Source organism: Hevea brasiliensis, chromosome 10, assembly GCF_030052815.1.
Source record: "Hevea brasiliensis isolate MT/VB/25A 57/8 chromosome 10, ASM3005281v1, whole genome shotgun sequence".
In the NCBI taxonomy this organism is placed as follows: Eukaryota; Viridiplantae; Streptophyta; class Magnoliopsida; order Malpighiales; family Euphorbiaceae; genus Hevea; species Hevea brasiliensis.
The window spans coordinates 50,492,530-50,564,618 of NC_079502.1; the positions used below are offsets into that span (position 1 = coordinate 50,492,530).

At 37.9% G+C, this 72,089-nt stretch overlaps 1 long non-coding RNA gene across 1 annotated transcript; it reads right to left on the reverse strand.

Annotated features, from left to right (window-relative positions):
• Nucleotides 1–27,295: 27,295 nt before the first annotated feature.
• On the reverse strand, nucleotides 27,296–29,625 carry LOC131169512 (uncharacterized). Its single transcript, XR_009140450.1, has 3 exons — nucleotides 29,463–29,625; nucleotides 27,935–27,998; nucleotides 27,296–27,314 (listed from the first exon to the last, which is right to left on the reverse strand). It is a non-coding gene; the product is annotated as an uncharacterized LOC131169512 (long non-coding RNA).
• Nucleotides 29,626–72,089: the final 42,464 nt, after the last annotated feature.

The window sequence follows — 72,089 nt, forward strand, 5'->3', positions numbered from 1 at the left end:
AAATTTCGTCCTCGAAATTTACCTGATGCAAACAGTTGAGGGAACTGTTGCCTCATCGTCTCTTCACTTTCCCAAGTTGCCTCCTCGGTGTTGTGGTGCCTCCAAAGCACTTTCACCAATGGAATTTGCTTGTTTCTCAATTCTTTCACTTCCCGAGCCAAGATCCGTAGAAGTTCTTCTTCGTATGTCAAATCCGGCTGTATTGCAATTTCTTCTATGGAGATGACATGTGAAGGATCTGAGCGGTATCTTCTGAGCATAGACACGTGGAACACATTGTGGATCTGGTCCAGCTCTGGTGGTAAAGCTAGCCTATAGGCCACTGGACCCACACGTTCAATGACTTCATATGGGCCAATGAGCCTAGGGCTCAACTTACCTTTTCTTCCAAACCTCAACACTTTCTTCCATGGTGACACCTTGAGGAACACTTTGTCGTCAACCACATATTCTATTTCTTTTCTCTTCAGGTTGGCATAAGATTTCTGTCTGTCTGAGGCAACTTTGAGATTGGCATTGATTGATTTTACCTTCTCCTCAGCCTGTTTCACTAGGTCCGCCCTACGCTTGTTCGCCAATTCAGTCCAAAGACACCTGGAGTTCTACATTTTCTCCCATACAGTGCTTCATACGGAGCCATTTGGATACTAGCTTGGTAGCTATTGTTGTATGCAAATTCTGCCAGTGGGAGGTATCTATCCCAACTTCCCTCAAACTCAATGACACAACTCCTCAGCATATCCTCAAGGACCTGGATTACTCTTTCTGATTGCCCATCCGTCTGAGGATGGAAAGCTGTGCTGAAGTGGAGTTGTGTACCCAAGGACTCATGCAACTTCTTCCAAAATCTCGATGTAAACCTTGGGTCTCGATCAGATATGATGGAAAGTGGAATTCCATGCAGTCTAACTATCTCACTGATATACACGTTTGCTCACTTCTCCGGTGAGTAGTCACCCTAATCGCGTAAAGTGTGCTGACTTGGTCAATCTATCCACTATTACCCATGCTGCATCATGCTTCTTCCGGGTGAGAGGTAGGCCACTTACAAAATCCATGGTGACCCGATCCCATTTCCATTCAGGTATGCGTATAGGCTGTAGCAAACCCGATGGAACTTGATGTTCTGCCTTGACTTGCTGACATGTCAAGCATTTAGTCACATAGTCAGCTATGTCCCTCTTCATACTAGGCCACCAATACTGAAGCTTCAGGTCATGATACATCTTTGTACTTCCTGGGTGCATAGCATATACACTAGTGTGTGCCTCTTTCAGAATATTATTTTTCAATTCCCCATCATCTGGTACACACAGTCTTCCTTTGTAATACAAACAACCATCTGCTTTCACCTCATAGTCAGTTGCTTTTCCTTCTGAGATTTTGCTCATAATAGCCATTAGCTTCTCATCTACCTTTTGCCCATCTAAAATCTGCTATAGCAGGTTTGGCCTCACTAGCAACTCAACCAAAATAGCTCCATCTCGAATCAAAGTTAGACGGGCATTCAATGATCTCAAAGCTGTCATGGATTTTCTGCTTAAAGCATCAGTAACTACATTTGCCTTCCCAGGATGGTAGTCAATTACACAGTCATAATCCTTCAGGAACTCAATCCATCGCCTCTGTCTAAGGTTGAGCTCCTTCTGGGTTGGCAAGTATTTCAGGCTTTTGTGGTCTGTGTAAATGTAGCACTTTTCACCATACAAGTAATGCCTCCATATCTTCAGTGCGAAGATAATTGTTGCGAGCTCTAGATCATGGGTAGGGTAGTTCTGTTCATGTGGCCTTAGCTGTCTGGAAGCATAAGCGACCACCTTCCCCTTTTGCATCAATACACACCCTAACCCATTATGTGAGGCATCACTATAGACCACAAAGTCCTTTCCGGACACTGGCTGTGTTAACACTGGTGCCTCTGTCAACATAGCCTTCAATTTCTCAAAACTGGTCTGACACTTGTCATTCCAGTCAAATCTGACATTCTTGTGTAACAACTTGGTCATTGGAGCAACTATTAGGGAAAATCCCTTCATAAATCTCCTGTAATACCCAGCTAGCCCCAAGAAGCTTCTGACCTCAGTTGTATTCCTGGGAGGCTTCCATTCCATCACTGTTTCTATTTTCTTGGGATCCACCCTAATCCCATCAACTGACACTATGTGTCCAAGGAATGTTATCTCATTCAGCCAAAAGTCACACTTGGACAGCTTAGCATACAGCTTCTTTTCTCTCAGGGTTTGCAGAATAATCCTCAAATGTTCATCATGTTCTTCTCTGGTCTTGGAATACACCAGAATATCATCAATAAAGACCACTACGAACCGATCTAGGTATGGATGGAAGATACGGTTCATAAGGTCCATGAATGCCGCTGGTGCATTTGTTGAGCCAAAGGGCATCACTAGGAACTCATAATGCCCATATCGGGTCCTGAATGCAATCTTGGGCACATCTACATCCTTCACCCTCAACTGATGGTACCCTGACCTGAGATCAATTTTAGAAAATACTCCTGCTCCCTTCAACTGATCAAACAGATCATCAATTCTAGGTAACGGATATTTGTTCTTCACAGTCACTTTATTCAACTGCCGGTAATCAATGCAAAGCCTCAAAGTCCCATCCTTCTTTTTCACAAACAGCACTGGAGCTCCCCATGGTGACACACTGGGGCGTATGAACCCCTTATCAAGCAACTCTTGCAACTGAGTCTTCAACTCCCTCAATTCAGTGGGTGCCATCCTATAAGGAGCAATGGAAATGGGATATGTACCCGGCAGTGTCTCAATAGCAAATTCAACTTCCCTTTCTGGTGGCAAACCAGGCAATTCTTCAGGAAATACTTCTGGGAAGTCTCTCACTGTGGGTATGTCACTCAAGTTTGGCTTAGCCTGCCTAGTATCCACCACATGTGCTAGGTAGGCTTCACAGCCTTTTCTCATCATTCTTCTTGCAACGGTGGCTGAGATGACATTGGACAAGAAATCTGTCCTTTCCCCCACAACTGTGATCTCATTACCCTCTGAAGTTTTTAGAGAAATTCTCTTCAATTTGCAATCAACTATTGCCTGATGACGTGACAACCAGTCCATTCCCAAAATCACGTCAAACTCATGGAAAGGCAACTCAATCAGGTCTGCCAAGAATTCATACCCCTGAATCCTCAATGGGCAACCTTTGTATATCTTGTTTACCACTACACTGTGGCCCAATGGATTAGTGACCAGAATGTCTTGGTCACTCTCCCCTACTAGTATCCCCCTTTCTACGGGTAGGTTGATGCAAATGTAGGAATGAGTGGATCCTGCATCCACCAATGCACGCACAGGAGTATTGTAGAGGGAGAACGTACCCCTGATGACGTCCGGGGCATCTTGCTCCTCCTGAGCTCTCAGGGCATAATTTCTTGCTGGTGGTCTGCTGTCAGGCCTCTCCGCCGCTCGATGCAGAGCCTCGTGATGGTCCAACACCTCGATTTACTGCATTTTCTACCTCTCCGTGGTGCAGAGCAGTCATGCGCTTGTGTTGGAGCAGTTGTAGTGGTTCTGCGTGGACAATTTCTCAGCTGATGCTCTGCTGACCCACATCTCAAGCGAGCACCGCCACTCTCCAACACTCCCCCTTGTGCCATTTAAGGCAGTGTAGACATGCAGAAGATGTTGGGGCTGGTCCCCTGAACCCCATCCCTGGAGAGCTGCCCACCGATGGTGTGGACTGACCTCTCCTAGGGGTGAACTGTGGCCTGGGCCCCTGAGACTGACCCTGACCCTGTGGCTAAGCTGAACTCTGTGCAGGAGGACCCTTGAACTTCTTCCTAAATGCAGGGGCTGAACTAGACTGACCTGGGCCCCTCTTCTGCTGTCTATCCCTTCTGGTCTGCTCACTGATTCTTACTTTTTCCACCTTTATTGCAGCTTCCACTAACTTGGTAAATTCTGTGATTCCCAAGGCAGTGAGTTGGATCTTGATGTTGTCATTTAGTCCCTCTTCAAATCTCTTGCATCTTTCAGCTTCATTTGGGACTATCTCCCTTCCATAGCGGCTCAATCGAACAAACTCCTTCTCATATTCGGCCACTGACAGCTATCTCTGTCTCAGGTTAATAAACTCTCTTCTTCTCTCTTCTAGGTATACGGTACCCACATATTTCTTCTTGAATTCAGAGAGGAAGAAATCCCAAGTTACAACTTCTGGCTGCACTTCACTGGACACCGTGTCCCACCACTCATATGCATCGTCTTGCAGCAAAGATATGGCAGCTTCCAGGTTTTGCTCTGGAGTGCAGTGGAGTTGTTTTAGGACTCTGTCTGTTCTGTTCAACCAATTCTCAGCTGCAACAGAGTCATCTTCTCTCTTGCCATAGAAGTCCACAGCTCCAAACTTCCTTAGCCTTTCCAGGTGTGATTTCTGCTGTGGAGCTAGTGGTGGTGGTGGTGCTGGCATTACCCCGGCCATTTGTCTGAAGAAGTCGGCCATTTGTTGGAACATGGCCTGTGGAGGCTGAGCAGGCTCTGCTTGAGTCAAGTGAGCATTCTCTCATGCCCCCAGTCTCAACTGCTGCAGGTGGAGCATGACTCTCCACTTCCTCCTCAACGGCTCTTTGAGATGAAGGGTCCATATCCTATTCAAAATAAGAAAGATAAACAGATCTGCGTTAGTGTCACCTCGACTCTTACAAATGCAATGCATGGTGTGGACTCAATTTAGGCCCAGAAATGCCTAAACCGTGCTCTGATACCACTAAATGTGACACCCCTTACCCGTGTACAGTATACCCGAGTAAGTAATGCCACACGGTGTATTGGCACACTCTAATATACCTTACTTAATTTGTATCATGCTTTTGAAGCTAATTTATGAAATATGATTCATTTAAGCCATTTATCGAAATTATTATTTATTTGAGGTTCCGAAAATTTTAAAGAAAATCCGACGGAGTACGGACTAAAAATGGAGAAAACAGTTCTTCGGAACCTGTTAAAAACACTTCCAATAATTTCCAAACAATCCCAACTTCAATTTATTAACAAAATCTCAATATTAAAATCTCAACAACATTTCAATTCCAGTACTCAATCATCCATCACATGTGATGATCACATATAAATCACAAGTAAACATTTACTTTTCCATTCACAAGTACAATTTTCATAATTTACATAAACATCAATATACATTACACAAGTTTAATTACATATGAAGAAAAATCAAAATTTAAGTTACAAAATGTCAAAATGACACCTATTGTCCTACCAATGCACAGCAGAAGTTGAGGTGACACGGACACTGAGCAGAACTGCCAGATGGACTCACCCAGTCTGTGGTCTACTGGGCTCACGATCGGGATCTCCAGTACCTACGCGTGGCAAAAGCAACGCGCTAAGCAATAATGCTTAGTGGTGCAATAATATAATAGATGAAAATAGCAAGAAAATGAATGTGTATAGAATGTGTATGCTTTCTTTGTTTGGTATTGGTATATCCATTATTTCGTTAACGTTGTTCACTTTTATTCATTTGGTTGCCCCAAGTAACCTACACTAGACGACTGGACTGGATAACGGGTAAACTGGCACTGGGTACCTAGCAACTCGGGCCGTCACACCATCGGTCACATATGCATCTCCCAGTGTGCAACAGAACAGCTAACAAGCTGTAAATAATATCAGGCACAAGGCCAAGTCTCAATACAAAGTTAGAATGGCTAAAAGCCATGAAATCACAGAATGGCATATTGCCATGTGCAGTACTACTAACTGAACCCTATTGGCATGCCAAACTATCCAAACCAATCTTGTTAGGTATACTAGGGCATTTAAAACTTTTAAATTCTTCAATTTGTGAATTTCAAATTTTTAGTGTCACTATTCATCTTATTGGTCAACAAAAATGTTGACTTTTAGAATAAAAATATGTACATTGACTTTGGCACTCCCAACATACCACATTTGGCATTCTAAACTTGTTGGCATTAAGCATTTATGCCATTTCAAAGTTTAAACCAACACAAGCAGAATTTTCAGTTTTTGTGAGTCAACTTCACTGTTCCATTGGACACTGTTACTGTGGGAATTTGAAGAAATGTAAAACATGAAAGTTGTTCTTTATTTTGTCTAGTTGAATTTCCTTTTTTGAATCACTCCATTTGGAGTTCTGTAGCTCCAGATATGGCCCAAAAACCTAAGCTGGCCGGATTGCCAAAACTGCAGAATTACCATATCTACAGTAACATGAACAGTAACTAGAGTCACTTGGTTGGATGGGTTCTGGCCATAATTTGGGGTAGGTTCCTTCATGAAAGTTGTTTGTCTATGTCTTAACTTGTTGCTGTAAATATTTCAGGTCAATTGACCAAATCTACAGTGAGTTATGGCCAAATGAACAGTTACTGTTCATTTGGTCAATTCTACAGAGTCAGTTCAGGGTATCCGGATTTGTGGCCAAGTTTTGGTCCTCTTGCCTTGGTCTTTTGGGCATGGTTTCTTCAGCAAAAATGTGCCATTATAAGCCTAGTTTCATGTCCAATTGGCCAAACACCAATTGGATCAACACAGCCCAAGTTATGGCAGTGCAAGTGGACTGAATTTTCAGTCCCTATGCTGCTTTCCTAGGGCAGCCTGCAACCTCACTTTGGAATCCTATTTTTCAGTCCCTTTGTTGGTCAAATTACCTAAAATGGTCACTAATTGACCATTAAAATGCTCTCTAATAATTTCCTAAACCAAGTCACATTTTCACCTTTCCAAACCCTAATTCAAATTCATGGTTTATGCCATGTATCTTAGTAGCTACCAATGCATTGCTCATATGTTTATCACTTCAACATGGTTTCTATTTCACTCTAAGCTCATCAAAACACTTCCCCCTATTCCATAGCTAGGGCAGCTGAAATTCAAGATGTTATACACATAAGTTTTTGTTAATTTAAATCACAATTCTTACTAGTTTCAAGTCCCAAACCATGAAAATAAAGAGTTTAATGGATATAGGTGCACTAACCTCAAGTGGCAGAATTTTTCCAAGCCCCAAACTTCAATTTCTTTCCTCTTGTTGGCTGGCAAGAGCTTGTTTAAGATGTGGGGTAAAGCTTTAATGAAGAGAAGTTAGGGTTTTGTGGTGTAAACAAGGGAAAAATCAAGCTTTTGATTGAAGATTAATGGAGGGAGAAAGGATAGGGATTTCGGCTGGAATGGGAAAGGGGGTGGCTGCTGGTTTTTCTTTTATTTCTTAGTCTCAATTATCTCTTTTAATAATTAGTCAAAGGATGGCTTAATTATGATTGGTCATAATTTCTTAATGACATCACCATGGTGTCATAAATAAGCTTTTCTTTGATTTTTCTTTTCTTTTCATCACTACTCAAGTTCAATTTAATTTCTAGTAATGTTTATTCATATTTTATGTCATATTAATTATTTAATCAATTGCACAAGTCGGCCAAAAATCACCTCGGAAAGTGAAATGACCAAAATGCCCTCCGTTTGGCTTAACGGGTCAAAATTGTCTGTACCGATTGAAAAATTTTTCTAGGTATTTTCTTGGAATTCTAATGCCATGGGAACCTCAATAACCCTTCTCTGGAGTCCCAAAAATTATTTTATAATTTTCTCCCCGGGTCTAGGGCTCCTCGTTGCGAGAACCGCAACTTCCCTCTGGTTACCCATCGCTAGGGCACCGGCTTGTTTAACTTGGTTGTATTTTATTTCTAAATTTTTTTCTAAATTTTTCTTATTAATATTTGAGTTAATTATGGTTCCTGAATTTAGTTTAAATATTTTTCTGGATATTCTAGCTGTCCGGACCGACACCGGTCACCGGAACAGTAGGATGTACGGAGTGGTTATCGGGAGGGTGTTACACTGATCGTGAAATTTTGTATCATGGCCTGAACTGTGTATTGATATTGGCAACACTAATGCTTTTTGAATTGTGATTTATGAAGTGTGATTTCTCATTTGAAATGTTATTCCAATAAATGGCTCTTATGGACTTAGAACTATTGTGAAGTTTTCATGCTTAAGAAAAATGTGATTTATTATGCTTTGACAAATTATGTTTTACTTTAAGTTTTAAAGTTATTAGTTGTTCACCACTGAGTGATATACTCAGCAATAGCTTCTTCATACTATCGCAGGTAAGGGAAAGGAGAAGGTTGCCGAGTGAGAGACTTGGAAGCAGCATTTTGGTATTGATTGTGGGTATTTACGTTAGGTATACCCTTGTGACTCCTTTGGATGTATTTTGTACCTATATGTATGAATGTACAAACATTGAGCAGTTTGTATTAAAAAGTACTACATTACTAAAGTATTTTGAGTTTGTAACTATTTGCATTTTATTTTGAGACTTATGGAAATCTAACCTTTGCAAAATTTAGTTTATCATTATTTCCAATGAATTTGGATGTATTTTGTACCTATATGTATGGATGTACAAACATTGAGCAGTTTGTATTAAAAAGTACTACATTACTAAAGTATTTTGAGTTTGTAACTATTTGCATTTTATTTTGAGACTTATGAAAATCTAACCTTTGCAAAATTTTGTTTATCATTATTTCCAATGAATGTTTACGTTGAATTTTAACTATTCCCATGCAGTTTTTTGCAAAAGAATTAATAAGATAAAAAGTTATAATTTATTTAAAATCCCTTGTAGCATAACTAATGGGTTATCAGTAGGTGTAGTTTAGTAATTCATTAGGTATGCTACGGGAACATATCGTGCCTTACAAGGGATAAGGTGTGACAAAACACTTCAAGTTATAGCTGCCCAAATTCACTGACTCAAGATCTAGAATTTCCAGAAATTAGGCAGCACATTCAATCCATATAGGGAAAATTAATTGAGATAGACACAATAAAAATTCAAGTGACCCAAAGAACTAAGGACTCATCGGGGATTATGCAAAAGATGGATTATAATCTGATGAGGGGCATTTTGGTCAATTCACTTCAAGAGTTAATTTTTGACCAAAATGTTAATTAAATTAAATGAGAAATAATGTATCAAATTATGAAGAAATTTTGAGGAAAATTCAAGTAAAAATGTGTAAGGGAAAATAAAAGAAATGAAAATCTAGAATTTAATTCTATTATGACCTAATTAAAAATTAATGACCAATGGGCTTTGGACAACTCAATTTAATGAATTAAAGAAATTAAAATTTAGGATAAATATAAAAAGAAGACACTTCTCCTTCTCTTCCCCATTGTTGCCGCTACACTTCCTCTCTCCCTCTCTCTTTCTCTCTTCTTCTTCTTCCTTCTTCCACCATTGATCCCCTTTCCAAGCTTTTGATTCCCTTGAATTTCCTCCATAAATCTCACAACCCACTATAAGAAAACTTGATATTTAGTTATGGGTGAGAGATTGAAATAAGAAAAAAAAAAAAAAGAAATTGGAAGAGAATTGAAGATTGGAGAAGTCACTATTGAGGTAAGTCATTATCCTAGCTAAATTCATTGTGTATGAATGGGATTAGGGTTATTTATGAGGTAATTAATTTAAGAAATTGAAGAATCATGCATGAATCTTGAAAGGGATTTTCAGCCAGCCATGGAAACCTAGGGTTTGATGTGTTTTAATTTAATTGATGATGAATTCAAGTTTAATTGAAGTAGTATACATGATTGGGATAGTCAAATTTCATGGGATTTGCATAAATTGAAAAATGGAAGATTAGGGTTCATGAGAAATTAAGGCTTTTGTGTTATGTTATGCAATTGAGGGTTATAAGACCTAATTATGGTCATTTAACAGACTTTGGTTGAGAATTTATGTTGAATTGGCGGAGTATACATGATAGGTGAAGTGAATGTTATGGAATTGCATGAATTGTGAATTTGGGAATTTGGGGTTTGAGGAAAATTGGGGATTTTGTGCCATATTGTGAAATTGATGTTCTTATGCCCAAATATTAATCAATTGATGTACATTGAGTGTGAATTGAAGTTGGTTGTTGAAATGAATTGATGGATGGGTAGTGTGTTGAGCTGCTGAAATTCTGGACACTGAGTCTAGTGTGCTTAGCAATTTATAAGTTGAGCTATACAACTCCAATTAGTGTGAAACTAATTGGAAATGAAACTTAAGACGTAGGACTATAACTTCATGAAGATACCCTACCTAGAAAATGACCATAAGTTGCCCTAAAGGAGTCTTGAATCTGGAAGTGGCAATTCTAGACTCTGCAGAATGACCACGTGAACAGTAATCTTAGAATTGTTATAACTCACTCTAGGAAACTCCAATTAACCTGATTCTTGAACTTATAGAAACCTGAGACATAGAAGAACATTTCATATGAAGAACTTGAGGCCAAATTAAGAATCTAACTCAACCAAATTGCTAGACAAAATTAGATCAACAAATTTGCCCTGTACTAGAACCAAACTTGGAAATTCTAAATTTTTGCATATCTAACTAGTTTTGGTAAAAATGTCATAACTTGTTCTACAAAACTGCAAAATGTAATGATTCTGAATCCAAAATTCTCATAACACATAGAACTATAATTTTTATGTTTTGACTAGAACCCAGATCATATAGCAACTTAGAGAAATTGTTAAGAAAAATTAGGATGACAAAGTTGGAATTCCTGAAATCCAGCAGATTGGCCTTATGACCCCATTATGGTTAACAGATCATAACTTTATCTACAAAACTCTAATTGGAGTGATTCAAAATAGGTTGGAAACCTAAGACAGAGATCTACAATATTGTTCTAAGGACTAGATCAAATTATAAACGTAAGAGGCTGGGATATTAGATGCAAAATTGGGAGAAATTCTGAAAACTTGGAATCTGCATAATTTATCCACGTGAATAGTAAAAGTAATTTGACTATAACTTGAGCTACAAAACTCCAAATTAGGTGATTCAAAAAGGGAAATAAAGCTAATACCTAGGGGAACAATTTTCATGAAGAACACCTCATCAAATTATGATTGAAACTAGGTAAAAATTGGGTTCAATAATCAAAGCACTAAGCTGTCCAGAATCCAAAACTCATTGAGATTGCAAAGTTAACTTTGGGATACATTAGACATTTGTGTAATGAATTCTTGGCTATAGATGAGGTGAGTATTAAGACATTCTACTTGTGTGTTTTCAGTAGAAAAAGAGGTTAGGACAGACAAGGAGAAGTGAGTAACAGGAAAGAAGAGTTATTGAAGGTTTGTGCACAACTAACCTTTTTCTTTGTTTTTAACCTTGTAAATTGATTTGAATGAGTTTGCTTTGAATGAGATTATATAAATTAGATATGGTTTTTCCTTTACATTTGAGAAATTTGTGTGTTGCCAACCCCTTTATAGGTTTTATGATGGTTTGAATATGTTTATTGTTTTGCATATGTGATTATTGATTGAGAAACTTTTGAAATTTATTTTAAAACCACCGTTAGCATGACAGTCCCTTTTTGGAATTCCCTAGTAATAACAGCTACTTGGGGGTTTGATGATTGATTATGATTATGTCTCCCATTAATAACGATTAGTGGAGTGAGACTATATAAGTACTCATTAGCTAGCTAGCCTTTCCCTCATTAATAACGGCTAGTGATGTTGATTTGCTTTGTTGTGGTGTACAACATGGCATTAATCATGAAATTTTGTGTTATGGTCTAAATTATGTGTTGACGTTGACAACACTTATGCTTTATGATTTGTGATTTGTGAATTATGATTTCTTCATTGAAAGATGATTTCAATAAATGGTTCTTATGGACTTAGAATTTATGGTGATGTTTTCATGATTATGGACTATGTGATTTGTTATGTTTTGACAAGTTGTGTTTTATTTTATGTTTTAAAATTATTAGTTATGTACCACTGAGTGATATACTCAGCGATAGTTTCTTTATGCTGTCACAGGTAAGGGAAAGGAGAAGGCTATCGAGTAAGAGACTTGGGAGTAGCTTTTATATTGACTTTGGGTATTTACATTAGGTATACCCCTGTAATTCCTTTGATGTATTTTGTAGCTATATGTATGATGTATGGACATTAAGCATTTTGTATTAAAAAGCATTACATTGCTAAAGTATTTTGAGTTTGTAAATATTTGCACTTCATTTTGAGACTTATGTAAATGTAACTTTTGTAATATTAAGTTTATTTCCTCTGATGAATGTCTACTTAAAATATAATTGAATTTATTATGCTTGTAAAATGGATAGAAGGAAATCTTTTACTTGATTTATTTTATGATTTGAACAGGTTATAAATTTTGGGTTTTGCTAAAGTTTTAACCATTACCATACAGTTTTTCTGTAAAATAAAAAGGAAACAAAATGCTATGATCCATTTAAAATCCCTTGTAGTATATTTAATGGGTTATCGGTAGGTGTAGTTCGGTAATTCATTAGATATGCTACAGGAACATGTCATGCCTTATAAGGGATAAGGTGTGACATGTTTTAATGGTATCAAAGCCTAGCTTTTATACAAGTTTTGAATTGCATATTTGAAAATTTTTAATAAGTACAACTGCTCACTTATCATTAATTGATACATATAGTGCATTACATCATGAATATGGACTAATGGATAGAAATCTCCTTGTGTTGGTTGCACAGGGAGTAAAATTCCTTGTGATTCAGTATGGAAGAGGGGGATCACATAGTAGAGCAGTCAGTAGTAGCTGAGGTACATGGGGAGGGCCCAGCTCCTCAGAATGCCAGTGGGTCAGCTGCACTAATTCCGCCCATGTAGTTTCCTACTCAGTTCGCTCAGTAGATGGCTGCATTATTTCAATAAATGGCAGGTAATATACTGGTCCAAGCTTCAGTACAAGCACCTCCAGTACAACTATCAACCCCAGCCAGACAGTATGACCAGTTAATGAAATATGGGGCTGCCTAGTTTAAAGGAACAGTGGACCCATTAGAAGCTGAATAGTGGTTAGAGCAGATGGAGAGGGTTTTCAAGAAACTACATTGCATACATGCATTGAAGTTTGAATACTCAGTTTCCCTACTGCATGGAGATGGATATGAGTGGTGGAAGACCATTCCTCATAGTTTGGCTAAGCCCCAGTGTTGACATGGGATGACTTTCTAAGAAAGTTTAAACTGAAGTATGTTCCCGATACCTATGTGGATATGAAGCTTCAGGAGTTTTTAAGTATGAAATAAGGGGATATGACTGTGGCAGAGTATGAGAGGGAGTTCTCTCACCTGAGTCACTATGCTGGGAGTCTACTCACCACCAGCAGGGACAGATGCAAATGGTTTGAGATCGGGTTGAGACCGAGTCTGAGACTACAAATGGTTGGGTTTCAACATGAGAACTTCTCAAAACTGATATCCTAAGCTCTAAAATTAGAAAGAATTGAGTTAAAAGAGGCCGTTACAAAGGAAACTGAAGAAAAAGATAAGAGTGGGAAGACTTCTGGTCAAGCTTCTGGCAGTAGTTCGGGTAAGAGAAAGAGTTTTGGGGGACCAAGTAATAAAGGATCTGGTAGGGGAAGATTCTCAGGGCAGAGGCCTCCTAAATCCAGTCAGCAGACATCAAGGGGCTCTTTTCTAGTCCGTCCTTGTGAAACTTGTTGCAAGACATATGGAGGAGCATGTTATAAGGCCATAGGAGCCTGCTACAACTATGGTGGAATTGGGAGTTTTACTAGGGATTGCACTAGTGTCCGCAGATGTCACACCCTACCCCTCCGTAAGGCATAACATGATCCCGTAGTATACCTAATGAATGACTAAACTTCGTCTATTGATAACCCATTAAATACACTACAAGGGATTTTAAACCTTTTCTTATTTCTTTTTACAGTAGTGAGCACTTTTGACAGGTGTTAAATTTTTTTTTTTAACTGAAATGAAACTAATTAACAAATCTGAAGTATCAATAATTTCTGTAAAAATTTTGGCAGAGTGTCATCTGTATTTTGAATAAAATAGTTCTTCAAAAACCAGTAAAAAGCACTTCTAATATATTTCTTCAATCCCAAACTCCAATAATAGTTCAACACAATAAATTTCTCAACATTTGTCAACTCAATTCAACATCAATTTTGCAGTGTTTCCAAAAGCTGAGGTAAGAGAACTATGTCACAATATTTTTATAGGCCAAAATAATTTATAATTTTAGTTTACAACTGCTCAAGACCAGTACAATATATACATACAGTGTACATACATTATAATAAAAATTATAAAAATATGGTATACTCAATATACCCGGTGAAATCTCAAAATGTAGCACAAGCAGCCTACTCTGCTACTCTGTCCGTCTGTCTACCTGTGACAGCAATGAAAAAGCTATCTCTAAGTAAAATTTACTCAGTGGTGCACAATAACAATTTAAAATGTGGTATATAAAACTTTTATTGACAATTTACAATTCAAACAATTCACAATTTTTCAAAGCTCACATAACACAAATTTGATCAAACAATTGAATAACACAGTGTTGCCAATCAATGACACAACTTAGGTCATGACACAAACTTTTTCGAACATACCGTGTTATACACTATGACAAGGCATACTCACCCCACTATCAAAATCAATGAGGGAGGAGGCTAGCTAGCTAATGAGAACTCATCCATGCTCACCTCAGACTGACAAGTAAAAGAGGGAGGAATATAGTCATACTCGCCCCATAAATGGAGGAGGAACATAGTAATATTGTCATGCCAAGTGTGAATCAAAACAATTCCAAATCACAATATTTCATGCAAACCACAAATCACATTTCATCTCAAAATTTCAATTTGCAAAGTAGGCAACACAATAATTTCTAAATAATATTCCCAAAGCTAAAACAATAAAAAATTATTCATAACTCATTTCTCTAAATAAATTTTCTGGTAAAAGCAGTGAATATAAAAAGTATTGTGCACAGACCTCGGATGAGTCGCCTCCTGGCCTTGACTCAATGTTCCTTATGCTCTTCAATATCCTTTTCAACTGAAACACACAATTTAAAGTGTTTCAGTACTCAGTTAAATTGTTTCTAATCATAAGGTTCCATAATTAAATTTTATTGATACTACTCCTTTCATTAGTCAACCTATAATATTGACCTTTAATGCATACTAGGTGAATTAATTTTAATGTTACCAATATGTCACATTTTATAGTCCTCAAGTATTGGTATATGTTACCAATTTCATTTTAAAGCGTATTGCATTTTATTACAATTTATCGGATTTTGGTATGCTATTTTGACCAAGCTGGACGACCTAGTTCCCTCAATTTTCGATTTCTGGTCCGACTTACAAACCTGTAGGTCTATGTCTTAGTGAACTTTTGCCACAAATTTTAGGTCATTTGGAGTTTACTAGACCAAGTTATGGTCATTTTACTATTGCCGGTCAGATTGCACTAAAATAGCAAACTTAGGTCATTCTTAGGTCGTTTCTTGTTCTGGCAGTTTTTATACCCGAACTTGTGCAAGCATTTTGACTTACTTATGGTCATTTCTGGGTTTTGGTGTCTTCATAAGAGTTGTAGCTCTATGTCAATCTATCCATGGTAAAAATTTCAGGTCATTTGAACATTTTTGAGTGAGTTATGGCCAAAACATTGACTGCTGTTCAAATGGTCAATTTTCAGGTTTGCAATGTTACCAATCCGGATTTGGTCATCGTTTTAGGTCACTTCTAGACAGAATTTGGGCAATATTTCTACAAGAAATTTGGCCTATTTTATGTCTAGTTTTACCTACAATTGGTCTCATACCAATTGGAGTCATAACTTTACACCTATAACCTAATTTATACACTGCTAATAATCACAACCTGCATAAGAGAATTTACACTCCCAATTTGGCAATCCTCCTCCTCCCAATACTTCAATATTCATTCTTGGCATTTCTATATATTGTCAACACAATTTTAACAAAGTAAATTGGATAGAATACTCAAAAGTTCAAGGTACACAATACTCCATTAAAATTCTAAATGTAAGTCAACCCAAATTCACTATACATACTCACCTAAATTTCACATACACTTCCATGGCAATTACACACATACTGCCCCCAATTCATCACCATCATAATTCATAAATAATTTTCATCAATTTACACATAAAATCATGAGTTTACAAGCTGCCAACCATGGCAATTTACTAAGGTAATTAATTCCTCTTTTAAACCCCTAAATTTAACACTAACATTAATATACACATACAATTAACTTGTTAATCTTTCTAATCACTTCATTTAACATCAATTCCCACTAATTTAATGTGAGAATAAATCAAACCTTTTTCATTACCATGGCTGCCAAATTCATGGTGAACCAAAACTCAAGCATTTCTTCAAAATTTCTTAACCATTTGACTTGTTTCAACCTTAGCACAACTTTTACTTAAGAAAATTTAAGAAACTAACACTAACCTTTTATGGAGCTTGATCAAACCTCAACTATTCTTCTTCAAAATACCATCAATCTCTTCCTTGTAGTATGGGGAGCAAAGTTAATGAAGGAATCAAGTGAAAAAAATGGCTTGAAGAGGGTTGCATGGAGGTGTTTTCACTTTGGCCATGGGAGCTTTCATGGGAGAGCTTCGGCTGGTGCAAATTCTGGAGGTTGAAGATGACTTATGCCATCCCATTTGTGATATTTTAATGTCCACAAACTTCACTTAGTGAAGCACTAAGTGTGGTTAAGTTTAATTAATCCAAAGTTTCACAATTCCCACTTTTTACCTCATTTCTTTTACTATTTAAATTATGTACCACCATTTTAATTTTCATGATATTTTCAAAGTTTAATATTATTTATTTTTAATGAACATTTAGGTCAAAAGGCAACTCGGAGTGTCAAATGACCACAATGCCCCTATTCGAGTTGTATTCCCGATTTTTCGGTAACACCGATTTTTGTCAGTTTCTCGATTTCTCGTTTTTCTTTGTACTAATTACTTAATTTTTTTGATATTTCTAATGTCATTTATACTTCAATAGATGTTTATTTAAGTCTTTAAAATATTTTCTAGGGTTCCCTGCGGTCCAGGGCTAGTCAACGGTCCATACCGCAACTTTCCGGTGGAGTCACCCATCGTTATGGTTTTTGGCTCGTTTAACTTTGTTACATTCCATTGCTCTTATTTTTCCTTTGTTTTTCTTGTATTTTCCTCTATGTATTTCATTATTTTATATCTCCTCACTAATATTTAAGTATAATTCCAGGCATCCTAGCTATCCAGACAGGCACTAGTTATCGAAACAGTAGAACGCACTACCGAACATAGGGGTGTTACAATTCTCCCCCATTTAAAATAAATTTCGTCCTCGAAATTTTTCCCAATAGCCGTCTTACAATAGTCATACATTTATTTTCTCCTTTCTATATGATCATATAATTTTCTTTCCTTTGAATTTGTATAAGACTTTTAACAATCTAATACAACATTTAATTTGTTTGTATAAAATCAATCTTCTCTTACTATTGTTTTGTCTAATATTGCGATTCATGTTTCTTTATTGAATGACTATTGAGGTCATGTTAAAATTATTTATCTAATCATTGATCCTCTGACCATTCTAGTTACCAATCTTACTCATATTCGTAACATTTCTTTGTTATATCTGAACCAACTATTCAAAGTTTTACTTCCACAACTCTTTTTATCTATTAATATTCTATAACTTACTTTCTTTTGTACTAAAATATAACCTTTCAATATTCTAACTTTTGAGTTTTAAATCCCTAAGTAGGATTTTCAAACTCATTTCCAACAATAAAATTTTGTCCTGGCATAACTATACCAAAACAGATACTGTTGGCAACTATTCTCATCTTGGTGTACTATTGAGTAGTACGTAGCTCTACACAATTATCTCAAGTCAGTACTGTAATCTGTAGCTTACAGAACAAACATCAAGAACATTGCATAGTTACTACGATACATTCTAATAGATCAAACTTTCCTATATTTTATCCTTCTCGAATTCACTAATATTCGACACTTATTCTGATTATAATATCCATTGACAATTACTAACTATAACATCTTTGCCCTTATCTAGAACAATTCCATTACTGTAACTTACTTTTAGGTAACCGAATTTTTTTTTTATACAAGGGACAGCAAGAAGGCAAACAATGCTGTCACTAACATAAAAGTATGTAGACCCCAGGTAAAACAATACAAATATATATATATATATATATATATATATATATATCTTAGTTAAAAATTAAAAAGTAACAGCAAAAATGTCAGAAATTTCAGCCTCTTCCTTCTGCTGTATAGTGTACATTCTAGCTGAAGCATCACCCTATTCTGGCTGATTCACAACACTCTGACTTCTAGGTGTACTACCCCTACCTCTACCTCTGCCTCTACTAACTGATGGTGAACTCTTTGGGGTAGAAACTTGGGTTGATCTCTCTGGTGTAGTAAATGATCCATAACGGCATGGATTTATACAATCCTTAGCAAAATGACCAGTCTCTCCACAAATAAAACATGCTCTTATGGCTCTATAACATACCCCACTATGTGGTTTACCATAAGTTTCACGAAGTCGATCGGACAGCGCATTTCTGGGTCTTTACTGAGTTTGCTGATCGGATCGGGGTGGTTTCTGTCTAGAAGATCTATCTCTACCCGATTCACGTGAGCTAAATCCTCCAAAGTGCTTTCTCTTTCCTGACCCACAATCAGGAACTTGATCAATAGTCTTTCTAATTTTCTCTTTTTCTTTTGTACCCTTTTTTACTATTTCTTCATTCTCAATTCTTTCCAGTTCCAGGGCTTTCGATATTAGCTCTGAGAAATTTTGGTGAACCCCACAACTTGCATTCTTAGACTAGGCCTTAACCCCGCCTCAAAACGTTTACATCTGTCTCTAGGAGTGGTAAGCAGGCTTCCTGCATAATGACTCAATCGAGAGAAGTTTCTCTCATATTTTGCCACTGTTCTGTCCCCTTGCTTCAAACTTAAGAACTCTTCTAGCTTCTGGTTCACATAGGCATCTGGGACATATTTTTGTCTGAATTCTCTGAGAAAGTCGTCCCATGTCAGCACTAGAGGTTCCACCAAACTGTGGGGAATGGTTTTCTACCAGTTATATGCATTCCCTTGTAGAAGTGAGACTGAGTACTCAAACTTTAGCTCATCGGTGCAGTGCAGCTTCCTAAAAACTCTTTTCATCCTTTCCAGCCATTGTTCTGCCTCTAGCGGATCCACTATCCCCTTAAACTCAGTAGCCCCATATTTAATCAACTTGTCGTACTGCCTAGCTGAAGGCTGTGGCTGTACTACTGGTGTCTGCAGTGGGGCTTGAGTGGGCATGTTACCAGCCATCTGTTGGAACATCGCACCCATCTGCTGAGCAAATTGAGTAGGGAATTATGGTATTGAGGGGATTGGTGCAGCTGATCCACTCACATTTTGAAGGGCTTAGGCTTCCCCTTGTACCTCAACCTCTACTGATTGATCGACTGAATGGTCCCCTTCTTCCATAGTCAATTAGAGGATATTATTCCTCCTGAACAAATAACATAAGGAGATTTCCTCCTGTTAGTGCATATTTATAATGTAATGTACTGTATATATCAAACCATGACATTGAGCAGTTGTACTATGAAGAAAAAATATTCAAATTACAGGTCAAAATAGAATTTAGAAACCAGGCTCTGATACCACTAAAACATGTCACAGCCTACCCCTCCGTAAGGCATAACATGATCTTGTCGTATACCTAATGAATTACCAAACTTCGTCTACTGATAACCCATTAAATACACTATAAGGGATTTTAAAACTTTTCTTGTTTCTTTTTACAGTAGTGAGCACTTTTGACAGGTGTTAAATTTTTTTTTTAACTGAAATGAAACTAATTAACAAATCTGAAGTATCAATAATTTCTGTAAAAATTTTGGCAGAGTGTCATCTGTATTTTGAATAAAATAGTTCTTCAAAAACCAGTAAAAAGCACTTCTAATATATTTCTTCAATCCCAAACTCCAATAATAGTTCAACACAATAAATTTCTCAACATTTGTCAACTCAATTCAACATCAATTTTGCAGTGTTTCCAAAAGCTGAGGTAAGAGAACTATGTCACAATATTTTTACAGGCCAAAATAATTTATAATTTTAGTTTACAACTGCTCAAGACCAGTACAATATATACATACAGTGTACATACATTACAATAAAAATTATAAAAATATGGTATACTCAATATACCCGGTGAAATCTCAAAATGTAGCACAAGCAGCCTACTCTGCTACTCTGTCCGTCTGTCTACCTGCGACAGCAATGAAAAAGCTATCTCTGAGTAAAATTTACTCAGTGGTGCACAATAACAATTTAAAATGTGGTATATAAAACTTTTATTGACAATTTACAATTCAAACAATTCACAATTTTTCAAAGCTCACATAACACAAATTTGATCAAACAATTGAATAACACAGTGTTGCCAATCAATGACACAACTTAGGTCATGACACAAACTTTTTCGAACATACCGTGTTATACACCATGACAAGGCATACTCACCCTACTAATCAAAATCAATGAGGGAGGAGGCTAGCTAGCTAATGAGAACTCATCCATGCTCACATCAGACTGACAAGTAAAAGAGGGAGGAATATAGTCATACTCGCCCCATAAATGGAGGAGGAACATAGTAATATTGTCATGCCAAGTGTGAATCAAAATAATTCCAAATCACAATATTTCATGCAAACCACAAATCACATTTCATCTCAAAATTTCAATTTCCAAAGTAGGCAACACAATAATTTCTAAATAATATTCCCAAAGCTAAAACAATAAAAAATTATTCATAACTCATTTCTCCAAATAAATTTTCTGGTAAAAGCAGTGAATATAAAAAGTATTGTGCACAGACCTCGGATGAGTCGCCTCCTGGCCTTGACTCAATGTTCCTTATGCTCTTCAATATCCTTTTCAACTGAAACACACAATTTAAAGTGTTTTAGTACTCAGTTAAATTGTTTCTAATCATAAGGTTCCATAATTAAATTTTATTGATACTACTCCTTTCATTAGTCAACCTATAATATTGACCTTTAATGCATACTAGGTGAATTAATTTTAATGTTACCAATATGTCACATTTTATAGTCCTCAAGTATTGGTATATGTTACCAATTTCATTTTAAAGCGTATTGCATTTTATTGCAATTTATCGGATTTTGGTATGCTATTTTGACCAAGCTGGACGACCTAGTTCCCTCAATTTTCGATTTCTGGTCCGACTTACAAACTTGTAGGTCTATGTCTTAGTGAACTTTTGCCACAAATTTTAGGTCATTTGGAGTTTACTAGACCAAGTTATGGTCATTTTACTATTGCTGGTCAGAATGCACTAAAATGGAAAACTTAGGACATTTTTAGGTCATTTCTGGTTCTAGCAGTTTTTATACCCGAACTTGTGCAAGCATTTTGACTTGTTTATGGTCCTTTTTGGGCTTTGGTGTCTTCATAAGAGTTGTATCTCTATGTCTATTCTATCCATGGTAAAAATTTCAGGTCATTTGGACCTGTTTTGAGTGAGTTATGGTCAAAACACTGACTGCTGTTCAAATGGTCAATTTTCAGGTTTGCAATGTTACCAATCCGGATTTGGTCATCCTTTTAGGTCACTTCTAGACAGAATTTGGGCAATATTTCTACAAGAAATTTGGCCTATTTTATGTCTAGTTTCACCTACAATTGGCCTCATACCAATTGGAGTCACAACTTTACACCTATAACCTAATTTATACACTGCCAACAATCACAACCTGCATAAGAGAATTTACACCCCCAATTTGGCAATCCTCCTCCTTTCAATACTTCAATATTCATTCTTGGAATTTATATGTATTGTCAACACAATTTCAACAAAGTAAATAGGGCAGAATACTCAAAAGTTCAACGTACACAATACTCCATTAAAATTCTATATGTAAGTCAACCCAAATTCACTATACATACTCACCTAAATTTCACATACACTTCCATGGCAATTATACACATACTGCCCCCAATTCATCACCATCATAATTCATTAATAATTTTCATCAATTTACACATAAAATCATGAGTTTACAAGCTGCCAACCATGGCAGTTTACTAAGGTAATTAATTCCTCTTTTAAACCCCTAAATTCAACACTAACATTAATATACACATACAATTAACTTATTAATCTTTCTAATCACTTCATTGAACATCAATTCCCACTAATTTAATATGAGAATAAATCAAACCTCTTTCATTACCATGGCTGCCAAATTCATGGTGAACCAAAACTCAAGCATTTCCTCAAAATTTCTTAACCATTTGACTTGTTTCAACCTTAGCACAATTTTACTTAAGAAAATTTAAGAAACTAACACTAACCTTTTATGGAGCTTGATCAAACCTCAACTATTCTTCTTCAAAATACCATCAATCTCTTCCTTGTAGTGTGGGGAGCAAAGTTAATGAAGGAATCAAGTGAAAAAAATGGCTTGAAGAGGGTTGCATGAAGGTGTTTTCACTTTAGCCATGGGAGCTTTCATGGGAGAGCTTCGGCTGGTGCAAATTCTGGAGGTTGAAGATGACTTATGCTGTCCCATTTGTGATATTTTTATGTCCACTAACTTCACTTAGTGGAGCACTAAGTGTGGTTAAGATTAATTAATCCAAAGTTTCATAATTCCCACTTTTTACCTCATTTCTTTTCCTAATTGAATTATGTACCACCATTTTAATTTTCATGATATTCTCAAAGTTTAATATCATTTATTTTTAATGGAAATTTAGGTCAAAAGGCAACTTGGGGTGTCAAATGACCACAATGCCCGTATTTGGATTGTATTCCCGATTTTTCAGTAACACCAATTTTTGTCAGTTTCTTGATTTCTCGTTTTTCTTTGTACTAATTACTTAATTTTTCTTTGACATTTCTAATGTCATTTATACTTCAATAGATGTTTATTTAAGTCTTAAAAATATTTTTCAGGGTTCCCCGTGGTCCAGGGCTAGTCAACGGTCCATGCCGCAACTTCCCGGTACGATCACCCATCGCTACAGTTTTTGGCTCGTTTAACTTAGTTACATTCCATTGCTCTTATTTTTCCTTTGTTTTTCTTATATTTTTCTCTATTGTATTTCATTATTTTATATCTCCTCACTAATATTTAAGTATAATTCCAGGCATCCTAGCTGTCTGGACAGACATTGGTCATCAGAACATTAGAACGCACTACTGAACATAGGGGTGTTATAGCAGATTTAGGCCACCTACCACCACTGAGGGATCTGCTCAAGGTTCTGCTTTCAAAGGACAGCAGAAAATCAGTAGAGGCTGAGGTAGGGGTAGAGGTAACACTTTTGGCAGCTAGGGCACAGTAAGCCAACTAGAACAGAGTGGTGCACCTGCCAGGGTGTACACCATGCACCAGAGGGAGGAAGCTGAGACATCAGATGTTGTGGCTAGTATATTCTCCATCTTTACTCACACAGTCAGCTATGCCTTTCTTCATACCAAGCCACCAATAATGAAGCTTCAAGTCATGATACATCTTTATACTTCCTGGGTGCATAGCATAAGCACTAGTGTGTGCCTTTTTCAGGATATTGGCTTTCAATTCCCCATTATCTGGTACACATACTCTTCCTTTGTAGTACAGACACCCATCTACTTTCACCTCATAGTCAATTGCTTTCCCCTCTGAGATTTTACTCACAGTAGTCATTAATTTCTCATCTACCTTCTGCTCATCTAAAATCTGCTATAGTAAGTTTGGCCTCACTTGCAACTCAGCCAAAATAGCTCCATCTCGAGCCAAGGATAGATGGGCATTTAACGATCTCAAAGTTATGATAGATTTTTTGCTTAAAGCATCTGCAACTACATTTACCTTCCCAGGACAATAGTCAATTACACAATCATAGTCCTTCAGGAACTCAATCCACCGCCTCTGTCTAAGGTTGAGCTCTTTCTGGGTTGGCAAGTATTTCAGACTTTTGTGGTCTGTGCAAATGTAGCATTTTTCACCATACAAGTAGTGCCTCCATATCTTCAATGCGAATATAATTGCTGCAAGCTCTAAATCATGGGTAGGGTAATTCTGTTCATGTGGCCTTAGCTACCTGGAAGCATAGGCGACCACCTTCCCCTCTTACATCAATACACACCCTAACCCATTATGAGAGACATCACTGTAGACCACAAAGTCCTTTCCCGACACTGGCTATGTTAACAGTGGTGCCTCTGTCAACATGGCCTTCAACTTCTCAAAACTGGCCTGACACTTGTCATTCCAGTCAAATATGACATTCTTGTGTAACAACTTCGTTATTGGAGCAGCTATTAAAGAAAATCCCTTCACAAATCTTCTGTAATACCCAGCTAGCCCCAAGAAACTTCTGACCTCAGTTGCATTTCTGGGAGGGAGGCTTCCATTCTATCACCGCTTCTATTTTCTTGGGATCCACCCTAATCCCATTAGCTGACACTATATGTCCAAGGAATGCAATTTCATTCAACCAGAAGTCACACTTGGACAACTTAACGTACAGCTCCTTTTCTCTCACGGTTCGCAGAACAATCCTCAAATGCTCATTATGTTCTTCCCTAGTCTTGGAATACACCAAAATATCATCAATAAAGACCATTACGAATCGATCTAAGTATGGATGGAAGATACGGTTCATAAGATCCATGAATGCTGCTGGTGCATTTGTTAGGCCAAAGGGCATCACTAGGAACTCATAATGCCCATACCGGGTCCTGAATGCAGTCTTTAGCACATCTGCATCCTTCACCCTCAACTGATGATACCCTAATATGAGATCAATTTCGGAAAATACTCCTGCTCCCTTCAACTGATCAAATAGATCATCAATTCTAGGCAACGGATATTTGTTCTTCACAGTCACTTTATTCAACTGCCGGTAATCGATGCATAACCTCAAAGTCCCATCTTTCTTCTTTACAAACAGCACTGGAGCTCCCCAAGGTGATACACTGGGGAGTATGAACCCCTTATCCAGTAACTCCTGTAACTAGATTTTCAGTTCCTTCAATTCTGTGGGCGCCATCCTATAAGGAGCAATAGAGATTGGTGCTGTACCCGATAGTATCTCAATAGCAAATTCAACTTCTCTTTCTAGTGGCAAGCCAGGTAATTCTTCAGGGAACACATCTGATAGGTCTTTTACTGTGGGTATGTCACACAGATCTGGCTTAGCCTGCCTTGTATCCACCACATGTGCTAGGTAGGCTTCACAGCCTTTTCTCATCAGTTTTCTTACAACTGTGGTTGAGATGACATTGGACAAGAAATATATCCTTTCCCCCACAATTGTGATCTCATTACCCTTAAAAGGTTTCAAAGAAATCCTCTTCAGTTTACAATTAACCATTGCCTGATAACGTGATAACCAATTTTCGGCAACAACAGAATCATCTTCTCTCTTGCAAAGGAAATCCACTGCTCCAAATTTTCTCAGTCTTTCCAGGTGTGATTTCTGTTGTGGAGGTGGTGGTGGTGGTGGCATTACCCCAGCCATTTGTCTAAAGAATTCGGCCATTTGCTAAAACATGGCCTGTGGAGGCTGAGCAGGCTCTGCTGGAGCTAGCGGAGTAGGTTCTCCCCTACCCCCAGTCTCAACTACTACAAGTGGAGCATGACTCTCCACTTCCTCCTCAACTGCTCTATGAGATGTGGGGTCCATATCCTATTCAAAATAACAAAGACAAACAGATCTGCATTAGTGTCACCTTGACTCTTACAAATGCAATGCATGGTATGGACTTACTCTAGGCCCAGAAAAGCCTAAACCGTGCTCTTATACCACTAAATGTGACTCCCCTTGCTCATCTACAGTATAACCAAGTAAGATATATCACACAGTGTACCGGAACACTCTATTTTATCTCAATCATTTTATTCTTCCTTAATTTATTTTTCTCATAGTTATGAAGTAAAATTTGTGAAATATAATTCATTTAAGTCATTTACAAATTATAATTTATTTGAGGTTCGGCAAATTTTATAGAAAATTCGACAAAGTGCCGGATAAAAATGGAGAAAACAGTTCTTCGGAACCTGAGAAAAACACTTCCAAAAATTCTCAATCAATCCCAAACACCATTTCATCATCAAAATCTCAATATTTCTCAAATATGCTCCCATTTCTCATTCATTCATTTCATATGAAATTCATATAAAAGTCATAAATAAATATTCACTTGTTCATTCATAAACACAATTTCCATTATTTACATCAATACCAAAATACATTACATAAGTCTTGATTACACATGAGAAAATAAAAGTTAATTACAAAATACCAAAATAAAACCTAGTGTCCTACCAATACACTAATGACAGTGAGGTGACATGGATACTATGCAGAGCTGCAGATGATCTCACCCAGTCTGTGGTCTACTGGGCTCTCTATCGGTCTCTCCAGAACCTACGCGTGGCAAAAGCAACGCGCTAAGCAATAATGCTTAGTGGTGCCAATAATAAAATAAAAAGAAATAACAAAAAATAAATATGCAGTGAATGTATTAATATCTTAAGCAGACAAATTTTCGATAATTATTTGTAGTCTTATTAATTTTGTACTAGTTATATTCATTATTTTATTAAATTTATCCACTTTCATTTTTGGTTGCCCAAGTAACCTATACTGGATGACTGGACTGGATAAACGGGTAAACTGGCACTGGGTATCATGTCACACCTTACCCCTCCGTAAGGCATAGCATGCTCCCGTAGAATACTTAATGAACTACCGAACTTCACCTACCGATAACTCATTAAGTACCCCACAAGGGATTTTAAAACAATTTTCTTACATTTTGGAAGTGGTGAGCATTTTGGTAAGAATTAAAAACCATTTATTCAAAGTTTAAATACTAGTAAAAATTTTTGTCCATTCAAATTTTGTCGCAAATTTTATAAAAATTTTGACAGAGTTCCCTCTGTATTTTGAGAAACCAGTTCTTCAAATACCTGTAAAAAGCACTTCCAAAACTATTTTACAACTCCCAACCTCCAATAATTCACAATTCAACTCAAGTCAATCCATTTCAAAACAGTTTCACAATCCAAGTCAAATTTGTCAACCCAAAGAGGTTCAATAATTCCATTCACAAAACATAAGGCGTAAAATCCATATGTACAAATATCAAATTTACAGAGAAAATCTAAAATAATATTATTATAGTTTATTTACAATCGCTCAATTTACATTGATACTTATGACATTACAGATTTACATCAAAATAACCATAAGGGTATAAAACAATACCCGCATAAAAAGGGATCAAAAGATCTTGTCAATCCCGCACTCACTGCCGCTTTCTCCTTGCTTTTATCTCACGATAAGAATTAAACTATCACGAGTATAAACATACTCAGTGGTGCACAATAAAGATTTAAAATGCGATACATAAATCATTTATTGATGAAACATAATTTGAATACTTCACAATCACATTTCGCAAATATCAAAGCTCATAACAACTCATTTTGTCAAATAATATATTAAACAACAGTTTAGTCAAACAATTGCATAAACACAGTGTTGCCAAATTGGTACACAACTTAAGCCATGACACAAAATTTCCGATCAATGCCGTGTTGTACACCACGACAAAGCAATCTCAACCCCATTAATCGAAACCAATGAGGGAGGTGGCTAGCTAGCTAATGAGTACTCATCCGATCTACAACCTCAACTGGCAAGCCAGAGAGGGAGGAAAATAAACGATCTCAACCCCATAAATGGAGGAGGAATAATAAGTAATCACATGCTAAGTGTGAATCAAAAATTCATTTCAAACATTTCATTCAAATATTGCATGCAAAAATCAATCCATTTCCAAAGTTACAATTTGATCGCAAGGTGGCAACACAAAAGTTCATAAATTCATAATGCGTAATAAATCAATTTTTCAAGGATAAAATGCTTAAATAGGGTTTATTGTGCACAAACCTCAAGCGAGTCGTCCCTTAGCCTCGACTCGTTTCCTCGGGTTCCTTCCCGATATTCTTTTCAACTGAAACACAAAATTTGACAATGTTTCAGTACTAGAACTTAACATAAATCCCAAAATGAATTTTAACTTCGCATTTACCTATTTCTAACGTGTTAAATTCGACGGTCTCGAAATTTTGTGTTTCGGGTTACTATTCACTGCACTATTTAAGTCAAATAATTGACTTTCTAAGGATTAATAGGTATGGGAACTCCAACTTCACCCACATACCACATTTTGGTCACCAAACTTGTTGGTTTTGGTCATTTGTTTAAAGCTTAGGTCATTTTGGCAAAATTGCCAATTTTCGGTTTTGGTTCTCCGAAGTTGCACTGTTCCATTGGTCGATCTACTGTTGGAATTTGACAAAACTTCCTTCATAGAAAATGTTCCTTATTGTCTTAAGTGTATTCTTATTTTTGGATCACCTCAATCGGAGTTTTGTAGCTCAAGTTATGGCCAAAATAAGTTTACTGTTCACGTGTAATCGCTCATACCGAGATTTTGGTGCCGCAGATTTTTGGTCCAACTTTGGTTAATAATTTGATCAAGTTAAGTTCATAATTTGGTCTCACTTTCTTCATATGAAATGTTGTACTATGTCTTACGTTTCCATCGGTTCAAGAATCGCCTAAATCCGAGTTTTCTAGAGGGAGTTATAGCTATCCAAACCTTGCTGCTCAACTGAAAATCTGCAGAGTTGCAGTACAGTAATTTAATTTTACTCAATGATTTTGAAAGGGTTAATGGCCTAATTTGGGTTGGTGTTCTTCATGAAAGTTTTAGGTCTATATCATATCTAATTGCTGGTAAAATTTCAGGTCAATTTGACCCACCTAGCTCGAGTTATGACCAAATGAACAGTTACTATTCATTTGGTCAGTCTGGTGCAGGGCAGCCTGCTATCAATTCACTTTGGTCAATTGTTTCACCAACTTTTGGTCAGTTTTTGATCATGGTTCCTTAATGAAAGTTGTGCTATTTTATGTCTATTTTCATCTCCAATTGGTGGCATATCCATTAGGCTTGTAAAATTTGAGTTTTGGTCCTTCAAAGTAGGTTTGGTCATGCTGCCAGCAGCATGACCATTGACCTACGAATTTAGCTAAATTTTCCACCATTCCCACACAACTTATTTGGTCATAATTGACCATTAATTCATGTCACAATAGGTTAAACATGCCATTTATGCATTTCTTCAAATTTTAGTTCACTAACCCTAACATTCAAACCCTAATCTCACTAATTCATTGTGTTTAACTACTTTCAAAACCTTAAATCAGAATAACTCAACTACTTAAGGTTCATATACTCATACACACCTTTAAGTCCATCAAATTCATACACACACATCAAAACCCTAGCTGGATGAATTTGTCTTTAATCCTCCCACCATTAATTTCTTTTCATTTTAAGTATATTCCTAGGTTAATTAAGCTATAAACATAACTAAATCAACTAACAATTCAAGTTTAGTTTACTAACCTTGTGTGCAGAATTTCTTCTCCCTTTTCTTCAAATTTTTCTTCTTTCTTTTCTTTGAATCCTCTTTCCTAGTTGTCCAAACAACATCTAGTTATGGTAGGACAATTGGCCATGGTTGGATTTTGGTTCTTCAAGCTCAAAAATGAGCTTTCATGGTGGTTTTGGTGTGGGTTAGAGAGTGTGTCGTTTTTTTGATGTTGATGATTTGTGTTTTAATTTTTGTTTTCTTTTCTTTTCTTTATCTTATGGAAGACCACAATTCCCAATTTAATAATTCACTAAATTAATTTGTTTATGACATCATTCATGATGTCATCAACTTTGACTTTTCCATCTTCTTCCTCTTTTTTTTTTATTTTTTATTTATTTTTTTCTATTAGTTCTTTAATTTAATTCTCTATTCTGAAATTTTCTTTTCTTCGATTTTATTTGACAGTTAGGTCAGGAGTCAGCTCTCGGGGTCAATTGACCAAATCGCCCCTCACCGGTTCATCCCGGTTTGCAAATAATCCAATATTTCTTCCGGCTCCCTGACCTAATTATTTGGCTGGCTTAACAGTTCTTTTTCGTGATTTTCTCTATTCCACTGTGTTCATAAGGGTCCTAAGGACCGCAGCGTCACTTTTTACGGTTCGAAATTTGAGTTTAAAATGACTTCGCAGTCGTTCCCGAGGAGGTCACTCATCGCTGTGACTCTCGGCTCGTTTAACCTCTTATGTTCTGTTTTTCTTATTTATAGTTAACTAATTAAACATTACTAATTATTTGTGTTTATGGCTTCTCAAGTTGTCTTAAGTGTGGCCCTAATCCCATTAATTGTCCGGACCGACACCGGTCACCGAATGATGAAATATACCAGCTATGCAAACGGGGTGTTACAATTCTCCCCCTTAAATAAATTTCGTCTCAAATTTTTACCGTAGCAATCTCGAGCAGTGTGGGTGTTGTCTCCTCATGTCCTCCTCTCGTTCCCAAGTAGCTTCTTGGCCCGAATGATGGTTCCACAAAGACTTTTACCAATGGTATCTGCTTATTCCGTAGTCGCTTCACCTCATAAGCCGTAATCTTTATGGGTTCTTCTTCATATGTGAGGTCCGATTCACTTCTATTTCTTCTAATTGGTAGTACATGAGATGGGTCCGATCGATACCTCCTCAACATAGACACATGGAAGACGTTATGTATCTTCTCCAACTCGAGGTAGTGCCAAACGATAAGCCAAAGGACCCACTCTTTCCGTAACCTCATATGGCCCAATGAAACGAGGACTCAGTTTCCCCTTTTTGCCGAATCTCATAATTCTCTTCCAAGGAGAAACTTTGAGGAAAACCTTCTCACCCACTGCATACTCAATATCCCTTCTTTTCAAATCAATATAGGACTTTTGACGGTATGATGCAGCTTTAAGTTGATCTCTGATCACCCTGATTTTCTCTTCAGTCTGTTGAACAATTTCGGGTCCGATCATCTTTCTTTCACCCACGTCATCCCAACACAACGGGTTCTACATTTTCTCGCCATACAAAGCTTCATATGGAGGCATCCCAATGCTTGATTGGTAGCTGTTGTTGTAAGCAAACTCAATCAAAGGCAAGTGTGTATCCCAACTGCCCTCAAACTCAATCACACAAGCCCGTAGCATATCCTCCAAAATCTGAATTACCCTCTCGGATCGCCATCCGTCTGTGGATGGAATGCAGTACTGAAGTTCAATCTAGGTCCTAGGGCTCTTTGAAGACTACCCCAGAATCTAGAAGTGAACCTAGGATCTCTGTCTGATACGATAGATACTGGCACTCCATGCAATCTCACAATCTCATCGATGTACAACCCGCCAATCTGTCCAAACTATAGTCCATTCGATCGGCGTAAAATGAGCAGACTTGGTTAGTCTCACAACAATGACCCAAATCGCATCATGACTCTTCCGTGTCCTCAAGTCCCATCACAAAATCCATTGTTATTCTCTCCCATTTCCACTGCAGTCTGGTAGTGGATGTAACAACCAAATGGTACTTGATGCTCGCCTTTACTTGTCGACAAGTTAGGCATTTAGAAATAAACTCGCCACATCTCTCTTCATACCCATCCACCAGTAATGCTCCTTTAACCCTTTATACATTTTTGTGCCACCAGGGTGCATGGCAAAAGGAGACTCATGTGCTTCCTTCAAAATGATCTTCCTCAATTCAACATCAATAGGAACACATATTTTGCCCTGGTGTAGCAGTAAACCATCATCTCTAACTGAGAACTCTGGTTTCTTGCCCTGCCGGACTTCTCCCAACAGCTTCTGATACTTCTGATCATTCTGAGTAGCCATTCTAATCTGATCAATCAACACTGGCTGTACATGCCATGCAACTGCTGCTTGCCCATCATCATTAACCTCTAAGCTGGCATGCAATGATCTTAACTCATGTACCAAAGACAAAGGAGTAACCCGTAGACTTGCCATAGTCTTGCGACTTAAGGCATCAGCCACAACATTAGCTTTCCCTGGCTGATAGTCTATCAGACAATCATAGTCTTTTATCAATTCTAACCATCTCCTCTATCTCAAATTCAACTCTTTCTGGGTGCCCAAATACTTCAAACTCTTATGATCTGTGTAAATGTAACACTTCTCCCCATACAAATAATGTCTCCAGATCTTAAAAGCAAACACAATGGCTGCAAGCTCCAAATCATGCGTCGGATAATTCCTCTCATGTGGTTTTAGCTGGGGTGATGCATAGGCAATAACATTTCGATCTTGCATCAACACACAACCTAATCCGTTGTGAGAAGCATCGCTGTAAACTGTATATTCTTTACCCGGTGTAGGTAAAGTCAGGACTGGAGCCTCTGTCAAACATCTTTTCAATTCATCAAAACTTTCTTTGGCATTTGTCCGTCACTGAAATTTCACATCCTTTCTAAGCGGCTTGGTCAATGGAGATGCCAACATGGAGAATCCTTCACAAATCGACGGTAGTATCCATTAACCCGACTGCGAATCTCGTGACATTTCGGGTGGCTTCCAATTAAGGGCGACTTCAATCTTGCTAGGATCTACCTTAATGCCCTCTTCTGACACTACATGTCCCAAAAAGGATATCTCCTTCAGCCAAAATTCACACTTCGACAATTTGGCATATAGCTGTTTCTCCCTCAAAGTTTGCAGTACAATCCGCAGATGTCTATCATGCTACTCTGCATTCCTCGAATAGACCAATATATCATCTATGAATACCACAACAAACTGGTCGAGGTATGGTCTGAAAATAGTGTTCATCAGATCCATAAAAGCAGCCGGAGCATTAGTTAACCCGAATGGCATGACCAGGAATTCATAATGGCCATAGCGGGTTCTGAAAGCAGTTTTAGAAATACTCTGCTCTTGTACTTTTAGCTGATAATAACCTGATCTCAGGTCAATTTTAGAGAACACAGCTGCACCCCTCAACTGATCAAACAAGTCATCAATACGGGGTAATGGATATCTGTTCTTTATTGTCACCTTATTCAACTGCCGATAGTCAATGCATAGCCGGAGAGTGCCATCCTTCTTCTTTACAAATAATACTGGCGCTCCCCAAGGTGACACACTAGGGTGAATGAAGCCCTTATCAAGCAACTCTTGCAACTGCACTTTCAATTCTTTTAGTTCCGCTGGTGCCATTCTGTATGGCGTTATGGAGATTGTCTCCACACCAGGCATAACATCAATTTCAAACTGCACTTCTCTTTCTAGAGGTAATCCTGGCAATTCATCAGGAAACACATCCGGAAAGTCACATACAGTAGGAATGTCTTTCAGTGCTGGACTCCCCACTTGGGTGTCTATCACATGTGCCAAGTACGCCTCACACCCTTTTCTAATCATTTTTCTAGCCAGTGCAGCTGAAATGATGTTTGAAGGCAATAACTGCCTCTCCCCCTGTATTACTACATCACCATACTGAGGAAGACCAAAAGTGATCTTGATCTACTGATCCAATCATAGCATGATGCCTGGCTAACCAATCCATGCCCAAGATAATGTCATAATCTCTGAAGGGCATTTCAATTAAATCAGACAAAAAAGTGTGTCCTTGGATCACCAAAGGACAGTCTCTATATAGCCTATTTACCCTGACCTCCTGGCCTAATGGACTAGTTACTAACACATCATAGTCCATTGGTACACACGGAATAGTAGTAGAACACGTCACACTAGCATTAACATACGAATGTGTGGAGCCAGGATCAAATAACACATGCACATCTTTGTCAAGGATGGAGAAAATACCAGCCACAACGTCGATGTTTGACCTCTTCCCTCGACGCATGGTATACACTCTAACCAGTGCGCCATCGATCTTTGGTGGTTAACAGCTCTCGACTTCCGGGGTGTTACGGGACCCCTACCTCGCCTCTGCCTCTAGCGGTGATTGTGACCCTCTGGGTGCAGAGACTTGAGCTGATCCTTCAGATGTAGTGAAAGACCCAGACCGGCGCGGACTAGTGCAATCCTTAGCGAAATGTCCGCTCCCTCCACAGTTAAAACACGCACTAGTAGCTCTGTAACAAACCCCACCATGAGTTCTACCACAGGTTTCGCACTGCCGTACTGATAGAGCTCCTCGGGGTGCTGGTTGGGTCTGCTGACCAGACCGAGGTGGTCTTTGGCCGGAAAATCTGCCTCGGCCTCTACGGGAGCTAGATCCCCCAAACTGCTTTCTCTTCCCGAACCACTTCCGGATGCTTGTTCGTAGTCTTTTCAGCTTTCTCTTGTGGACCCTTCTTCACCGCCCTTCGATTCTATCTTTTCTAGTTCTAGGGCTGTGAGATCAATTCGGCAAAATTCGATGTCCGAATCCCACAACTTGCATTCTCGGACTACTGTCTTAGCCCGACCTCAAACCTCTTGCATCTGTCTGCAGGGATGGAGACTAAGCTTCCAGCATAGTGGCTTAGTCTTGAAAAATCTCTCTCATATTCTGCTACAGTTCGGTTCCCTTGTTTCAAACTCAAGAATTCTTGCAACTTCATGTCCACATATGCATCGGGAACCCATTTCTGTCGGAACTCCCTCAAGAAGTCTGACCAGGTTAACACAGGTGGCTCTACCAGGCTGTGGGGGATGGTCTTCCACCATTCATAGGCATCCCCTTGTAATAAGGAGACAGAATACTCAAACTTCATTTCTTCTGTACACTGCAGCTTTCTAAAAACCCGTTCCATTCTTTCCAACCACTGTTCTGCTTCCAGTGGATCCACAGTGCCTTTAAACTCGGTGGCCCCAAATTTCATCAATTTTTCATACTGCCGAGCTGAGGGCTGTGGTTGTGCTGCAGGTACTGGCATTTGAGCTTGGGGTGGCACATTACCCGCCATTTCTTTGAAAGAAGCGACCATTTCTTTGCATAAATTGAGCAGGAAACTGCGGTGCTGGAGTGGCTGACCCACTCACATTCTGGAGTGCTGGGGCTTCCCCTTGAACCTCAGCCTCAACAGATTGTTCTTCGGAATGATCTCCTCCTTCCATTCCGTTTTTCACAATTTTCTACTTCCTGAGATCAAACACAAGGAGGTTGACCTCCGTTAGTGCATATTCATGATGTAAATATGTCATATGCATCAATTAAAGACACTTGAGCAGTTGTACTTATCAAAGAAATATTCACATACATAGTCAAAATTTATTGCAAAACCATGCTCTGATACCACTAAAACATGTCACACCTTACCCCTCCGTAAGGCATAGCATGCTCCCGTAGAATACTTAATGAACTACCGAACTTCACCTACCGATAACTCATTAAGTACCCCACAAGGGATTTTAAAACAATTTTCTTACATTTTGGAAGTGGTGAGCATTTTGGTAAGAATTAAAAACCATTTATTCAAAGTTTAAATACTAGTAAAAATTTTTGTCCATTCAAATTTTGTCAAATTTTATAAAAATTTTGTGAGTTCCCTCTGTATTTTGAGAAACCAGTTCTTCAAATACCTGTAAAAAGCACTTCCAAAACTATTTTACAACTCCCAACCTCCAATAATTCACAATTCAACTCAAGTCAATCCATTTCAAAACAGTTTCACAATCCAAGTCAAATTTGTCAACCCAGTAGGTTCAATAATTCCATTCACAAAACATAAGGCAGAAAATCCATATGTACAAATATCAAATTTACAGGAGAAAATCTAAAATAATATTATTATAGTTTATTTACAACTGCTCAATTTACATTGATACTTATGACATTACAGTATTTACATCAAAATAACCATAAGGGTATAAAACAATACCCGTACAAAAAGGGATCAAAAAGATCTTGTCAATCCCGCAGCTCACTCTGCTGCTTTCTCCTTGCTTTTATCTGCGATAGTAAATTAAACTATCGCTGAGTATAAACATACTCAGTGGTGCACAATAAAGATTTAAAATGCGATACATAAATCATTTATTGATGAAACATAATTTGAATACTTCACAATCACATTTCGCAAATATCAAAGCTCATAATAACTCATTTTGTCAAATAATATATTAAACAACAGTTTAGTCAAACAATTGCATAAACACAGTGTTGCCAAAGTCGTACACAACTTAAGCCATGACACAAAATTTCTGATCAATGCCGTGTTGTACACCATGACAAAGCAATCTCAACCCCATTAATCGAAACCAATGAGGGAGGTGGCTAGCTAGCTAATGAGTACTCATCCGATCTACAACCTCAATCGCAAGCCAGAGAGGGAGGAAAATAAACGATCTCAACCCCATAAATGGAGGAGGAATAATAAGTAACTGTCATGCTAAGTGTGAATCAAAAATTCATTTCAAACATTTCATTCAAATATTGCATACAAAAATCAATCCATTTCCAAAGTTACAATTTGATCGCAAGGTGGCAACACAAAAGTTCATAAATTCATAATGCGTAATAAATCAATTTTTCAAGGATAAAATGCTTAAATAGGGTTTATTGTGCACAAACCTCAAGCGAGTCGTCCCTTAGCCTCGACTCGTTTCCTCGGGTTCCTTCCGATATTCTTTTCAACTGAAACACAAAATTTGACAATGTTTCAGTACTAGAACTTAACATAAATCCCAAAATGAATTTTAACTTCGCATTTACCTATTTCTAACGTGTTAAATTCGACGGTCTCAAATTTTGTGTTTGGGTTACTATTCACTGCACTATTTAAGTCAAATAATTGACTTTCTAAGGATTAATAGGTATGGGAACTCCAACTTCACCCACATACCACATTTTGGTCACCAAACTTGTTGGTTTTGGTCATTTGTTTAAAGCTTAGGTCATTTTGGCAAAATTGCCAATTTTCGGTTTTGGTTCTCCGAAGTTGCACTGTTCCATTGGTCGATCTACTGTTGGAATTTGACAAAACTTCCTTCATAGAAAATGTTCCTTATTGTCTTAAGTGTATTCTTATTTTTGGATCACCTCAATCGGAGTTTTGTAGCTCAAGTTATGGCCAAAATAAGTTTACTGTTCACGTGTCTTGTTCATCTTGAGATTTTGGTGCTGGCAGATTTTTGGTCCAACTTTGGTTAATAATTTGATCAAGTTAAGTTCATAATTTGGTCTCACTTTCTTCATATTAAATGTTGTACTATGTCTTATGTTTCCATCGGTTCAAGAATCGCCTAAATCCGAGTTTTCTAGGGGGAGTTATAGCTATCCAAACCTTGCTGCTCAACTGAAAATCTGCAGAGTTGCAGTACAGTAATTTAATTTTGCTCAATGATTTTGAAAGGGTTAATGGCCTAATTTGGGTTGGTGTTCTTCATGAAAGTTTTAGGTCTATATCATATCTAATTGCTGGTAAAATTTCAGGTCAATTTGACCTACCTAGCTCGAGTTATGACCAAATGAACAGTTACTGTTCATTTGGTCAGTCTGGTGCAGGGCAGCCTGCTATCAATTCACTTTGGTCAATTGTTTCACCAACTTTTGGTCAGTTTTTGGTCATGGTTCCTTAATGAAAGTTGTGCTATTTTATGTCTATTTTCATCTCCAATTGGTGGCATATCCATTAGGCTTGTAAAATTTGAGTTTTGGTCCTTCAAAGTAGGTTTGGTCATGCTGCCAGCAGCATGACCATTGACCTACGAATTTAGCTAAATTTTCTACCATTCCCACACAACTTATTTGGTCATAATTGACCATTAATTCATGTCACAATAGGTTAAACATGCCATTTATGCATTTCTTCAAATTTTAGTTCACTAACCCTAACATTCAAACCCTAATCTCACTAATTCATTGTGTTTAACTACTTTCAAAACCTTAAATCAGAATAACTCAACTACTTAAGGTTCATATACTCATACACACCTTTAAGTCCATCAAATTCATACACACACATCAAAACCCTAGCTGGATGAATTTGTCTTTAATCCTCCCACCATTAATTTCTTTTCATTTTAAGTATATTCCTAGGTTAATTAAGCTATAAACATAACTAAATCAACTAACAATTCAAGTTTAGTTTACTAACCTTGTGTGCAGAATTTCTTCTCCCTTCTCTTCAAATTTTTCTTCTTTCTTTTCTTTGAATCCTCTTTCCTAGTTGTCCAAACAACATATAGTTATGGTAGGACAATTGGCCATGGTTGGATTTTGGTTCTTCAAGCTCAAAAATGAGCTTTCATGGTGGTTTTGGTGTGGGAGAGAGAGAGTGACGTTTTTTTGAAGAAGAAGATTTGTGTTTTAATTTTTTTTTTCTTTTCTTTTCTTTATCTTATGGAAGACCACAATTCCCAATTTAATAATTCACTAAATTAATTTGTTTATGACATCATTCATGATGTCATCAACTTTGACTTTTCCATCTTCTTCCTTTTTTTTTTATTTTTTTTTATTTTTTTCTATTAGTTCTTTAATTTAATTCTCTATTCCGAAATTTTCTTTTCTTCGATTTTATTTGACAGTTAGGTCAGGAGTCAGCTCTCGGGGTCAATTGACCAAATCGCCCCTCACCGGTTCATCCCGGTTTGCAAATAATCCAATATTTCTTCCGCTCACGACCTAATTATTTGGTAGCTTAACAGCTTTTTTCGTGATTTTCTCTATTCCACTTTGTGTTCATAAGGGTCCTAAGGACAGCGTCACTTTTTACGGTTGAAATTTGAGTTTAAAATGACTTGCTGATCGTTCAGGAGTCACTCATCGCTGTGACTCTCGGCTCGTTTAACCTCTTATGTTCTGTTTTTCTTATTTATAGTTAACTAATTAAACATTACTAATTATTTGTGTTTATGGCTTCTCAAGTTGTCTTAAGTGTGGCCCTAATCCCATTAATTGTCCGGACCGACACCGGTCACCGGAACAGTGAAATATACCAGGCTATGCAAACGGGGGTGTTACATATCAAGTACCTCGGGCCATCACACCATCGGTCACATATGTATCTCCCGGTGTGCAACAGAATAGATAATAAGCTTTAATAAACATTAGGCACAAGGCCAAGCATCATCATAATGTCAGAATGGCTAAAAGCCATAAAATCACATAATGGCATAATACCATGTGCAGTACTGCTAACTGAACCCTATTGGCATGCTAACCTATCCAAGCCAATCTTGCTTGGTGTACTAGGGCATGTTTCACTTTTAAATTTTACAATTCTTGAAATTTAGGTTTAAGTGTTACTATTCATTTCCTTAGTCAACTAAAATGTTGACTTTTGCATAGAAAATAGGTACATTGGTTCTAATACTCTCAACATACCACATTTTGCATTCTAAAGTTGTGGGTATTGGTTGCCAATAACATTTCTAAGCTTAGTGTTAGTTATTCACAATTTTCAGATTTAAAGCCTTATGTTTTCTATTTCATTGGTCATTTATACAGTAGGAATTTGGCAAAGTTGTCTTCAAGAAAGTTGTTCCTTATTTTGTCTAGTTACATTTCCTTTTTTGAATCACTCCATTTGGAGTTTTGTAGCTCAAGTTACGGCCTAAAAACTATAACTAGCCGGATTAGACAAAATCCAAAATTATGGGCAAAACTGGTTCTACCAAATTTGGTAACCTAAGTTTGGTTGGCAATTTGACTAGGTTATGGTCAGAATTTGGATTTATGTTCTTCATAAAAGTTATAGGTCTATGTCTCAAATTTGTGCTGGTAAAATTTCAGATCAATTGGACCTTTCTACACTGAGTTATAACCAAATGAATAAATACTGTTCATTTGGTCATTTTGCCCTGGCAGAATGCAAGTCACCCGGATTAGGGCAATTTTTAGGCCAACTTGATTTGGTTTTCTGGGCAAGATTTCTTCACCAAAGTTGTGCCATTTTCATGTCCGATTAGCCTTGCACCAATTGAACCTATACAACTCCATTTATAGCTGCCCAAACCTGCTAGACTCACAACTAGTCCTGCAGGTTACCAAGGACATCATGCCTAAGTTCAACTTCAACATCCTTACTCACTTCAATTCCTCCTCACACACATTCAAATGGTCACTAATTGACCATTACAATCTTCATATACCATTACATGAGCAAAGCCTAATTTGTTTAAGCCTCCAAGTTCTCAAAGTTTAATTTATGCATTAAACTTACAATTTCAACTTAGATCATGTTCTTAAACATGAATTGAGTGAGAGAGAGAATAAAATGGGCACTAACCTTCATTTAGCTAATTTCCAAAGCTTGAGAACTTCTCTTTTCCTCCTTTTTTCTACCCAAAACTTGCTCTAGGTGTAAGGAAAATTTTTAATGAAAGGAGCAAGGGATTTTATGGTGTAAAATGGTGGGAAAGGAAGCTTGGTTGGGATGGAAATGGTGGAGTCTCTTTGGTGAATGGTCACGCTAAGGAAAAAGATGGGTAAGGGATGCAGATTTCTTTTGTTCATTTTTGTCTCATTTATCCCATTTTAATGAGTTTGCTTAATTGTGATTGGTGGAGAGTTATTTAATTACCTCATGTGATGTCAAATGTCCCATTTTTTTCATTTTTTCTTTTTTTTTTCTTTTCTACTTAATTTCAATTTTATTTTTAGCAATATTTATTCACATTTTATGTTATACAAATTATTTATTTAACTAGACAAGTTGGCCAAAAATCACCTCTGAAGGCGAAATGACCAAAATGCCCTCTGTTTGGCTTAACAGACCAAAATTGTCTGTACTGATTGAAAAATTTTCCTAAGCATTTTCTTGGCATTCTAATACCATAAGAACCTCAATGACCCTTCTCTGGAGTCTCAAAAATTATTTTATGAATTTTTCCCTGGGTCTAGGGCTCCTAGTTACGAGAACCGCAACTTTCCACTGGGTTACCCATCGCTAAGGCAGTGACTCATTTAACTTGGTTGTATTTTATTTCTAAAATTTTTCCTAAATTTTTCTTATTAATATTTGAGTTAATTATGGTTCCTCACTTTAGAGAGTTGCTACAGAGAGGGTGTTACAACTCTTCTCCTCTAATTTAAATTTCGTCCTCGAAATTTACCTGATGCAAATAGTTGAGGGAACTATTACCTCATCATCTCTTCACTTTTCCAAGTTGCCTCTTCGGTGTTGTGGTGCCTCCAAAGCACTTTCACCAGTGGAATCTGCTTATTCCTCAACTCTTTCACTTCCCGAGCTAGGATCCATATGGGTTCTTCTTCATATGTCAAATCCGGCTATACTTCAATTTCTTCCATGGAGATGACATGTGAAGGATTTGAGCGGTATCTTCTTAGCATAGATACGTAGAACACATTGTGGATCTTGTCCAGCTCTGGTGGTAAAGCTAGCCTGTAGGCCACTGGACCCACATGTTCAATGACTTTATATGGGCCAATGAACTAGGGGCTTAACTTACCTTTTCTTTCAAACCTTAGTACCTTCTTTCATGGTGACACCTTGAGGAACACTTTATCGCTAATAGCATATTCTATTTCTTTTCCCTTCAGGTTAGCATAGGATTTTTATTTGTCTAAGGCAACCTTCAGATTGGCTTTGATCAGCTTTGCCTTCTCCTCAGTCTATTTCACCAGGTCTGGCCCTACCAGTTTATCTTTACCCAATTCAGTCCAGCAAACTGGAGTTCTACATTTCCTCCCATACAGTGCTTCATACGGGGCCATTTGGATACTAGCTTGGAAGCTATTGTTGTATGCAAATTCTGCCAGTGGGAGGTATCTATCCCAACTTCCCTCAAACTCAATGACACAACTCCTCAGCATATCCTCAAGGACCTGACATATATTTCATGTTATTATTATCATTTTAGTTCAATATTTGCATTAGTTCAATTAGTTTCAATGGTTTACCTAGATTACTCTTTCTGATTGCCCATCCATCTGAGGATGGAAAGCTGTGCTGAAGTGGAGTTGTGTACCCAAGGATTCATTCAACTTCTTCCAGAATCTCAATGTAAACCTTGGGTCTCGATCAGATATGATGGAAAGTGGAATTCCATGCAGTCTAACTATCACACTGATATACAATTCTGCTAACTTCTCCAGTGAGTAGTCAGTCCTAACTGGCAAAAAATGTGCTGACTTCATCAATCTATCTACTATCACCCATACTGCATCATGCTTCTTCTGGGTGAGAGGTAGACCACTTAGAAAATCCATGCTGACCCGATCCCATTTCCATTCGGGTATGCATATAGGCTGTAGAAAACTCGATGGAACTAGATGTTCTACCTTGACTTGCTGACATGTCAAGCATTTAGTCACATAGTCAGCTATGTCCTTCTTCATACAAAGCCACCAATAATGAAGCTTCAAGTCATGATACATTTTTGTACTTCCTGGGTGCATAGCATAAATACTAGTGTGTGCCTCTTTCAGGATACTAGCTTTCAATTACCCATCATCTAGTACACATACTCTTCCTTTATAGTACAGACACCCATCTGCTTTCACCTCATAGTCAATTGCTTTCCCCTCTGAGATTTTACTCACAGTAGTCATTAATTTCTCATCTACCTTCTGCCCATCTAAAATCTGCTGTAGCAGGTTTGGCCTCACTTGCAACTCGGCCAAAATAGCTTCATCTCTAGCCAAGGATAGACGGGCATTCAATAATCTCAAAGTTGTGATGGATTTTTTGCTCAAAGCATCTGCAACTACATTTGCCTACCCAGGATGGTAGTCAATTACACAATTATAGTCCTTCAGGAACTCAATCCATTGCCTCTGTCTAAGGTTGAGCTCCTTCTGAGTTGGCAAGTATTTCAGACTTTTGTGGTCTGTGTAAATGTAGCATTTTTCACCATACAAGTAGTGGAAGCATAGGCGACTACCTTCCCCTCTTGCATCAATACACACCCTAACCTATTATGAGAGGCATCACTGTAGACCACAAAGTCCTTTCCTGACACTGGCTGTGCTAACACTGGTGCCTCTGTCAACATAGCCTTCAACTTCTCAAAACTGGCCTGACACTTGTCATTCTAGTCAAATCTGATACTCTTGTGTAACAACTTGGTCATTGGAGTAGCTATTAAAGAAAATCCCTTCGCAAATCTTCTGTAATACCCAACTAGCCCCAAGAAACTTCTGACCTCAATTGTATTTCTGGGAGACTTCCATTCCATCACCGCTTCTATTTTCTTAGGATCCACCCTAAACCCATCAGCTGACACTATGTGTCCAAGGAATGCAATTTCATTCAATCAGAAGTCACACTTGGACAACTTAGCATACAGCTCCTTTTCTCGTAGCAGGGTTTGCAGAACAATCCTCAAATGCTCATCATATTCTTCCCTAGTCTTGGAATACACCAAAATATCATCAATAAAGACCACTAAAAATCAATCTAAGTATGGATGGAAGATACGGTTCATAAGGTCCATGAATGCTACTGGTGCATTTGTTAGGCCAAAGGGCATCACTAGGAACTCATAATGTCCATACCGGGTCTTGAATGCAGTCTTTGGCACATCTGCATCCTTCACCCTCAACTGATGATACCCTGATCTGAGATCAATTTTGGAAAATACTCCTGCTCCCTTCAATTGATCAATCAGATCATCAATTCTAGGCAATGGATATTTATTCTTCACAGTCACTTTATTTAACTGCCGGTAATCAATGCATAACCTCAAAGTCCCATCTTTCTTCTTTACAAATAGCACTGGAGCTCCCCATGGTGACACACTGGGGCATATGAAACCCTTATCCAGTAACTCCTGTAACTGCATTTTCAGCTCCTTCAATTCAGTGGGCGCCATCCTATAAGGAGTAATAGAGATTGGTGCTGTACCCGGCAGTATCTCAATAGCAAATTCAACTTCCCTTTCCGGTGGCAAGCCAGGCAATTCATCAGGGAACACATCTGGGAAGTCTTTTACTATGGGTATGTCACACAGATCTGGCTTAGCCTGCCTAGTATCCACCACATGTGCTAGGTAGGCTTCACAGCCTTTTCTTATCAGCTTTCTTGCAACTGTGGTTAAGATGACATTGGATAAGAAATCTGTTCTTTCCTCCACAACTGTGATCTCATTACCCTCAGGAGTTTTCAAAGAAATCCTCTTCAGTTTACAGTCAACCATTGCCTGATGACGTGACAACCAGTCCATTCCCAAAATCATGTTAAACTCATGGAAAGGTAACTCAATAAGGTCTGCTAAGAATTCATACCCCTGAATCCTTAACGGGCAACCTTTGTACACTTTATTCATGACTACACTGTGGCCCAATGGATTAGTGACTAGAATGTCTTGGTCACTCTCCCCTACTAATATCCCCCTTTCTATGGGTTGGTTGATGCAGATGTATGAATGTGTGGATCCTGGATCTACCAATTCATGCACAGATGTATTGTAGAGGGAGAACGTACCTCTGATGACGTTCAGGGCATCTTGCTCCTCCTGAGCTCTCATGACATAGGCTTTGGCAGGTGGTCTGCCCTCAGGCCTCTCCGCTGGCTCAGATGCAGGCCTCTGTGATGGTCCCACTACCTCAGATTTGCCAGATTTCCTATCCCTTTGTGGTGCAGGAGTAGGTCTATCTGCTTATGTTGGAGCAGCTGTAGTAGTTCTGCGTGGACAGTTCCTCAACTGATGCTCTGTCGACCCACACCTTAAGCAGGCACCCGTCACTCTCTAACACTCCCCCTTATTCCACTTCAGGCAATTTGGACATGCAGAAGATGCTGGGGCTGGTCCCTTGAACCCCGTTCCTAGAGAGCTGCCCACTGATGGTGTGGACTGACCTCTCCTAGGCGTGAACTGTGGCCTGGGCCCCTAAGACTGACCCTGACCTTGTGGTTGACCTGAACTCTATGCAGGTGGACCTTTGAACTTCTTCCCAGGTGCAGGAAATGAGCTAGACTGACCCAGGCCCCTCTTCTGCTGTCTCTTTCTTCTGGTCTGTTCACTTATTTTTACTCGTTCAACTTTTATTGCAGCTTCCACTAACTTGGTGAAGTCTGTGATTCCCAAAGCAGTGATCATGATCTTTATGTTATTATTTAATCTCTCTTCAAATCTTTTACACCTCTCAGTTTCATTAGGGACTATCTCCCTTCCATAGCGGCTTAGTCTGACAAATTCTTTTTCATACTCTGCCACTGTCAGCTGTCTCTGCCTCAGGTTAGTGAACTTTTTTCTTCTCTCTTCTAGGTATACACTACCCACATATTTATTCTTGAATTATGAGAGGAAGAAGTCCCAAGTTATTACTTTTGGCTGCACTTTACTAGACACTGTATCCCACCATTGGTAGGCATCATTTTGCAACAGAGATACAGTAGCTTCTAGATTTTGCTCTGGGGTGCAGTGGAGTTGTTTTAAAGCTCTACCGGTTCTGTTCAACCAATTTTCGGCAGCAACATAATCATCTTCTCTCTTGCCAAAGAAATCTAGTGCCCCAAATTTTCTCAGTCTTTCCAGGTGTGATTTCTGTTGTGGAGGTGGTGGTAGTGGTGGCAGCATTATGTCACACCCTACCCCTCCATAAGGTATAACATGATCCCGTAGTATACCTAATGAATTACCAATTTCGTCTACTGATAACCCATTAAATGCCCTACAAGGGATTTTAAACCTTTCTTTACTTCTTTTTACAGTGGTGAGCACTATTTACAGGTGTTAAAAAAAAATTTTTAACTGAAGTGAAACCAGATAATACATTTGAAGAATTAATAATTTATGCAAAAATTTTAGCGGAGTGCCATCTATATTTTGAATAAAGCAGTTCTTCAAAAACCTGTAAAAAGCACTTCCAATATTTTGTTCAATCCCCAAACTCTAATATTCAATCAACACAATAATTTTTCAGTGTTTTCAAAAGCTGAGATAAAAGAAATATATCATAATATTTATAAACCAAAATAATTTACAAATTTAGTTTACAACTTTAATGTATAATTTTAATTTACAACTGCTCAAAATCAAGAACACTATAGACATACAGTGAAGATACATTATAATACAAAATGCAAAGTATGGTATACTCAATATACCCAATGAACTCTCAATGAAGCACTAGCAGCCTAGTCTGCTGCCCTGTCAGTTTGTCAACCTGCGACAGCAATGAAAAGCTATCGCTGAGCCAATGTCTCAGTGGTGCACAACATTAACAAAATGCAACTTTAAATCATAAATCATAAGTCATATAAATAGTGAATACTTCAAACCATAGTTAAATTCAAAGACAGTGAATGTCATAAAGAATTTAAACTCCATTTCACAATATCACAATAAATATCAATAAATCACACACATAGCTTAATCATGTTCCAAAGTCCAATTCATCCCAAGAGCCGATGGCTAATGAGGAATAACATAGCTAGCTAGTAATAATATGAGTACTCATTCTATTCGTCCTCAATAGGCACACACCTCAACACTTTAGCCAGAGAGGGAATTCAAAGTCAATTCATCCCACTAGACAAGCTAGCGAGGAATTCAATCAATATACATGATAGCTGTGGTTTCAAACCATTTACAATGCTTTTCAATCAATATGTATCCATCAAATTTCCATTCAAACAAATTTTCACAATTCAAAACAATAACATACAAAAATTCTCATAATTTATTTCAATTGAAAAGTCAAAAGAAATAACTGTTGTGCACAAACCTCTGAAATGTAGCCTCTTGGCCCTGACTCAGTGCTTCCTTCCTCTTCCCTGAGTCTTTGCTAACTGAAACACAATTTGAAGTGTTTCAGTACACATTTAAACTGTCTCTAACAATAAGGCTTAATAATTAATTTATTGAATTCTATTATTTTCTTAGTCAACTTAAGATGTTAACCCTCGATGCACTCTAGGTGAATTAGGTTTTAATGTTACCAATATGTCACATTTGTAGCCTTTTAGTATTGGTGTCACACCTTACCCCTCTGTAAGGCATAACATGATCCCGTAGAATACTTAATGAACTACCGAACTTTACCTACCAATAACTCATTAAGTACCCTACAAGGGATTTTAAAATAATTTTCTTACATTTTGGAAGTGGTGAGCATTTTGGTGAAAATTAAAAACCACTTGTTCAAGCTTAAATACTAGTAAAAATTTTGTCCATTTTAAATTTTGCCTCAAATTTTATAAAAATTTTGACAGAGTTCCGTTTGAAAACTGGAGAAAACAGTTCTTCAAATACCTAAAAAAGAACACTTCCAAAAATATTTCACAACTCCCAACCTTCAATAACTCAATCAACTCAGTTCAACACACTTCAAAATAATTTCACAATACAATTCAAGACTTATCATCTCAAAATATTTAATATCTCCAATCACAAAGCATAAAGTAAGAAATTCGTAAGTACAAATATTAATTTACAGAAGGAAATCCAAAAAAAAATATTATTACAATTTATTTACAACTGCTCAACTTTCATTGATACATATAACATTTCTATATTTACATCAAAATTATCTACAAGGGTATAAAATAATACCCGTACAAAAGATTGGTGTGATCTTCAACTCAAGATGTGACTCACTCTGCTGCTTTTTCCTTGCTCTTATCTGCGACAGCAAAATAAGCTATCGCTGAGTATAAAAATACTCAGTGGTGCACAATAAAAATTTAAAATGCAATAAATAAATCATTCATTGCCAAACACAATTTAAATGTTTCTCAATCACATTTCACAAATATTAAAGTTCATAATAACATCATCTTGTCAAATAATTTATTAAACACAATTTAGTCAAATAATTTCATAAACACAGTGTTGCCAAAGTCATACACAACTTAAGCCATGACACAAAATTTCCGATCAATGCCGCGTTGTACACCACGACAAAGCAATCTCAACCCCATTAATCGAAATCAATGAGGGAGGTGGCTAACTAGCTAATGAGTACTCATCTGATCTACAACCTCAACTGGCAAGCCGGAGAGGGAGGAAAATAAACGATCTCAACCCCATAAATGGCGGAGGAATAATGTGATATTGTCATGCTAAGTGTGAACATAAAATCAATTCAAAACAATTTATACAAACAATTTGTGAGAAATTTGATCAATTTTCAAAGTCACATTTACGATTATAAAATGGCAACACAGTACATAATTAATCAAAGAAGTCAAATTTTTTAGATTAAAATATTTAAACAATTATTATTGTGCACAAACCTGACTTGAGTCGCCTTGAAGCCTTGACTCAGTCTCTTCGAATTTCCAAGTCTTTTTCAGCTGAAACACACAGTTTCGTAGTGTTTCAATACCATAACTTAGCATAAATCCAAAAATAAATTTAACTTCATTTTTACTAGTTCTATTGCGTTAAATTCGACGTTCTCAAAGTTTTTGTGTTTCGGGTTGCTATTCACTATACTATTCAAGTCAAATTGTTGACTTTTTAAGGCTTAATAGGTATGGGAACTCCAACTTCACCCACATACCACATTTTGGTCATTAAATTTGTTGGTTTTGGTCATTTTCTCAAAGCTTAAGTCCTTTTGGCTAAATTGTCAAATTTTCAGTTTTGGTGCTCCTAGTTGCACTGTTCCATTGGTAATTTTACTGTTGGAATTTGGTAAAACTTTCTTCATAGAAAATGTTTCTTAATGTCTTAAGTTTATTCTCATTTTTGGATCACCTCAATTGGAGTTTTGTAGCTCAAGTTATGGCCCTTTGAATCAGGGCTGCCGGATGGAAAATAACCCAGATTTTCTGGGCAGTTTTGGTGCTGGCAGATTTGAGTCACTAAATTGGGGTGGCCAAATGACTTGGTTGCTGGCAGAATTTGTCACACCCTACCCCTCTGTAAGGCATAACATGATCCCGTAGTATACCTAATGAATTACTAACTCCGTCTACTGATAACCCATTAAATACACTACAAGGGATTTTAAAAACTTTTCTTACTTCTTTTACAGTGGTGAGCACTATTTACAGGTGTTAAAAACCTTTTTGAATTGAAGTGATAGAACTTAACATATTTGAATTATTTAGAATTTCTGTAAAAATTTTGGCAGAGTGCCATCTGTATTTTGGATAAAACAGTTCTTCAAAAAACCTGTAAAAAGCACTTCAATATTTTTCCGAATCTCAACTCCAACATATTTCTCAACTCAAATCCACAGTGATTTTCAAAGACTGAGATAAAAGAAATATAATACAATTTTTACAAGCCAAAATAACTCATAATTATTTTACAACTTCAATGTACAATTTTAATTTACAACTGCTCAAAACCAAAAACAATATATACATACAGTGGTCATACATTACAGTACAAAATGCAAAATGTGGTATACTCGTTATACCCGAAAATCTCTCGCTGGAGGTACTAGCAGCCTAGTCTGCTGCCCTATTTGTCTGTCTACCTGCGACAGCAATAAAAAGCTATCGCTGAGACAATGTCTCAGTGGTGCACAACATTAACCAAATACAATTTAAATCACAATTCATAAATCATATAAATAGTGGATACTTAAAACCATAGTTAATTTCAAGACAGTAATTGTCAACAAGAATTTAAACTCCATTTCTCAATATCATAATAAATTTTAATAAGTCAGATCATGGTTGAATTCAAAAGACAGTATATGTCAATAAGAGTTTAAATTCATTTCACAATCTCACAGTACATATCAATAAATCACACACAGCTTAAATCATGTTCCAAGGTTCAATTCGTACCAAAAGCCGATGGCTAATGGTATTCAATTCGTCCCAAAAGTCGATGACTAATGAGGAATAACATAGCTAGCTAGCAAAAATATGAGTACTCATCCAATTCGTCCTCAACAGGCACACACCTCAACACTTCAGCCAGAGAAGGAATTCAATTCGTCCCACTAGACAAGCTAGCGAGGAATACAATCAATATACATGATAGCTATGGTTTCAAACCATTTCCAATACTTTTCAATCAATAAGTATCCATCAATATCATTCAAATAATTTCTCACAGTTTTTAAATCATTTACAATGCTTTTCAAGCAATAAATATCCATTCAAACACATTTCCACAATTTAAAACAATAATGTACAAATAGTCATAATTCATTTCAATTGAAAAATTCAAATGAAATAGTTGTTGTGCACAAACCTCTGATAACTGTCTCCTAGTTTGGACTCAGTGTTTCCTTCCCTTTTCCTGAGTCTTTACTAACTGAGAAACACAATTTAAAGTGTTTCAGTACTAAATTAAACTGTCTCTATCGATAATGCTTGATAAGTAATTCACTGAAAGCTATTATTTGCTTAATCCCCTAATATACCAACCCTCGATGCGTTCTAGGTAAATTAGGTTTTAGTGTCATTAATATGTCACATTCGATAGTGTTTTAGGGTTGGTACACGTTACCAATTTCATTTCCTTGTTTAGTGCATTTTATTGCAACTTGCTGGATTCCAGTATATTAGTTTGACCTAGCCGGAAGACCTAGTTCCCTCGTTTTTCGAGTTTCGGTCAAAACTAAAAACTTGTAGATCTATGTCTTACGGAATGCGGGGAAAAATTTTAGGTCATTCTTAGTTATGTAGACCAAGTTATGGTCATTTTACTATTGCTGGTCAAATGGCATCAAATTTGGTCAATTTAGGTCAATTTTGGTCAACTTTGGTTCGGCCAGTTTTTGGACCCGAACTTTGTGCAAGCTGTTTGAGTTGTTATGGTCATTTCTGGGCTTTGGTGTCTTCATAAGACTTGTATGTATGGGTCTTAACTATTCATGGTTAAAAGTTCAGGTCAATTGGACCTGTTTTGAGTGAGTTATGGCCTAAACACTAACTGCTGCCCAAATGGTAAGTTTTCAGGCCTCACTTGCACTTAGTCCGGATTTGGTCATTTTTCAAGCTACCTTGCAAGCAGAATTTTGGTATGTTTCCTTCATGAAAGTTGGCACATTTTGTGCCTAGTTTCACCTCCAGTTGGTCTCATACCAATTGGAGTTGCCCATTTAAAGTTATGGCTAAAATGCATGCTGTCCTTAATTACATTGCTTATACATGTATCAATTACACATTTACCTTACTCTAAGTCCACTTCCCTTACCAATTCTGATTTGGTACATTACCAAAACCATTTACTACTTCACCTTAAAGTTACTTTGGGCAGAATACAAACATCCTTAATACACCAAATGAAACTCTAATTCACAAAGTCCAAATACAACCATAAATACACATAAAACTCCTAATTGTTACATACAATTTCCACAACCAATTTACATACATATTCATCAACCCTCAATATCACAATTCATCCAACATCTTCATGAATTCAAACATTCATTAAGGAGTCCCAAGGCTGCCGAAATGCTCCACAATGCCAAAGTTTCCCACAATTCGTCAACTTCCATTTCAAGTGCACAATCACCATATACATGTGGAATTAACTTACTAGGACATTAAATCACCCTGCTCAACATGAATTCCCACCAAATATATGTAAAAATAAATCATCAAATATACAACTCCATGGCTGTCCAAAATTGGATATATCAAGAACTCCTCAAAACTTAAAAATTTCTTCACCAAGCAAACACCCATAACATGCTTTCAAACTTTAACAAAGAAATATTCAAAAACACAAACTTACCTATTGTTGGGACTTGCTTAATCTTCACTAAAACTTCTTAATATTGGTATCTACTTCTTCCTTGAGAAGTGGGGATAATTTTTAATGAAGCTACCTAGGTGTTTAGAGGTAAAATGAAGGAGTGGATGAAGCTTATGCAAAACGGCTATGGAGGATTTCCCATTTCTTCATTTCGGCATGGATGGACCAAGTGAGGAAGATGAAGATGCAGATTGTATAATGGACTTACACCTGCCCTATTTGTGTTTAGTTTATTCCTTAGTGGTCCACTTACACAATTTAAAGCATATTATAAGTTTAACTTTCATTTATTCCACATTAACCCATAATTTTTGCTATTTACTTTAGGTACCATCAATTTAATTTTTCATTATATTTTCCAAGTGTAATATTATTTATTTTTAATGGAAATTTAGGTCAAAAGACAATTCGGGATGTCAAATGACCATAATGCCCCTGTTCGGGTTGCATTCCCGATTTTTCGGTAACACTGGGTTTTGTCTGTTTTTCGATTTCTCACTTTTCTTTGTACTAATTATTTCATTTTTATTTAATATTTCTAATGATATTTATACTTCAATTGATGTCTCTTTAAGTCCTATAAATATTTTCCAGGGTTTCTCGCAGTCCAGGGCTAGTCAACGGTCCATGCCGTGACTTCCCGGTGCAGTCACCCATCGCTAGGGTTCTCGGCTCGCTTAACTTGGTTACATTTCTTTGCTATTATTTTTTCTTTGTTTTTCTTGTATTTTATTTTCTTGTATTTCATTATTTTATGTCTCCTCACTCATAACGAAGTGTAGTTCTAGGCATCCTAGCTATCCGGATAACACTGGTCACCGGAACAGTAGAACGCACTACCGAACATAGGGGTGTTACAATTCTCCCCCCCTCAAAATAAATTTCATCTCAAAATTTTACCTGGCATTAGTCTCTGAATAGCTGTGGGTGCTGTCTCCTCATATCCTCTTCACATTCCCAAGTAGCTTCCTGGCCTGAATGATGGTTCCACAGCACTTTAACCAGGTGTATCTGTTTGTTCCTCAGCTGCTTCACCTCATAAGCCAGAATTTTTATGGGTTCTTCCTCATATGAGAGGTCTGGATTTACCTCAATCTCTTCAACTGATAGTACATGAGATGGGTCAGATCTGTACCTCCTTAACATGGACACATGAAAGACACTGTGTATCCTTGCTAGCTCTGGAGGTAATGCCAACCGATATGCCAAAGGACCCACTCTTTCCAGAACTTCATATGGTCCAATGAAACGAGGACTCAGTTTCCCCTTTCTGCCAAATCTCATAATCCTCTTCCAAGGAGAAACTTTGAGGAATACCTTATCACCCACTGCATATTCAATATCTCTTCTTTTCAAATCAACATAGGACTTCTGACGGTCTGATGCAGCCTTGAGTCTATCTCTAATCAATCTGATCTTTTCCTCTGTCTGCTGAACAATTTCTGGTCCAATCATCTTCCTCTCACCTACTTCATCCCAACATAAGGGAGTTCTGCACTTCCTGCCATACAATGCTTCATATGGAGGCATCCCAATGCTTGATTGGTAGCTGTTGTTATAAGCAAACTCAATCAAAGGCAAGTGTGTATCCCAACTACCTTCAAATTCAATCACACAAGCCCATAGCATATCCTCCAATATCTGAATAACCCTCTCAGACTGGCCATCTGTATGTTGGTGGAATGCTGTGCTGAAGTTCAATCTAGTTCCTAGGGCTCTCTGAAGACTACCCCAGAATCTAGAAGTGAACCTAGGATCTCTGTCAGATACAATTGATACTGGCACTCCATGCAATTTTACAATCTCATATATGTACAATCTGGCAAATCTTTCCAGGCTATAGTCCATCCGTACTGGCAAAAAGTGAGCATGTAACACCCTCCCGGTAGCGACTCCGTACATTTTACTATTCCGGTGACCAGTGTCTGTCCGGACAGCTAAAACGTCCGGAAAAATATTTAAACTAAAGTGAGGAACCATAATTAACTCAAATATTAATAAGAAAAATTTAGCAAAAATTTTAGAAATAAAATACAACTAAGTCAAATGAGCCGGTGCCCAAGCGATGGGTAACCTAGTGAGAAGTTGCGGTTCTCGCAACTAGGAGCCCTAGACCTAGGGGAAAATTTATAAAATAATTTTTGAGACTCCAGAGAAGGGTCATTGAGGTTCCTATGGCATTAGAATGCCAAGAAAATATTTAGGAAAATTTTTCAATTGGTATAGACAATTTTGACCCGTTAAGCCAAACGGAGGGCATTTTGGTCATTTCGCCTTCAGAGGTGATTTTTGGCCGACTTGTCCAGTTGAGTAAATAATTATTATAACATAAAATATGAATAAACATTACTAAAAATTAAATTGAAATTGAGTAGTGATGAAAAGAAAAGAAAAATAAAAAAAGGGCTCATTTATGACATAATGTGATGTCATTTAAAATGCTTCATTTCCCTCTTGTTTACACTACTAAACCCTAAACACTCTTCATTAAAACTTGTCCACTCATCTTGGGAAAGTGTTTGGCAGCCTAGAAAAGGAAGGAAAGTGAAGTTAAGCTTGGGAAAAATTCTGCCACTTAGAGGTTAGTGCATAATTATACCTAAATCCCTTTTCATTCCATGTTAAGGACTTAAAGTGAATAAGAATTTGTAAATTAAATGAAAAGAATTCATGTGTATGCATACCATGAATTTCGGCAGCCCTAAGGAAGGAATGAGTTTGATTGTTTTAATGGACTTAGAGTGAATTAGAGATTATATTTAAAGTGTATATATATATATATATATATATATATATATATATATATAAGGAATGAAAGAGCTAACTAAGGAAATTTGTGAAAACCTTGACTTTGAGCTAGGGTTTGGGGGTGAAAATTTGACTTGGCTCATGAAATTATTAAAGAACATTCTAATGGTCAATTAGTGACCATTTGAGGAAATTTAACCATAATTTGGACTGAAATATAGCATGGCAAAGTGAATGAGTATGCTGCCTAGTGAGTGCAGCAGGATGGCTGTGATTCCAGCCCACTTGGACTGCCATATCTTTGGCTGTGTTAGTCCAATTTGTGTTTGGCCAATTGGACATGAAACTAGACTTATAATGGCACATTTTTGCTGAAGAAACCATGCCCAAAAGACCAAAGCAAGAAGACCAAAGCAAGAGGACCAAAAGTTGGCCCCAATCCGGGTACCCAGCAAGCCAATTTTGCAGAATGACCAAATGAATTGTAACTGTTCATTTGGCCATAACTCACTGTAGAAATGGTCAATTGACCTGAAATTGTTACAGAAACAAGTTAAGACATAGACAAACAACTTTCCTGAAGAAAACTACCCCAAATTATGACCAGATCCTAACCCAAATGGCAGTCACAGTCACTGTTCATGGTACTGTAGATTTGGTAAATTCTGCAGATTTGAAATCCGGCCAGCTGTGGTTTTTGGACCATATCTGGAGCTATAAAACTCCAAATTGAGTGATTCAAAAAAGGAAATTCAACTAGACAAAATAAGGAACAACTTTCATGTTTACCATTTCCTCAAATTCCCACTACAACAGTGCTCAATGGAACAGTAAATTTGGGCTACAAAAACTGAAAATTCTGCTTCCCTTGGTTTAAGCTTAGAAATGGTATTAATGCTTAATGCTAACAAGTTTTGAATGCAAAATGTGGTATGTTGGGAGTGCCAAAACCAATGTACCTATTTTCTATCAAAAAGTCAACATTTTTGTTGACCAATGAGGTGAATAGTGACACCAAAACTTGAAATTCAAAATTTGAAGAATTCAAAAGTATCAAATGCCCTAGTACACCTAACAAGATTGGTTTGGATAGTTTGGCATGCCAATAGGGTTCAGTTAGCAGTACTGCACATGGCAATATGCCATTCTGTGATTTCATGGCTTTTAGCCATTCTGACCTTGTATTGAGATGTGGCCTTGTGCCTAATATTATTTACAGCTTGTTAGCCGCTCATTACACCGGGAGATACATATGTGACCGATGGTGTGACGGCCCGAGGTACTTGATACCCAGTGCCAGTTTACCCGTTTATCTAGTCCAGTCGTCCAGTATAGGTTAGTTGGGCAACCAAATGAATGAAAGTGGACAAAGTAATGATGTACAAATTCAAAATGAATAAAACATATACATTCACTACATATTTGTTTTCTTGCTATTTCTTTTATTTTATTATTGCACCACTAAGCATTATTGCTTAGCGCGTTGCTTTTGCCACGCGTAGGTTCTGGAGATACCGATCGTGAGCCCAGTAGACCGCAGACTAGGTGAGTCCATCCTGCAGCTCTGCACAGTGTCCGTGTCACCTCAACTTCTACAGTGCATTGGTAGGACACTAGGTGTCATTTTGGTATTTTGTAACTAAATTTTCATTTTCTCATATGTAGTTGAACTTATGAAATGTATTTTGATGCTCATGTAAATAATGAGAATTGTGTTTGTGAATGGAAAAGAGAATGTTTATTTGTGATTTATACTTGATTATCATATGTGATGGATGATTGAGAACTGAAATTAAAAATTGTTGAGATTTTGATATTGGAGTTTGAGAATGATTGAATATGATTATTAGAAGTGTTTTTCACAGGTTTCAAAGAACTGTTTTCTCCATTTTTAGCCGGTACTCTGCCGGATTTTCTTTAAAATTTTCGGAACCTCAAATAAATTGTAATTTCAATAAATGACTTAAATGAAATATATTTCACAAGTTATATTCAAAATTATGATGAAAATTAATTAAGATAAAATAGAGTGTTCCGGTACACCTTGTGACATAGCTTACTCGGATACACTGTAGCCGGGTAAGGGGTGTCACATTTAGTGGTATCAGAGCACAGTTTAGGCGTTTCTGGGCCTAGATTGAGTCCATACCATGCATTGCATTTGTAAGAGTCGAGGTGACACTAATGCAGATTTGTTTGTCTTTCTTATTTTGAATAGGATATGGACCCTACATCTCAGAGGGCAGTTGAGGAGGAAGTGGAGAGTAATGCTCCACCTGCAGCAGCTGAGACTGGGGGTATGGGAGAACCTGCTCCGCCAACTTAAGCGGAGCCTGATCAACCTCCACAGGCCATGTTCTAGCAAATGGCCGAATTTTTCTGACAAATGGCTGGGGTAATGCCAGCACCGCCACCACCACCACCAGCTCCACAACCAAAATCACACCTGGAAAAATTGAGAAAGTTTGGGGCAATGGATTTCTTTGGCAAGAGAGAAGATGATTCTGTTGCAGCTGAAATTTGGTTGAACAGAACAGGCAGAGTCTTAAAACAACTCCACTGCACTCCTAAACAAAACCTAGAGGCTGCCATATCTCTGTTGCAAGATGATGCCTATGAATGGTGGGACACGGTATCCAGTGAAGTGCAGCCAGAAGCTATAACTTGGGACTTCTTTCTCTCAGAATTCAAGAAGAAATATGTGGGTACTGTATACCTGGAAGAGAGAAGAAGAGAGTTTATTAATCTCAGGCAGAGACAGTTGTCAGTGGCTGAGTATGAGAAGGAATTCGTCCGATTGAGCCGCTATGGAAGGGAGATAGTCCCTAATGAAGCTGAAAGGTGCAAGAGATTTGAAGAGGGACTAAATGACAACATAAAGATCCAGCTCACTGCCCTGGGAATCACAGAATTTACAAGGTTAGTGGAAGCTGCAATAAAGGTTGAAAAAGTAAGAATCAGTGAGCAGACCAGAAGGGATAGACAGCAGAAGAGGGGCCCGGGTCAGTCTAGTTTAGCTCCTACATCTGGGAAGAGGTTCAAGGGTCCACCACACGCAGTTCAGTGTCAGCCACCTGATCGAGTCGGTCTCGGGGCGGACCACGGTTTACCCCTAGGAGAGTCGGTCCACACCATCGGTGGGCGGCTCTCTGAGGATGGGGTTCGAGGACCAGCCCGGCATCTTCTCGCATGTCCACACCATGCGAAGTGGCACAAGGGAGTGTTGGAGAGTAATCGGTGCTGCTAAGGTGTGGGTCAACAGAGCATCGATTGAAGAACTGCCCACCTTGAACTACTACAGATTGCTCCAACACAAGAAGACAGACTGCTCTGCACCACAAAGGGTAGGAAATCTGCAAATCGAGGCGATAGGACCATCACGAGGCACTGCATCGAGCGTGAGAGGCGGATAATGGACCACCTGCGGAGCTTATGCCACGAGCTCGGGAGGAGCAAGATGCCGGACGTCATCGAGTGCGTTCTCCCTCTACAATACACTGTGCATGCATTGGTGGATCCAGATCCACCCATTCATACATCTGCATCAACTTACGTAGAAAGGGGATACTAGTAGGGAGAGTGACCAAGACATTACGGTCACTAATCCATTGGGCCACGATGTAGTGGTGAACAAAGTATACAAGGGTTGCGTTAAGGATTCAGGTATGAATTCTTGGCGACTGATTGAGTTGCCCTTCCATGAGTTTGACATGATTTTGGGAATGGGTGGTTGTCACGTCATCGAGCAATAGTTGAATTCAAATTGAAGAGAATTTCTTTAAAAACTTCAAGGTAATGAGATCACGATTGTGGGGAAAGGGATGATTTCTTGTCCAATGTCATCTCACCACGATTGCAAGAAAAATGATGAGAAAAGGTGTGAAGCCTACCTAGCACATGTGGTGGATACTAGGCGAGCTAAGCCAAACTGAGTGATATACCCACAGAAGAGACTTCCCAGGTGTTTCTGAAGAATTGCACAGTTTACCACGAGAAGGGAAGTTGAATTTGCTATTGAGGCACTTTGTCACAAAGACCCATTTCCATTGCTCCTTATAGGATGGCACCCACGGAATTGAGGAGTTGAAAACTCGATTTGCAAGAGTTGCTTGATAAGGGGTTCATACGCCCAGATGTGTCACCATGGGGAGCTCGGTGCTATTTGTAAAGAAAAAGGATGGGACTTTGAGGCTATGCATTGATTCTGGCGATTGAATAAAGTGACTGTGAAGAACAAATATCCGTTGCCTAGAATTGATGATCTGTTTGATCGGTTGAAGGAAGCGAGAGTATTTTCTAAGATTGATCTCGGTCGAGGTATCATCGATTGAGGGTGAAGGATGCAAATGTGCCAAAGATCGCATTCAGACCCGATATGGGCATTATGAGTTTCTAGTGATGCCCTTTGGCCTAACAAATGCACCAATGCATTCATGGACCTTATGAACCGTATCTTTCATCCACACTTAGATCGGTTCGTAGTGGTCTTTATTGATGATATTTTGGTGTATTCCAAGACCAGGGAAGAACATGATAAGCATTTGAGGATTGTTCTGTAAACCCTGAGAGAAAAGAAGCTGTATGCTAAGTTGTCCAAGTGTGACTTTTGGTTGAATGAGATTGCATTCCTTGGACACATAGTGTCAGCTGATGGGATTAGGGTGGATCCCAAGAAAATAGAAGCAGTGATGGAATGGAAGCCTCCCAGAAACACAATTGAGGTCAAAAGCTTCTTGGGGCTAGCTGGGTATTACAGGAGATTTGTGAAGGGATTTTCCTTAATAGCTGCTCCAATGACCAAGTTGTTACACAAGAATGTCAGATTTGACTGGAATGACAAGTGTCAGACCAGTTTTGAGAAGTTGAAGGCTATGTTGACAGAAGCACCAGTGTTAACACAGCCAGTGTCAGGAAAGGACTTTGTGGTCTACAGTGATACCTCTCATAATGGGTTAGGGTGTGTATTGATGTAAGAAGGGAAGGTGGTCGCTTATGCTTCCAGGCAGCTAAGGCCACATGAACAGAACTACCCTACCCATGATCTAGAGCTTGCAGCAATTATCTTCGCACTGAAGATATGGAGGCATTACTTGTATGGTGAAAAGTGCTACATTTACACAGACCACAAGAGTCTAAAATACTTGCCAACTCAGAAGGAGCTCAACCTTAGACAGAGGCGATGGATTAAGTTCCTGAAAGACTATGATTGTGTAATTGACTACCATTCTGGGAAGGCAAATGTAGTTGCTGATGCTTTGAGCAGAAAATCCATGACAACTTTGAGATCATTAAATGCCCGTCTAACTTTGATTCGTGATGGAGCTATTTTGGCTGAGTTGTAAGTGAGGCCAACCCTGTTACAGCAGATTTTAGATGGGCAGAAGGTAGATGAGAAGCTAATGGCTATTATGAGCAAAATCTCAGAGGGAAAAGCAACTGACTATGAGATGAAAGCAGATGGCTGTTTGTATTACAAAGGAAGACTGTGTGTACCAGATAATGGGGAATTGAAAGCCAGTATTCTGAAAGAGGCACACACCAGTGTATATGCTATGCACCCAGGAAGTACAAAGATGTATCATGATCTGAAGCTTCAGTATTGGTGGCCTGGTATGAAGAAAGACATAGCTGACTACGTGACTAAATGCTTGACATGTCAACAAGTCAAGGCAGAACATCAAGTTCCATTAGGATTGCTACAGCCTATACGCATACCTGAATGGAAATGGGATCGGGTCACCATGGATTTTGTAAGTGGTTTACCTCTCACCCAGAAGAAACATGATGCAGTATGGGTGATAGTTGATAGATTGACGAAGTCAGCACACTTTCTGCCAGTTAGGACTGACTACTCACTGGAGAAGTTAGCAGAATTGTATATCAGTGAGATAGTTAGACTGCATGAAATTCCACTTTCCATCATATTTGATCGAGACCCAAGGTTTACATCGAGATTTTGGAAGAAGTTGCATGAATCCTTGGGTACACAACTCCACTTCAGCACAGCTTTCCATCCTCAGACGGATGGACAATCCGAAAGAGTAATCCAGGTAAACAATTGAAACCAATGGAATTGATACAAATATTGAATTAAAATGATAACAATAACATGAAATATATGTCAGGTCCTTGAGGATATGCTGAGGAGTTGTGTCATTGAGTTTGAGGGAAGTTGGGATAAATACCTCCCACTGACAGAATTTGCATACAACAATAGCTACCAAGAGAGCATCCAAATGGCCCCATATGAAGCACTGTATGAGAGAAAATGTAGAACTCCAGTGTGCTGGACTGAATTGGGCGAAGACAAACTGGTGGGGCCAGACCTGGTGAAACAAACTGGAAACAGACTGAGGAGAAAGTAAAACTAATCAAAGCCAATCTGAAGGTTGCCTCAGGCAGACAGAAATCTTATGCCGACCTAAAGAGAAAAGAAATAGAATATGCGGTTGGCGATAAAGTGTTCCTTAAGGTGTCACCGTGGAAGAAAGTATTGAGGTTTGGAAGAAAAGGTAAGTTGAGCCCTAGTTCATTGGCCCATATGAAATCATTGAACGTGTGGGTCCAGTGGCCTATAGGCTAGCTTTACCTCCAGAGCTGGACAAGATCCACAATGTGTTCCACGTATCCATGCTCAGAAGATACCGCTCAGATCCTTCACATGTCATCTCCAGGGAAGAAATTGAAATACAACCAGATTTGACATATGAAGAAGAACCTCTATAGATCCTGGCTCGGGAAATAAAAGAGTTGAGAAATAAACAGATTCCACTGGTGAAAGTGCTTTGAAGGCACCACAACACCGAGGAGGCAACTTGGGAAAGTGAAGAGACGATGAGGCAATAGTTCCCTCAACTGTTTGCATCAGGTAAATTTCTAGGACGAAATTTAAATTAGAGGGGAAGAGTTATAACACCCTCCCGGTAGCGACTCCGTACATTCTACTATTCCGGTGACCAGTGTCGGTCCGGACAGCTAGAACGTCCGGAAAAATATTTGAACTAAAGTGAGGAACCATAATTAACTCAAATATTAATAAGAAAAATTTAGCAAAAATTTTAGAAATAAAATACAACTAAGTCAAATGAGCCGGTGCCCAAGCGATGGGTAACCTAGTGAGAAGTTGCGGTTCTCGCAACTAGGAGCCCTAGACCCAGGGGAAAATTTAAAAAATAATTTTTGGGACTCCAGAGAAGGGTCATTGAGGTTCCTATGGCATTAGAATGCCAAGAAAATATTTAGGAAAATTTTTCAATCGGTACAGACAATTTTGACCCGTTAAGCCAAATGGAGGGCATTTTGGTCATTTCGCCTTCAGAGGTGATTTTTGGCCGACTTGTCCAGTTGAGTAAATAATTATTATAACATAAAATATGAATAAACATTACTAAAAATTAAATTGAAATTGAGTAGTGATGAAAAGAAAAGAAAAATAAAAAAAAGGGCTCATTTATGACATAATGTGATGTCATTTAAAAAGCTTCATTTCCCTCTTGTTTACACTACTAAACCCTAAACACTCTTCATTAAAACTTGTCCACTCATCTTGGGAAAGTGTTTGGCAGCCTAGAAAAGGAAGGAAAGTGAAGTTAAGCTTGGGAAAAATTCTGCCACTTAGAGGTTAGTGCATAATTATACCTAAATCCCTATTCATTCCATGTTAAGGACTTAAAGTGAACAAGAATTTGTAAATTAAATGAAAAGAATTCATGTGTATGTATACCATGAATTTCGGCAGCCCTAAGGAAGGAATGAGTTTGATTGTTTTAATGGACTTAGAGTGAATTAGAGATTATGTTTAAAGTGTATATATATATATATATATATATATATATATATATATATATATATAAGGAATGAAAGAGCTAACTAAGGAAATTTGTGAAAACCTTGACTTTGAGCTAGGGTTTGGGGGTGAAAATTTGACTTGGCTCATGAAATTGTTAAAGAACATTCTAATGGTCAATTAGTGACCATTTGAGGAAATTTGACCATAATTTGGACTGAAATATAGCATGGCAAAGTGAATGAGTATGCTGCCTAGTGAGTGCAGCAGGATGGCTGTGATTCCAGCCCACTTGGACTGCCATATCTTTGGCTGTGTTGGTCCAATTGGTGTTTGGCCAATTGGACATGAAACTAGACTTATAATGGCACATTTTTTCTGAAGAAACCATGCCCAAAAGACCAAATCAAGAGGACCAAAAGTTGGCCCCGATTCGGGTACCCTGCAAGCCAATTCTGGAGAATGACCAAATGAACCGTAACTGTTCATTTGGCCATAACTCACTGTAGAAATGGTCAATTGACCTGTAATTTTTACAGCAACAAGTTAAGACATAGGAAAACAACTTTCATGAAGAAACCTACCCCAAATTATGATCAGAACCTAACCCAAATGGCAGTCACAGTCACTGTTTATGGTACTGTAGATTTGGTATATTCTGCAGATTTGAAATCCGGCCAGCTGTGGTTTTTGGACCATATCTGGAGCTACAAAACTCCAAATGGAGTGATTCAAAAAAATAAATTCAACTAGACAAAATAAGGAACAACTTTCATGTTTACCATTTCCTCAAATTCCCACTGCAACAGTGCCCAATGGAATAGTAAATTTGGGCTACAAAAATTGAAAATTCTGCTTCCCTTGGTTTAAGCTTAGAAATGGTATTAATGCTTAATGCCAACAAGTTTTGAATGCAAAATGTGGTATGTTGGGAGTGCCAAAACCAATGTACCTATTTTCTATCAAAAAGTCAACATTTTTGTTGACCAATGAGGTGAATAGTGACACCAAAACTTGAAATTCAAAATTTGAAGAATTCAAAAGTATCAAATGCCCTAGTACACCTAACAAGATTGGTTTGGATAGTTTGGCATGCCAATAGGGTTCGATTAGCGATCGCACATGGCAATATGCCATTCTGTGATTTCATGGCTTTTAGCCATTCTGACCTTGTATTGAGATGTGGCCTTGTGCCTAATATTATTTACAGCTTGTTAGCTGTTCTGTTGCACACCGGGAGATACATATGTGACCGATGGTGTGACGGCCCGAGGTACTTGATACCCAGTGCCAGTTTACCCGTTTATCCAGTCCAGTCGTCCAGTATAGGTTACTTGGGCAACCAAATGAATGAAAGTGGACAAAGTAATGATGTACAAATTCAAAATGAATAAAACATATACATTCACTACATATTTGTTTTCTTGCTATTTCTTTTATTTTATTATTGCACCACTAAGCATTATTGCTTAGCGCGTTGCTTTTGCCACGCGTAGGTTCTGGAGATACCGATCGTGAGCCCAGTAGACCGCAGACTGGGTGAGTCCATCCTGCAGCTCTGCACAGCGTCCGTGTCACGTCAACTTCTACAGTGCATTGGTAGGACACTAGGTGTCATTTTGGTATTTTGTAACTAAATTTTCATTTTCTCATATGTAGTTGAACTTATGAAATGTATTTTGATGCTCATGTAAATAATGAGAATTGTGTTTGTGAATGGAAAAGAGAATGTTTATTTGTGATTTATACTTGATTATCATATGTGATGGATGATTGAGAACTGAAAATAAAAATTGTTGAGATTTTGATATTGGAGTTTGAGAATGATTGAATATGATTATTAGAAGTGTTTTTCACAGGTTCCGAAGAACTGTTTTCTCCTTTTTTAGTTGGTACTCTGCTGGATTTTCTTTAAAATTTTCGGAACCTCAAATAAATTATAATTTCAATAAATGACTTAAATGAAATATATTTCACAAGTTATATTCAAAATTATGATGAAAATTAATTAAGATAAAATAGAGTGTTCCGGTACACCTTGTGACATAGCTTACTCGGATACACTGTAGCCGGGTAAGGGGTGTCACAGAGCAGACTTAGTCAATCTGTCAACTATAACTCATACTGCATCATGACTACTCTGTGTCCTTGGAAGTCCTGTAACAAAATCCATAGTTATCCGTTCCCATTTCCACTCTGGTACTAATAAAGGATGTAACAAACCAGCTGAAACTTGATGTTCTGCCTTCACTTGCTGACAAGTTAGGCATTTGGAAACAAATTCAGCTATATCTCTCTTCATACCCATCCACCAGTAATGTTCTTTTAGCCCTCTATACATTTTAGTTCTACCAGGGTGCATAGCAAATGGAGACTCATGTGCTTCCTTCATAATGATCTGTCTCAATTCAGCATCATTAGGAACGCACATTCTGCCCTGATGTAGCAATAAACCATCATCTCTCACAGAGAATTCAGGTTTCTTGCCCTGCTGGACTTCTTTCGGAGCTTCGATATTTTTCATCACTGAGCACCATTTTGATCTCGATCAATCAACACCGGCCGTACATGCCATGCAACTACCGTCATTCCTCATCATCAATCTCTAAACCGGCATGTCAGGCTTTCAATTCATATACCATGGACAAAGGAGAAACTCTGAGACTTGCCATAGTCTTGCGACTTAAGGCGTCAGCCACCACATTTGCTTTCCCTGGCTGATAGTCTATTAAGCAATCATAGTCTTTAATGAGTTCTAACCATCTCCTCTGCCTCAAATTTAATTCATTCTGGGTGCCTAAGTACTTCAAGCTCTTGTGATCTGTGTAAATGTAGCATTTCTCCCCATACAAATAGTGTCTCCAGATCTTCAGAGCAAAAACAATAGCTGCTAGCTCCAGATCATGTGTTGGGTAGTTCCTCTCATGCGGTTTCAGCTGGCGTGATGCATAAGCAATGACATTCCGATCTTGCATCAGTACACAGCCTAGCCCATTGTGAGAAGCATCACTATAAACTGTGTATTCTTTACCCGGAGTAGGTAAAGTGAGAACTGAAGCTTCAGTCAAACACCTCTTCAACTCATCAAAACTTTGCTAGCATTTATCATTCCACTGAAATTTTACATCTTTCCGAAGCAGTTTGGTCAGTGGAGAAAATAACATAGAAAACCCCTTCACAAACCGACGGTAATATCCAGCTAGACCCAGAAAACTGCGAATTTCTGTGATGTTCCTGGGCGGCTTCCAATTAAGGATAGCTTCTACCTTGCTGGAATCTACCTTGATCCCTTCAGCTGACACAACATGTCCTTAAAAGGAGATTTCTTTCAGCCAAAATTCACATTTCGACAATTTGGCATATATTTGTTTCTCCTTTAAAGTATGTAGTACAATCCGCAGATGTCTGTCATGCTCCTCTGCATTCCTTGAATATATCAAAATGTCATCAATAAACACCACCACAAATTGATCAAGATATGGTCTGAAGATAGTGTTCATCAGATTCATAAAAGCAGCTGGAGCATTTGTTAACCTGAATGGCATTACTAGAAACTCATAGTGGCCATACCGAGTTCTGAAAGCAGTTTTTGGAATACTCTGCTCTTGCACCTTCAACTGATAATAACCAGATCACAGATCAATTTTGGAGAATACAGCTGCACCCTTCAACTGATCAAACAGATCATCAATGCGAGGCAATGGATATCTGTTCTTTATTGTCACCTTATTCAACTGTCGGTAGTCAATGCATAAGCGGAGAGTACCATCCTTCTTCTTAACAAAAAACACTGGTGCTCCCCAAGGTGACACACTAGGGCGGATGAAGCCCTTTTCAAGTAGTTCTTGCAATTGTATCTTCAACTCCTTCAACTCTGCTAGTGCCATTCTATATGGCGTTATGGAGATTGGATCCACACCAGACATAACATTAATTTCAAACTACAGTTCTCTTTCTGGAGGTAATCCTGGCAATTCATCAGGAAACACATCTGGAAAGTCATGTACTATAGGGATGTCCTTCAATGCTGGACTCCCCACTTGAGTGTCTACCACATGTGCCAAGTAGGCTTCACACCCCTTTCTGATCATCTTTCTGGCTAGTGCAGCCGAAATGATGTTTGATGGCAATAACTGCCTTTCCCCATGTATTACCACATCATCAGATCGAGGAAGGCCAAAAGTGACTGTCTTCAGCCTACAGTCAATCATGGCATGATGCCTAGCTAACCAATCCATGCCCAAGATGATATCATAATCTCTGAAGGACATCTCAATGAAATCAGACAGAAAAGTGTGTCCTTGAATCACCAAAGGACAATCTCTATACATTCTATTAACCCTAACTTCCTGTCCTAGTGGACTTGTTACTAGCACCTCAAAGTCCATTTGTATACATGGAACAGCAATGCAATCAATGATGCTAGCACTCACATAAGAATGGGTAGAACCCAGATCAAATAACACAAACACATTCTGATTAAATGTTGAGAAGGTACCAGCCACAACATCAGATGTCTCGGCCTCTTCCCTCTGTCTCATTGCATACATTCTGACTGGAGCACTGTCTTGCTCTGATTGTTTCACTGTGCCTTGGCTGCCTGCTGGGCTACCTCTACCCCTGCCTCTACCTTTGCTGGGTGGTTGTGAACTTCTGGTGACAGGGCTCTGAACTGACCCTTCTGCAGTAGTAGGAGGTGGTCCAACCCTGCGACTACTGGTGCAGTCCTTGGCAAAGTGTCCGGTGCCTCCACAGTTATAACAGGCTCCAATAGCCTTGTAGCATATCCCACCACGATTTCTTCCACAAGTTTCATATTGGCGGGGAGGGTAGGAACCTCTGGTACTCTGCTGACCAGATAGGGGAGGTCTATGTCCTGAATATCTTCCCCTACCAGACTTCTTGCCACCTCTGCCATGTCCCCCATGATTCTTCCTCTTTCCAATAGGACCACTGGAACTCTGTTCTATAGATTTTCCCTCTTTCTCTGTCTTCTCTGATTTCTTTTTCTCAGGAGCAGCTTCAAACTCAATTCTTTCTAACTCTAGAGCTTGAGAAATAAGTTTAGAGAAGTTAGTGTGTTTGAAGCCGACTACTTGTAATCTGATACTGGGCTTCAAGTCGGTTTCAAACCTCTTGCATCTCTCCCTGCTGGTAGAAAGTAAACTCACTGCATAATGGCTTAGGCGGGAAAATTCTCTTTCATATTCAGCCACTGATCTATTCCCCTGTTTCAGACTTAGGAATTCTTGTAACTTCTGGTTTACATAAGCATCAGGGACATATTTCTGTCTGAATTCCCTGAGAAAGTCATTCCATGTTAGCACTGCAGGTTCTACCAGACTGTGGGGAATGGTTTTCTACCAGTCATAAGCATCCCCCTGTAACAAAGATACGGAGTATTCAAATTTGAGCTCCTCCGTGCAATGCAATTTCTTGAATACCCTATCCATCCTCTCTAACCATTGTTCAGCTTCTAGAGGATCTACTGTCCCCTTGAACTCTGTAGCCCCATACTTCATCAATTTGTCATACTGCCTAGTAGGAGATTGTGGTTGTAGCACTGGTGTTTGTATTGGGACTTGAGTAGGCACATTACCAGCCATTTGTTGGAACATTGCAGCCATCTGCTGAGCGAACTGAGCAGAAATCGCAGATCGCAGTCTTGGTGTTGCTAAACCACTAACATTGTGTAGGCCTGAGGCATCCCCTTGCACCTCAGCCTCTATAGATTGATCGACTGAATGATCACCCTCTTCCATAGTCAATGCGAGGATTTTAGATCTCCTGAACAAATAACACAAGGAGATTTCCTCCCATTAGTGCATACTTATAATGTAATGTACTGTATGTATCAAACAAAGATATTAAGCAGTTGTACAATGATCTCTCGCTGGAGGTACTAGCAGCCTAGTCTGCTGCCCTGTCTGTCCATCTACCTGCGATAGCAATAAAAAGCTATCGCTGAGACAATGTCTCAGTGGTGCACAACATTAACCAAATACAATTTAAATCACAATTCATAAATCATATAAATAGTGGATACTTAAAACCATAGTTAATTTCAAGACAGTAATTGTCAACAAGAATTTAAACTCCATTTCTTAATATCACAATAAATTTTAATAAGTCAGATCATGGTTGAATTCAAAAGACAGTATATGTCAATAAGAGTTTAAATTCATTTCACAATCTCACAGTACATATCAATAAATCACACACAGCTTAAATCATGTTCCAAGGTTCAATTTGTCCCAAAAGCCGATGGCTAATGAGGTATTCAATTCGTCCCAAAAGTCGATGACTAATAAGGAATAACATAGCTAGCTAGCAAAAATATGAGTACTCATCCAATTCGTCCTCAACAGGCACACGCCTCAACACTTCAGCCAGAGAGGGAATTCAATTCGTCCCACTAGACAAGCTAGCGAGGAATACAATCAATATACATGATAGCTGTGGTTTCAAACCATTTCCAATACTTTTCAATCAATAAGTATCCATCAATATCATTCAAATAATTTCCCACAGTTTTCAAATCATTTACAATGCTTTTCAAGCAATAAATATCCATTCAAACACATTTTCACAATTTAAAACAATAATATACAAATAGTCATAATTCATTTCAATTGAAAAATTCAAATGAAATAGTTGTTGTGCACAAACCTCTGATAACTGTCTCCTGGTTTGAACTCAGTATTTCCTTCCCTTTTCCTGAGTCTTTACTAACTGAGAAACACAATTTAAAGTGTTTCAGTACTAAATTAAACTGTCTCTATTGATAATGCTTGATAAGTAATTCACTGAAAGGTATTATTTGCTTAATCACCAAATATACCAACCCTCGATGCGTTTTAGGTAAATTAGGTTTTAGTGTCATTAATGTGTCACATTCGATAGTGTTTTAGGGTTGGTACACGTTACCAATTTCATTTCCTTGTTTAGTGCATTTTATTGCAACTTGCTGGATTCCGGTATACTAGTTTCACCTAGCTGGAAGACCTAGTTCCCTCAGTTTTCGATTTTTGGTCAAAACTACAAACTTGTAGATCTATGTCTTACGGAATGCGAGGCAAAATTTTAGGTCATTCTGAGTTATGTAAACCAAGTTATAGTAATTTTACTATTGCTGGTCAAATGGCATCAAATTTGGTCAATTTAGGTCAATTTTGGTCAACTTTGGTTCGGCCAGTTTTTGGACCTGAACTTGTGCAAGCTGTTTGACTTGCTTATGGTCATTTCTGGGCTTTTGTGTCTTCATAATACTTGTAGGTATGGGTCTTAACTATTCATGGTTAAAATTTCAGGTCAATTGGACCTGTTTTGAGTGAGTTATAGCTTAAACACTAACTGCTGCCCAAATGGTCAGTTTTCAGGCCTCACTTGCACTTAATCCGGATTTGGTCATTTTTCAAGCTACCTTGCAAGCAGAATTTTGGTATGTTTCCTTCATGAAAGTTGGCACATTTTGTGCCTAGTTTCACCTCCAATTGGTCTCATACCAATTGGAGTTACACATTTAAAGTTATTGCTAAAATGCATGCTGTCCTTAATTACATTGATTATACATGTATCAATTACACATTTACCTTACTCTAAGTCCACTTCCCTTATCAATTCTGATTTGGTACATTACCAAAACCATTTGCTACTTCACCTTAAAGTTACTTTGGGCAGAATAAAAACATCCTTAATACACCAAATGAAACTCTAATTCACAAAGTCCAAATACAACCATAAATACACATAAAACTCCTAATTGTTACATACAATTTCCACAACCAATTTACGTACATGTTCATCAACCCTCAATATCACAATTTATCCAACATTTTCATGAATTCAAACATTCATTAAGGAGTCCCAAGGCTGCCGAAATGCTCCACAATGCCAATGTTTCCCACAATTCATCAACTTCCATTTCAAGTGCACAATCACTATATACATGTGGAATTAACTTACTAGGACATTAAATTACCCTACTCAACATGAATTCCCACCAAATATATGTAAAAATAAATCATCAAATATACAACTCCATGGCTGTCCAAAATTGGATATATCAAGAACTCCTCAAAACTTAAAAATTTCTTCACCAAGCAAACACCCATAACATGCTTTCAAACTTTAACAAAGAAATATTCAAAAACACAAACTTACCTATTGTTGGGACTTGCTTAATCTTCACTAAAACTTCTTAATATTGGTATCTTCTTCTTCCTTGTGAAGTGGGGATAATTTTTAATGAAGCTACCTAGGTGTTTAGTGGTAAAATGAAGGAGTGGATGAAGCTTATGCAAAACGGCTATGGAGGATTTCCCATTTCTTCATTTCGGCATGGATGGACCAAGTGAGGAAGATGAAGATGCAGATTGTATAATGGACTTACAACTGCCCTATTTGTGTTTAGTTTATTCCTTAGTGGTCCACTTATACAATTTAAAGCATATTATAAGTTTAACTTTCATTTATTCCACATTAACCCATAATTTTTGCTATTTACTTTAGGTACCATCAATTTAATTTTTCATTATATTTTTCAAGTGTAATATTATTTATTTTTAATGGACATTTAGGTCAAAAGACAATTCGGGATGTCAAATGACCATAATGCCCCTGTTCGGGTTGCATTCCCGATTTTTCGGTAACACTGGGTTTTGTCTGTTTTTCGATTTCTCACTTTTCTTTGTACTAATTATTTAATTTTTATTTAATATTTCTAATGATATTTATACTTCAATTGATGTCTCTTTAAGTCCTATAAATATTTTCCAGGGTTCCCCGCAGTCCAGGGCTAGTCAACGGTCCATGCCGTGACTTCCCGGTGAGGTCACCCATCGTTAGGGTTCTCGGCTCGCTTAACTTAGTTACATTTCTTTGCTATTATTTTTCCTTTATTTTTATTTTCTTGTATTTCATTATTTTATGTCTTCTCACTCATAACGAAGTGTAGTTCTAGGCATCCTAGCTGTCCGGATAACACTGGTCACTGGAACAGTAGAACGCACTACCGAACATAGGGGTGTTACAGAATTTGGACTTGTTTTCTTCGTGAAAGTTTTAGGTCTATATGTGATCTAACCACTGGTAAAATTTCAGGTCAATTTGACCTGCCTAGCTCGAGTTATGACCAAATGAACAAACACTGTTCATTTGGTCGATTGTATCTGATGTGATCGCTCTCAACCAACTTTGGTCAATTGGTTCACTAGGTTGTGGTCAGTTTTTGGGCATGGTTTCTTAATGAAAATTGTGCCATTTTATGTCTATTTTCATTCCCAATTGGTGGCATATTAATTGGACTTGTAAAATTTCCATTTTGGTCCTTCAAATTTGGTTTGGTCATGCTGCCAAGTAGCATGACCATTCAACCTCCAAATTTGGCTTCACTTTCAACAATTCAAACACATCTCCTTTGGTCATTATTGACCATTTTTCAGCTCACAATAGGTCAAAGTCATCATTTATGCATTTCTGCAAATTTTGGTTCACAAACCCTAACATTCAAACCCTAACTCATTTAATTATTGCAATTAACTAAATTCAAAGCTCTCAACATAATCAATCAACTAATGGAGGTCCATAAACTCATTCAAACTCATTAAATTCATGCAATTCATACTCCCTTCAACCAGGCTGAAATTTCAGCAATGGTCCTTCCCCCATATTTGTTTCATTTAATCAAGTTCTAAGCTCACTTTCACAACTAATTATGCATTTAAAGAAGTAAAATAGTAAGTTAGCACACTAACCTTTCTTAAATCCTTCAAACCCTTATCTTTAACTCTTCTTTCTTCTTGTAATCTTCTTCTCAAGTTGTAATAACAAGCTTTAGTGAAGTTTTTTTGGAATTTATGAAGATTGAGTGGAAGAATTAAAGCCTGAGTGTAAGCTTTAATGGTGGATTTTCATGGAGGGACTTGGGAGAAGATGGGGCGGCAACTTGATGGGAGAAGAAGACAACTTTAATTTTTTTTTTCTTTTGTTTTCTTTTCTCTAATTTAACTTATGGAAGACCACAAAAATTTCAATTAATTAATTAAATTAATTAGTTTAGTTATGGCATCATGCATGAGGTCATGCATGATGTCATCACCTTTGACTTTTC